Genomic DNA, 51541 nt, shown 5'->3' on the forward strand with positions numbered 1-51541 from the left:
ATTTCTAATCAAATAGCAATCAGGTTCAATGAAGGGAACTAAATTAACCATGGAATTTCTTATGACTAATTTAGAAATTAACAATACTAATATAACCCAATTGGAAAACCCATGCCATTACCACTTCTGAACCTTAATCAGAGGTGAAGATTGGGTGAGGTATCTTGAAATAATCCCGTTGGAATGTAAAATCCATTATGAATGAGCAATCAGAGGGAATTCACAGGAGCCGCAGCAAGTGAAAGTCAGATCCAAATCAATATATTTACAGGTGGTTACTGAGCTCAGTGAGTTTCACTCCATTTTAATCACAATCAATGCCACCCTCACTGAAAGACCAGTCGTGCACCAAGTTTACTCTGACACAGGCCTTTGCACGTCCTTGAGTTCACAATCCCAAACAAATCGGGTACAGATTCTGAACTTGTACCCCGATAATACGGCATCTGTCAGTGGAGATTCCCAAACAAAGAGAAAGGTTTGTTGACGTGAGAATTTGGCCGATATCCAATTCGCTCGTTTATCTTCTCTCGCACTTTAGCCTCATCTCTTGCTCCATTTGCACTGTCAACATCACTGGAACTCACCATTTCTCCTTCCTCTCGCTGTTGCTTTTTCTGATTCTGTAGAGAAACAAACCGTCACATTGAGAACCTCACCCACCCCCGCATTCAACAGATTACCCTTCATATTTCTGCCACATCCCACAGCTCTTCCCCTACCAGATCCCATTTGAATATTCTTAAAGGGACTCTTACCTCACTGGCTCACTAAGCGTGCGCCTCACACCACTTTTGTATTTAAATGTGGCCGACGCAATATCTTTCTCTTTTATTTCTAACCCGAGGGGGCATAGTTTTAAAGTGCTTGGAAATAGGTACAAGGGGGATGCCAGAGGCAAGTTTTCAGAGAGTGGTGGGTGCGGGGAATGCACTGTCGCCGAAGGTGGTAGAGGTGGGCAGAATGGATCTTTTAAGACACTCTTAGATAGGTAGATGGAGCTTAGAAAAATAGGGGGCTATGTGGTAGGGAAATTCTAGGCAGCTTCTAGATAGTCAGCACAACATTGTGGGCCAAACGGTCCGTAATGTGCTGTAGATTTCTACGTTTAGCCTTCCCACTACTCAGTGACTCTGACAGTCCTTGAAGCTGAAATGATTCAGTTGCAGTTTCTGTTTGGTACTGACACTATATTTTAAATCCTTAAAGGTAGCAAGACACTGACAATATGATTTTTAAAAGGATAACTAATAAAGTGATTTATATACAGCAATGAGCTCTGAGAATATTTAAGGATGCACAGCTAGGTAGATCATAGCTTGATGATCACATCCCTGAAAAGAGACGATCTTTTCCGTTCCAGAGTTTTACAAGGTCGTTACCAGGGCTGAAAACATTATATGTACATGGGAAAGGCCTTTAAAACTGAAGATGTGAAGCTGTGGGGAGACAATGAGGACGAGAAAAGTAGAGACCCATCTCCCTCGAAAGCGTAGTTCAAAAAAAACTACCGGGGAGGGGTGGTCGTGGATTTCAAAAAAATCTCGTTCATTGGTCATATGCATGAGAGGGGACGTCCCAAGCCCGAGAGCCACGGGTTACATCCACAAGGTGCGACTCACTTGCATCAGATAAGCAACATTCACAAAAATGCCCTACATTAAACATACATTCTAGACGATATAAAGTTGATTTTAAGTAGCACTAATGAGTAGATGAGAAAAAATTAATCCAGAGGCCAGAGGGTTAGGAACTCAGCCGCTGGAAGGGTGGCAGAGGGAGAAGTCCCCCCCCCCCCACCCCCGGGAATGTAGTTGTACCGTGGGGCGGTGGACACAGTTCTGGAGAGTGGCTCCGAGCCCATTCCACCCAACTATCCAGCACATACTGATGGCCCAGGACCTGGGGCCGTGGTCTGGAACGTTGGAATGAAGTTCCCCATCCTCCCTAACTTGCCACCAGCTTACTTCCAGCTCCTTCTTCATGCTCTCAAACTCTTCGATGTCGTCCAGCTTCAGTTCGAGCCGGGTCGGTTTCCGCCGCAACATCGCACCATGGGTTACCAGCCGCCTCCGCCAGATGAAAGCGAGTCGGTGGCGCGCCTGCGAGCCGCGTTGCGCATCGGGATACGCGATTGAGCAAGGAACTCTAAATCCCATCAGTCTTTGTGCCGCCCCGTGACCTGTGACCCGGACGGAGTTGTTGCCGGCGAGGCGCGCAAGGAAACGGCGGAACCCTCTGCCTGTCGTGTTGTGTCCCTCGTGGGCTGCGGCGTGTGGAAACGGGGACTCTTCCTCTGTCATTCGGTTCCTCGCCTGACGCCTGCGGTGGGTAGAGCTGAGGGTGCAGTGGTGTGGGGAGATAACCCCCTCCCCCCCTTTCCGCTTCGGTGTCCGGTGAGAAGGCCCGGTTTCGCCGGCGGATAGTGCCAGTGAATGGTATACAAACAGACAGGGAATCGCCGTGTGTTGGCGTAGACCTCGTCTTATTATTGATGAGAGGGGCAAAGCTTGACTGGGAATATACTGAATATCGAGCCTCTCGCTGCATAACAGCGGCATGAGAAGTAGAATTAGGATTTAGCTGCCGCACCATCCATTATGATCTTCCACGTCAGTTCCATGTCCTTTCGTATTCTCTCGTCCCTAATTGCATTAGCACACAAAAAATCTTGTAAATAGTAGCCTTCATTATACTCAGTGACTGAATATCTAATCGGAAATCTCTGTAGGGGATTCCTCATACACAAGCTTCTGACGGTTAAAATTCTTAAGCATTCTGTGTGTTTTTTTAACTTTCCGTTTTTTTTTTCTTTCCTGCTGAAGAACAGCCTCCCCGCAACTACTTCGCTCAGTAAGGTGTACATTTACTGGGCGAAGTGTACATTTCAGTGAGATAAAGTTGATGTGAATTCTAGAGAGTATAGGCCCATTTTACACAGTCAGTCTTGATCTCAGTTGTCATCCTGGTATCTTTTCACTGTATTGCATTCCTCGAATGATTAAATGGAAAAACACCCTTGAAATAAAGAGTTATCTTCCTGATTGCTCATACCTGCACTTTAATTTTCTATAATCAATGTTAAAAGACCCATAAATCTCTTTCAGCATGAAAGATAAATATTCTCTTCTTTTCAATCTATGTTCTCAAATTCTTCGTGTTATGAGGATTATTTCGTTCACCTGTGCTAAATTGCAAAAGTGGTCATCTTTCACTTGAAGAAGGAATAAGAAAAATTGCCTTCAGTTGAAATGTATAAATTTTCAGCATGTTCCTCATGGTAACCTGTATTTCAGGCCTATTTCCTTAAGTACTCTTATGTACTAAAAATATCATTGACCCTTTCCCAACGGCCTTTTAGAGTGGACTGTTCCAGATTTCAGTTACTCTTTCTATGAGCAGGGAGATTACTGATTACAGTCTGGAATTTATTCTGATGATACCTTTGCATCCTCTTGTTCTGGATAATGGTGACAGCACATCCTTTATCTGCTCTGGCTAGAGTTGGGCATGTTATTTTCATTTATTATATTTTGTTGTCTTTCCGACCCAATTTTTAACTGTTTAACAATCCTAGCCTAATCACAGCACAATTTACAATGACTAATTAACCTACTAACCTGTCTCTCTTTGAACTGTGGGAAGGAACCAGAACACCCAAAGGGAGCCCACACAGTCATGGGGAAAGCATATTAACTCCTTACAGGTGGTGCAGGAATTGAAGTCCAAACTCCCCACATCCAAATCCTGTGTCTAACCTGTTGTCATTCAGGATGTTTGTATATGTAAGACCCATTTCAACAGAAAAATACTCCACAACTTACTCTTGCTGTATGTATTCTGAATTAGACATAATGTTGAGTGAAGAAAATTGAGCAAGTGTTTCATTGTTAAGATTTGCATCAGAAAACTAACCATGCTGTAAAACCAGCTGGTTTGTCTCTTCCATTTTTCAGCATTGATCAAAATATTTAATTACATTTGCAGGGTTTCCCCACTCATAATCGGTGAAAAATGTCTGATGATGAAGATGCTCCACTGCCGAAGAAGACCCGGATTTACTATGGAAGCCTTGAAGAGAAGGAGAGAGAAAGAATTAGCAAAGGAGAGGGAGGATATCTGGGGAAAGAGGCTGTGAAAGTTGGTGTAGAAGCCGGGCACATTAACATATCTGGTGGTAAGTGGCAGTAGTTGAGTTTATTGCATCCATTCTAGTTAAAGAATGTGGTTACTTAAACATTTGTGTCCCTGGGTGCCCTCCTGCTTCCTTTTCTCCTACGGTCCACTCAGATTCCTTCTTTTCCTTGACCTTTCCCACCTACCTTCAAGCTGACCTCCTTCCCCTGCCCCTACCTTTTTATTCTGGCGTCCTCCCCTTCCTTCTCAGTCCTGAAGAAGGGTCTCGGCCCAAAACGTCAGCTGTTTATTCATTTCCATAGATGCTGCCTGACCTGCTGAGTTCCTCCAACAGTTTGCGTATGTTGCTTCTGCATCTGCAGACTTTCTCGTGTTTATGATTTGCGTTCATTAATTGAGATGTACCTTTCACTTGGCTTTAGATGCTTTTGCGCGCTTCAGGAAAGAAAATTTTCCTCATGTAGCGAGTCTGTGAGAAAGGATTGGTAGTGAATAGAGGGTGATTGCAGCCAATTGGATGTGTCTATTTTAATGCAAGGGTGATGAACTTAGAGCAAGGATTAGTACTTGAAGCTACAACTTTGAGGCCATGACAGAGACTTGGCCATCACAAGGGTAGGAATGGCTGCTGGCTGTTGCAAGGTTTACATATTTCGAAAGGGACAGGGAGGGAGGTAAAAGAGGTGGGGGAGTGACTTTGCTAATCGGGTATGGAAAGAGAAGGCATTGTGGACAGATAGTTTTCTGAGTCAGTGTGGGCAGACATCAGAAACAGGAAGGGAGCAATCACTTTTAAAAGTATTCTAGAAATTTCCCCAATAGCATCAGAAACACCATGGAGTAGATCAGGAGGCAGAGTTTGGAAAGGTGCAAAACTAGTAGGGTTGTTGTCATGGGGTGGCTTCAACTTCCCTAATATTGATGGAGACGTCCACAGTGCAAAAGCTTTAGATGGGGCAGAATTTGTTAGGTGTGTCCAGGAAAGATTCCTGACACTATGTAGACAGGCTGATGGGAGGAGAGACCATACTAGATCTGGTACTGGGCATTGAACCTGGTCAGGCGACAGATCCCTCAGTGGGTGAGCATTTTGGAGACAGTGACCATAACTCCCTGGGCCTTACCATAGCCTTGGACTGGGATTGGAGCAAAAGGTATGGAAAAGTATTTAATTGGGGGAGAGAAAATTATGGTGCTATTGCAGGAGCTTGGGAGCATAAATTGGGCACAGATGTACCCAGGGAAATGCATAAAGGAAATGTGGAGATTGTTTAGGGAGCTCTTGCATTGGGATCTGGACAAGTTTGTCCCTTTCAGACAGGGTAAAGGAACCATGATTGGCAAGAGAAGGTTTTGAAAGCAAGGATCAGACAGGGCTGGAAAGAGTCACAAGGTAGCCAGGAAGGAGCTTAGGAATGGACTGGGGGGAGCTAGAAGGGGACATGAAAAAAGCCTTGGCAAGTAGGATTAAGAAAAACCCCAAGTCATTCTACATGATCATGAAGAACAGGAGGATGACTAGAGTGAGGGTAGGTCCAAAAAGAAAACATGTCAGGTCCTTAATGAATACTGTGCTTCAGTGGTCACCAGTGAGAGGGACCTTGACAAATGTGAGATCTGCATAAAACAGGCTGAACGAGGATGTGCTGGAAATCTTGCAAAACATTAGAATAAGTAAATCAATATATACTTCAAGTTACCACGTGAAGTGAGGGAATAGATCGCTGCCCCTTGGGTGATGATCTTTGCACCTCATTGGCTACAGGAGTAGTACCTGATGACTGGAAGGTGGCAAATGTTATTCCTTTGTTCAAGAAAGGGAATAGGGTTAACCCTGGGAATTATAGATCATCAAGGCTCACATCGGTGGTGGGCAAACTATTAGAGAGGATTTACGAGCACTTGGAGATAATCTACTAGGAATGGTCGGTTTAGCTTTCTGAGGGCAGGTCATGGCTCATAGCCTGAATGCGTTCTTTGAAGAAGTGTCAAAACAAATTCATGAAGGTAGAACAGTGAACATGGTGTGTATGGATTTTAGTAAAACGTTTGGCAGAAAATCAGAAAACATGGAATCCAGGGAAACTTGCCTGTGTGGGTTCAGAATTGGCTTGCCCACAGAAGGCAGAGGGTGGTTGCAGATGGAGAGTATCCTGCCTGGAGATAGGTGACCAGTCGTGTTTTGCAGGGATCTGTTCTTGGACCCTTGCTCTTCGTGATTTTTATAAATGACTGATGAGGAAGTAGAAGGGTGGGTCAGAAAGTTTGCAGATGACACAAAGATTGGTGGTGGTGTGGATTGTGGAGAATGTTGTGGTAGGTTAAAACAGGACATTGATAGGACGCAGAGCTGGGCTGAGAGGTAGCAGATGGAGTTCAATCCAGAGAGGTGTGAAGTAATACACTCCAGAAGGTTGGACTTGAAGGCAGAATACAAGGTTAATGGCAGGATTCTGAGCAGTGTGGAGGAACAGAAGTATTTTCAGATCCACGTCTATGGATCCCTCAAAGTTGCCATGTGAATTGATAGGATGGTTATAGTGATTATGGCGAGTTAGTGGAGTGGTGTCGCAGCAACAACCTTGCCCTCATTATCAGTAAAACCAAAGAGCTGATTGTGGACTTCAGGAAGGATAAGATGGGGGAATCACAAACCAATCCTCATAGAGGGATCAAAAGTGGAGAGAGTGAACAATTTCAAGTTCCTGGGTGTCAAGATCTCTGAGCACTTAACCTGGACACAACATATCAATGAAGGCAAGACAACGGCTATATTTCATGAGGAGATTGGGACGATTTGGTTTGTCATCTAAAACAGTCAATCTTCTACAAATGTACCGTGGAGACCATCGGACTGGCTGCATTACCATCTGGTATGGAGAGGGGTGGGGGCTACTACACAAGATCAAAATAATTTGCAGAAACTTGTAAACTTAATCAGCTCCATCATGGACACTAGCCTCCGTGGTATCCATGACATCTTCAAGGAGTGATGCCTTAGGAACGCGGTATCCATCATTAAGGATCCCCACCACCTAGGACATACCCTCTTCACATTGTTACCTTCGAGAAGGAGGTGCAGAAGGCTGAAGGCACACAGTCTGTCATTCAGGAACAGCTTCTTCCCCTCTGCCATCCGATTCCTAAATGGACATTGAACCCATGAACACTACCTCACTACTTTTTTATTTGTTATTTTTACAATGCTTATTTTAACTTAACTATTAAATAGACATATATATATATATATATACACACACACTTAACATAACTTTTTTGCTATATTTATCATGTATTTCATTGTACTGTTGCCGTAAGTTAACAAATATCACTAAATATGCCAGTGATATTAAATCTAATTCAGATTCTAATCCTGATTCATTAGTTAAAGGGTTAAGTTTAAACGCCACGAAGTAATGTCACAGCTCTATAAAACTGGCTAGACCACATTTGGAATATTATGTACAGTTCTGCTCGCCTCATTATAGGAAGGATGTGGAAGCTTTAGAGAGGGTGCAGAGGAAATTTACCAAGATGCTGCCTAGATTAGAGAGCATGTCTTATGAGGAAATGTTGAGTGACTCAGGACTTTACTCTAGAGCAGAAGATCAGAGGTGACTTGATAGAGATGATAAGAGGCATAGAAAGAGTGGACAGTCAGAGACTTTTTCCTATGGTGGAAATGGCTAATACGAGAGGGCATGTATAGAGGGAAAGTATAGGGGGAATGTTAGAGGTAAGTTTTTTTTACACATAGAATGGTGGGTACAGGGAACACACTGCCAAGGTAGGGGCAGTTACTTTCGCAACATTTAAGTGACTCTTCAAAGGTCGAGGTGAATTTTATTGTCAAATTACAGATACGTCAGTGTATATAACTCTGAGATTCATTTTCTTGTGGGCATATTCAACAACTCTATGGAATAGTAACTATAACAGGGTCAATGAAAGATCAACCAGTATGCAGAAGAAATCAAACGGTGGAAATGGAAATACAAATAAATAGCAATAAATAACGAGAACGTGAGAGGACAAGTCCTGGAGAGTGGGTTCATTGGTTTTGGGAACATTTCAGTGATGGAAATTAAGTTGTCCCCTTTTTTCAAGAGCCTGATGGCTGAGGGGCAGCAACTGTTCCTGAACCTGGAGGTGCGAGTCCTGAGGCCACCACACCTTCCACTGATGGCAGTAGCAAGAAGAGAGCATGACTTGGGTGTGGATGAAAGAAAATTGAAGGGCAATGTAAGAGGGAAGGGTTAGATCGATCTTAGATTATGTTAAAAGGTTGGCGCAACATCATGGCTGAAGGACTCTACTGTGCTGTACTGTTCTGTCTAATATCCATTCCTAGACATGCTGGGATTATGGAAGAGAGATTTTAATGCCTCACATAATTGGAAGAGAATGGCTAAGTGAAGGAAAACATTGAATTAATTTATTTAGTTTTTGCAGACAGAATACAGAATGTTTGGGTAGAGTTGCAAGTAGGTACTGTGACAAGGCTGATGAATAGAAATTCATCTTTTCTGGTCTGATCCATTACCCTTAGAAATATAGAGCCATAGAGACATATGGTGCAGAAATGTGTCCTATTGGCTGGCCCCCATCTGCCTGTCTACATTAATCACATTTTACAGTGGGACTGTAGCCCTCTTCCTTTTCTATCCACCAACCATCATTTGAACATTGTAGTTGTATCTGAATGCCTTCTCTTGCAGCTCCTTCCAGATTTTCACCTCCCTGTGTGGGAAAATTGTCCCTAAGATCTCATTCAAAACTTTACTCCTGTCTTCTTAAAGCTGTACCCTGTATAATATTTGCAGCTATTATGCAAAGTAAGGAGGAAAAATAGCTCTTGTATTTGTCAGGGTTTCTTGCCTTTGTTTTGATGCAAAGTGTAAAGTGCAGTCCCAGTTGTAATGTGGAAAACACTGTGGCCTATTTCTGCATAACAAGATCCTGCAGTCAACAATATGAGCATTTAAGCACCTCTTTTTCATAGAGAGCCATATGATCTTTAACTCCGTTTGAGAACTTGGTTTGTTATCTCATCAAAAGGCCTATTTAGATTTGGGCTCCAGTCTTTGGATTGAAATGTTAGCCCATAACCTTGTACTTGGTGATGCAGGATTGCTACTAACAGAATGGGGAGTAGCTGGGTGTTATAGGGAGAGTGGAGAGATTACATTTCAGTGAAGTGTAAAAGTCTGCTTGTCTCTTCCCAGGTGAATTCTACGATGTTGAAGATCACATCAGCGAGAGGCAGGCCGAAGTGCTGGCGGAGTTTGAGCGCAGAAAGCGAGCCCGGCAGATTAATGTTTCCACAGATGATGCAGAAGTGAAGGCCTGTCTACGAGCGCTTGGGGAACCAATCACCCTTTTTGGTGAAGGGCCAGCGGAACGACGAGAAAGGTGAAGTTTAAAATAGCTCTTATAGGATTTTACAGTGAGGAGTGATCTGATGAGCTTGTCTGTCAGGAGTGATGTGTCATGGGCTATGGATCTGGCCATTGATGGTAAGGCCAGTATTTGCTGCTCGTCCTTAATGGTCCTTGGGAAGGTGGCAATGAATCATATTGTTGAAGTGTTGTGGTCCTTCAGGTGAAGGCGCTCCTGCTTCTGGGCAGGAAATTCCCACTTTACTCTTCCCATGTTAAAGCTTAGCAGTGCTGCTACACCTGCACAATTTGTTGTCTAACTTCACAGATAGACCGGCTTTGTGAAGAGGGTGTTTGGCTTGCTTGCCTTCATTGGTCAGGATACCGAGTACAGGGGTTGGGGCGTCATATTACAATTGTGCAAGATGTTGGTGAAACTTCACTGAGATAATTGTGCAGTTCTGGTTACCCAGTTATAGAACATCTGCCTGTGGCCATCCCCCTCAACAGCAGGTATACCACTTTGGATAACGCGGGGGGGGGAATGACCTAGCAGAGGAAAGTCACATCAGTCAGGTCTCTTGCTCTGTGACTCAGAAGAGACAAGCTGTGGTGATAGGGGTTTGTTAGTTAGGGAAACAGAAAGGAGGTTCTGTGGATGAGATCAAGATTCCCAGATGATATGTTGCCTCCTGAGTAACAGGGTCTTGGACATCTTCAGTTGAGTCCTCAGCGTTCTTAAGTTAGGAGGGTGAGAAGCCAGAGGTCATCATCATCCTTGTAGGTACCAATGACATAGATAGGAAGAGTGACGAGGTTCTGCAAAGTGAGTTTGGGGGGGTGGTGGTCAGGTGCTAAGATAAAGGACATGACCTCCATTGTGGTGGTCTCAGGATTGCTACTCGTGCCACATGCTAGTGAGGCCAGAAATAGGAAGATCATATAGTTTAACACATAGCTAAGGAGTTGGTGTAGAAGGGAGAATGTATGATTTTTGGATCATTGGGCTCTCTTCCAGGGAATGTGGGACCTGTACAGAAGGGATGGTTTGCACCTGAAATGGAGGAGGATTAATATCCTAGCAGAAAGGTTTGCTATTGCTGCATCTGGGTTTGTGGGGGGGGGGGGGGGATGTTGTTATTTTAAGCTAGAATTGCTGGGGGACGGGAACTAGATAGTGGAGAAATTGTGGAGACCTCAGACAACAGGAATCAAAAAAATTGTGACTAATGATCTGAGCTGTGTATATTTCAATGTAAGAAGTATCGTAGAAAAGGCAGGTGAGCTCAGGGCATGGATCAACACCTGGAATTATGATATTGTAGCCATTAGTGAGACTCGGTTGCGGAAGAGGCAGGACTGGCAGCTCAATGCTCCGGTGTTCTGTTTTGGTGACAGAGCGGGAGGGATTAAGGGGGAGTGGCGGTGTTACTAGTCAGAGAAAATGTCATAGCAATGCTTAGTCAGGACAGACCACAGAACTTGTCTAGTGAGCCTTTATGGATGGAACTGAGGAATAAGAAAAGTATGACCACGTTAATGGGGTTATATTAAAGACCATCCAACAGTCCGTGGGATTTAGGGAAACAAATCTGGTGAGATCACAGACTGTTGTGAAAAAGATACAGGTTGTTATGTTAGGTGATTTTAAACTTCCCACATGTTGTCTGGGACTCCCATACTGTAAAAGGACTAAATGGGATAGAGTTTGTCAAATGTGTTCAGGAAAGTTTCTTTAATCAGTACCTAGAAATCCCAATGAGAGAGTATGTGATACTTGATCTCCTATTATAGAATGAGACGGCAGGTGACAGAAGTTAGTGTAGGGTACACTTTGAATCTAGTGATTGTAATGCCATTAGTTTCAAAGTAAATATGGAAAAAGATTGGTCTGGTCCACGGGTTGAGATTCTAATAATGAGAAAGGCCAAATTTGCTGGGAAAAAACTGGAAACTGTGGATTGGGGCAGGCTGTTTTCTGACATAGGTGAACTTGGTAAATGGGCAGCCTTCAAAAGTGACATTTTGAAAGTACAAAACTTATATTTGTCTGTCAGAATAAAAGGCAAGGATAACAGGTTTAGGGAACCTTGGTTTTCAAGAGATATTAATGCCCTGGTTATGAAAAAAAGAAGTGCATAACAGTTATAGGCAGGTAGGAACAAATGAGGTACTTCTGGAGAAAAGAAATGTAAGAAAACACTTAAGAAAGCAAAAGGGCTGAAAGAAGGCATGAAGTTGCTCTAGAAGACAAGATGTAGGAGAATCCTAAGGGATTCTGCAGGTATGTTCACAGCAAAACCATGGCAAAGGGCAAAATTAGCCCTCTGGAAGATCAGAATGGTAATCTATGCGTGGAGCCAAAAGAGGTGGGGGAGATCTTAAGTCCATCTTTTGCATCTGTATTTACTCAGGAGACAGACATAGAAGTGAGACAAAGTAGCAGTCAGGTCATGGACCTTGTACAAAATACAGAGGAAGGATGAGGTGTTTGCTATCTTGGGGCAAATTAGAGTGGATACCAGAGAGTGGTAGTAGATGGTTGCTTCTCTCACTGGAGGCCTGTGACTAGTGGAATGCTGCAGGAATTGGTACTGGGTCCGTTGTTCCTCATCTATATCAATGACCTGGATGATTATGTAGTTAACTGGATCAGCAAATTTGCGGATGACACCAAGTTTGAGGGTGCAGCGGACAGTGAGGAAGACTGACAGCTTGCAGCAGGATCTGGGCCAGCTGGAAAAATGGGCTGAAAAATGGCAGATAGAATTTAATGCAGACAAGTGTGAGATGTTGCACTTTGGTAGGACCAACCAGAGTAGATCTTGCACAGTGAATGGCAGGGCACAGGAGTGCAGAAGAACAAAGGGATCTAGGAAAACAGATCCATAATTCATTGAAAGTGGCGGCACAGGTGGATAAGGTTGTAAAGAAAGCTTTTGGCACATTGGGCCTCATACATCAAGGTATTAAGTGCAGAAGTGGAATGTTGAGGTTGTAGAAGATGGTGAGACTGAATTTGGAATATTGTGTGCAGTTTTGGTCACCTACCTACAGAAAAATGTAAATAAGGTTGAATGAGTATAGAGAAAATTTACAACTCAGGACTGGAGGACCTGAGTTTTAAGGAAGCGTTGAATAGGATAGGACTTTATTCCTTGGAACATAGACAATTGAGGGAAAATTTATTAGAGGAATACAAAATTATGAGGAGTATAGATAGGGTAAATGCAAGCAGGCTTTTTCCACTGAGGTTGGGTGGTACTATGACTAGAAGCCATGGGTTATGGGTGAAAGGTGAAATGTTTAAGGGGAACATGAGGGGAAACATCTTCATTCAGAAGGTCGTGAGAGTGGGGATTGAAATAGCAGCGCAGGTTGTGGATGCAATTTCAATTTCAACATTTAAGAGAAGTGTTTGATAGGTGCATGGATGAGAATGGTATGGAGGGCTATGGTCTGAGTGCAGGTTGATGGGACTATGCAGTTTAAATGGTTTGTCATAGGCTAGATGGGCTAAATAGCCTATTTCTGTGCTGTACTCTTCTGTTTCTCTAAAAGATGTCATAAAGCTGGGAGGGATGCAAAAAATATTCACAAGCACATTACTGGGTTTTGGGTCCTGAGCTATAAGGAGAGACAGGATTGGCTAGAGCTTTTCTTCTCTGAACCAGAATCAGGTTTAATATCGCCGGTGTATGTTGTGAAATTTGTTGTTTTGAGGTAGTAGTACAATACAATACATAGTAATGAAAACTATAAATTAAAGTAAGAAGCATATATAAAAAATAAACAGGTAATTCAAAAACAGGGGGGGAAGTACTGAGGATGTGTTCATTGGCCATTCAGAAATCTGATGGCGGAGGGGAAGAAGCTGTTCCTGAAACGTGTGTGTGTCTTCAGGCTGCTGTGCCACATGGTGGATGCTGCATCTTTGAGGCATCGCTTTTTAAAAATGTTCTGGAAGCATAAGAGACTGAGGGGAAGACCTCACGGAGTACATAAAATCAAAATTGACATAGATAGAGTAAATAGACTTTTCTCCCTGGGCTGGGGTGTTTAAAACTAAAAAGTATAGGTTTAAGGTGAGAGGAAAAATTTGAAGGTGATCTGGGGAGCAACTGAGGGTGATGGGTATATGAAATGAGCTGCCCGAAGAAATGGTAGAGGTTGGTGCAATAACAATGTTTAAAAGGCATTTAGACAGCTACATAGATGGCCAGAGTTTAGAACAAGGGTTCCCAATATGGTGTCCACGGACCCCTGGGTTAATGATAGGGGTCCACAGCGTAAAAAAGGTTGGGAACTCCTGATTTAGAGGTATATGGGGCAAATGCAGGCATATGGGGCTAGCTCATGGTCAGCATGCACGATTCGGGCTGAAGGCCTCATTCTATGCTGTATAATTTTATGACTTTATTTAAGAGTCAGCCACGTGGGGTCAGTCTGGAGTCAGATGTAAGGATGGCAGATTTCTTCCCAGTAATGAATCGGATGGGTTTTAACCATAGTCTGGCAGTTTTCCATGGATATCATCACAAAGACTACTGAACCTCTGACTCAGCAGCCCCCGCCTTCCACCTAAATTCCAGATTATTACCTGATTTTAAATTTGGATTTGGCTCAATGGATTAACTGCTGCCTTATCACAGTGGATCTCTATTTTTGTAAGGCCCCATTGGGCAGATTGGGATGGTATCTTTGTTTTCCATTTGTGTTGTTGAAATGTGTTCAGAATTTTTCAGTTATTTTCTGATTTTAACCATCAATAAAGAAACCTGATCCTGAGATGATAATATTGTGTTATTGGCTCTTCTGGAAAATATTAACTCCTTATTTCCTTGGAGAAATTTCTGTCTGCTGATAAGTTGCTAAACTTTTTGTATTCTTTATTCAGGTTGAGGAACATATTGTCTGTGGTGGGAGCTGATGCCTTGAAGAAAACAGAGAAGATAGAAGATGCAAAGAAAGGCCGACAGGAGGTGTGATGTGTACACAAGTTTGATGTGTATTCAATTCTGGATTCAGCAAATGTTTGTGGTTTAAAAGTGGAGGTGCATTAGTGTCTAGAAATACCTGTAGTGTTATGTTGGCAGGGGCGTGCACGCACACATGCCCCTCGTTAGATTTTACTCTTGTCAGAGACGCAAGTACACTCAGCGGCCACTTATATTAAGTACTTCCTGTACCTGATAAAGTGGTAACTGAGTATGTTCATGGTCTTCTGCTGTAGCCCATTCACTTCAAGGTTTGACGTGTTGTGCGTTCAGAGATGATCTTCTGCACACCGTTGTTTTAACACACGGTTATTTGAGTTGCTGTCATTTTGAACCAGTTTGCCCATTCTCCTCTGACCTCTCATTAGCAAGGCATTTTCAACCACAGAACTGCTGCTCACTGATGGTTTTTGTTTTTCACACACCTTTCTGTAAACTCTAGAGAGTAGAGACTGTTGCGCAAGAAAATCCCAGGAGATCAGCAGTTTCGGAGATACCCAAACTACCCCTGTCAGGCACCGCCAATCATTCCAGGGTTAAAGGCACTTTGATCACATTTCTTCCTCATTCTGATAACAACTGAACCTCTTGACTCTGCATGCTTTTATGCATTGAGTTTCTGCCACATGATTGACAGATTAGATATTTGCATTAACAAGCTGGTGTACAGGTATACATAATAAAGTGGCTACTGAGTGTGTTTGTGATATTCAGGGGATCCCAGATCAAGCCCCGGGCTCTGAAACACCATAGGTTTTGAAGGTCGGCCGAGAGGAAATATGTTCTTCCTGGTCTAGTAGAGTTGTAAATGTTTACCCTCTGCAAAAACAAGTATGTGCCCAGTCAGCTTTTTGAGGAGAAAAGTGGAAAGCTTTTATATACCTTGTTGATTAATATGGAGCGTTGTCTTCAGGGTTTAATGGTTAGATTTCCGGAATGGGTAACTGTTAGATCCTGTATTGTATCTACTTTATCTTTTTCATTTATTTTATAAAACTTTGGCAACTCTAAAATCATTCATCTACCCACCCAATGGCAGAAACTCATGCACAATCATATTTTGGTGAACTAAAGTAAGCACATATAAATTACAAATTAAAGTGCGCATCTGTCTCATTTTCAGTTTTTGAAAAAAGGGAACACATGAATTGTGGCTCTTAAAATGCCGCATATTTGAGAAAATAGATCTTGTTATTTGAGTTGGTAATCACCAGATTGCCATTCCAAATAACACGAGCATGGTTTTGGTGTGAAAATGGTTGTGATGAACTAACAATGCATGTATAACACTGTATCTGTCACAAAGAGCTAACATTGGGTGAATAACCTTGCACCATCAGCTCACACTGATTTGATTTAGCTTTACTATTCTTCACCTGCAGCACCAGCAGACCTGGTATCACGAGGGTCCTAGTTCCTTGAAGACTGCTCGTCTCTACATTGCACGATTTTCCCTGCCAAGGTAGGCCTTGATGACAGTAAGCTGTCTGGATGTGAATATAGGGGATTCCTAATTTGTGTTTTTTTTTTAGAAGTAGGCTGTGAAGATTTGAGTAGTCTGTTGTTAAACCCCTCTTTTTGGTCACTTTCAAACCATCTTTGAACCTGAGCCTAAATTGCCTCTCCGTATTGGTAGTAATAAATAGGTGTGGATAGAATGTCCTTTTAGTTTTGTAAGTGAATAATAGTTTTCTAACAGCACAGGTAAAAGTGATGATGGTGAAAGAATTGTTGTTCTTTCCATGTTTTCAAGTTGCAGCCAGTACCAGCAAGGGTAAACGTAATCATATAATTTAATAGGTGCCGTTCTGGGTTCTGGGATAAGCCAAGTTCATATCACTGATCTGCCTGTTGCTGAAGCTTTTGTCCTTGACAACATTGGTAAGGGTGACCTCGGTACAGAACATGTGAATGCAAAGTCCCATTTTCAAGTTGAGAGTTAACTCTCCGTCATGTTGTGTGGTGCTACTGTCATTAACAATGCAGCAAATCTGGCAGGATGTTCATGACTCACTGTAAGCCATCAACAGGGGAAGGACTGTAGTTCATCTGTCTGTACCTTCACAGCCCATCATAATTCTCATTGTACCACTGCTGCTCAGCCCAGTGACTCATCCGGTTTAATGAGGAATGCAGATGATCTTGTGGGTAAGCTGTGGCAGACGACTGTCTGTAGTAAACAGCACACTGGAAGGGAACCCACAGCCAACAGATCAGATCAGAACTCTTGTGGCCTGTCACATCTAGTCGTCAATGATATACTGCTAGCAGGAGAAGGAAGGTGTTGGAATGTCTCCATCGTCAACGTTGGGGGCAGAAGTAACAAGAGCAGGGTTGACGTTTCTAATCACTTTCAGCCAGGAGTGACAAGTGTATTGTACGCCTTGGCTCCCACCAGACATCCGCATCATTGCAGACACTGGTCTTCAGTCAATTAGATTAATTTGATGTGGTAGCAAGAAATTTCAACAGAATAGGAAACAGCAAAAGTTATAGGACCAGACAACATCCTGGATGAATTTATTGAGGTTAAATGTTAATTCTTTTTCTTTTCAAGTCAGATTAAGCCTGAACTACTGAGTATACCTGGCACTTTCTCTTTATTTCAGATTTCCAACCTCTGCAGCTTATGGATTTTAAATGGTTTATAATTTACTGTGTGTGGTTAGATCCCTTTTAACATATGAAAATGTTTAATGCAGCATGAAGCCAATACTACATGCATGAAATGGCATTATTAGCATGATACCAAATGGCAAAATGTATATGCAACAATCACACCAATAAAGCCATCTATTTGAGGCATTTATTTACAATATAATAAACAGCACTGATATTTTAGTGGGTCTGTTTATACATAACACTGCACTGCATTTGCACCATCTTACTGGGAATGCTGCCAACTTCCATTTGGCGGTGTTCCCCCTGCTGTGGCTGCCCTTGTCCTTTCAGCTGGTAGAGGTAATGGGTTCTGAGTGCTGTCAGAGGAGTCTTGATGAGTTGCTGTGTCGTGCATACAGTGAAATACTGTGTAACGTTGAGGGCAGATGCATCAGGTCAGAAACACATAAAGGAAAGCTGAGCCAAAATGATGAGAGGCAGAAATGGCCAGTTTGATACTGAGTGAACAAAGAGAACTGCTGGGTAAACTCAAACAACAGGAATTCTGCAGATGCTGGAAATTCAAGCAACACACATCAAAGTTGCTGGTGAACGCAGCAGGCCAGGCAGCATCTATAGGAAGAGGCGCAGTCGACGTTTCAGGCCGAGACCCTTCGTCAGGACGAAGGGTCTCGGCCTGAAACGTCGACTGCGCCTCTTCCTATAGATGCTGTCTGGCCTGCTGCGTTCACCAGCAACTTTGATGTGTGTTGCTGGGTAAACTCAGTGGGTCAGGCTGAGGGTAGGTTATATATAAGTATATACTGTATATATGCTTATGTTGTACACCAATAATACAACCTTCACCAAGCAAACAGTTGCAGATAAGAAATAACACGTCAGGCGGTATGTGGGGAGTCAGAGCGCGACTTATTCAACAAAACTAGCAGAAGTTTGAAAGATGTTTTTAAATTGCAGATGGGAGGGGTAAAGTGAAGAAAAGTGAGGTTTGGAAACGAAGAAAATTGATGATTGACTTTGGCTAGGAGAGATGGTGAGGGCTTATTTACTGTTAACTGATCTTTCAGGAAGAGATTTAAGTAGAGGGCGAGCAGGTGAAGGAGAAAAATATCAGTGCTGGAGCTGCAAGTACAGAGCACAAACTTGAAAAACTGAAACAAGAAAATGCTGACTTAATTGTTCAGATGAGCAACATGTCAAAACTGGCCAGTTCCAGTGTAAGCTGGAAAGGCTGGTTATCTATTGGTTAAATTCAGTGTGAACACACGAAGATTGTGCAGATGCTGGAAACCCAGAGAAACACAAAATGCTGTAGGAACTCAGCAGGGAAGGCAGCATCTATGGAGAGGAATAGAAAATTGACATTTTGGGCCGAGTCTCTTCATTCAGTGTTGAGTTTCAAAAGCCATAACATGTCTAAGCTGGAGATGCTACTCTTCAGTCTGACGCTGAGCTTTTTTGGAACAGTGTAAGGGTTCAAAGATGAGATGAGAGTGTGATGGATGAAACCAACATTAATTTTTTCAAGACCTCCACCCTATTCCCTTTGTTGTCCCCATCCCTCTACATTTCTGTAAATTAATTTTCTTCCATACAGTGACCGGAAAACAAAATATTAAATATTACCTAACTTGAGTATTCCCAGCATGTTCTGTTTTTGCTAAACTATCTTATTGGAATATTGTGCATAAAATACTGTGTGTTTACCATTCGGTCATTCTTCATGAGTGTGTAAAACAACATGAACTGGGTTCCTGACATACTCTATTTTTGAAAAAAAAATTTTAGGGCCTTGAAGCGATTGGAAGAGGCAAGAGCCAACAAAGAGGTTCCGGAAGCTTCCCGCACTGCTCGACAACAAGAACTTCACAAGAGTTTAAGGGTATTTTGATCTGTTTGAGGATATGGAGCTTACCTATCCCTGAAATGAGTGGCCATTATATAAACCTTTTGTTGCATGACAGATATTTATACTGAGGAACTTGAATATCCCAACCATCTCCACCCAGCACCATTGATTCATACAGAGGCACATTCTCTGCACTGCTTCCTGAAGTCATCACCTCTTGTTGACATTGAGGGAAAGATTGTTGTCTTAAGACCATGTTACCAGCTGCTCTATCTCCTTATGGTACTCTGTCTTATTTGTGGTCCGGCCCACTAAGGTGGTGTTATCTGCAAACTTGTAAATGGAGTTGGAGCAGAACTTAGTCACTCATTCATGGGCGTATGGGGAGCAAAGGAAGGAACTGAGGCCACAGCCTTGTATGGCAATAGATGTACTTAATTTACAGCTGCCTGATGTGGTATCTAACCAGGTATAATTGTTGGGCTGCAGAGGAACCTCTAATCTGTATTTCACACTGGAAATATTTGGTGGAATAGAGTGAAACTGTGAGAGTTTCAGTCAGCAACCCACTGAAGAGTCTGTCTGTAATGATGCAAGATGCTGTGCTGGCCCAGCAACTGAACTTACAGTCACTTTCGCACTTATGCTCTACAGAGGCACAGAGTGTTTGTCAAAATGAGCTCCATTGCAAAATACAGTGATTGTAGGCCTTTCATTTGCTCTGCCAATCTGGCAGAATTCTGATTCCCAAAAAGGTTTGTGCTTTTTTTTTGGAGAATAAGTAAAATGTGGAAATAACAAATCCCAATTTACTTCGTTCTGTACACTGGCAGGACATTGGAGGCTCAATGAGGAATAATATGAAGGATTAAGGATGAAAAGTTGGACACAAGATTGTTCAAGTTAATGATATAATTGCAAAACTGGATTGTTATATCTCTGTATGGAGATACCCTGAAATGACTTGATGGAGCAGCATTGTGGAAATTATGTTTTGTAGCTAATTAATAAAGTCCCAGCCTTGAGAGTGTTTAGTGAGATGAAGAGGGGCACACTCACCCAATATAAATGGGGTGTTTCCAATCTGAGGCTATTCCCCGACGTTAGTTAAGCAATGGAAATAAACAATGTTGAATTCTCTTCACTTCTAAATTAAATCAACTTCATGAAGATCAACCATCTAAGTGGTAGAGCTGGACAGTACTTAGTTGGGTTGCATTGTCCTCTGTACTTGGCAATATACTTGCAAATATTTCATCACAATTGTCAGGATCGTAGAATAACTCAACCCAACCATCCAGGGTACATGTTTTCCGAATTATTTCCAGATTGTACTTAATCTAAGTTTCAATGTAATTTTAATTTTTCATGTTTCTTCAATATGTGAGAGATACCAGTTTTAAGGATGGGTAACCTTATAATTTGTGACATCAACAACTTCTGCCCATATGCTGTGCAGTTGTTAATAACACCCACCACTGTTATTAGTTCCATTGCGAAGTAATATTGTCTAGTAAATGCATGTTAAATAGTGTCCAAGCAAAGAACCCTCAGTACCTGTATTTACCACTGTGCACTCTAAAATTGGTTTGTTATTGTCACACATACCAAAGTACAGTGAAAATTTACATACTGTTCATCTAGAACATTTTATTCCAACAGTGCATTGAGGTAGTATAAAGTCAAATAGCGGTGTGCAGAATATCAAAAACTGTAGATGCTGGAAATCCAAAACAACATACACAAAATGCTGGAGGAACTCAGCAGGCCAGTCAGCACCTAGGGAAAAGAGTAAACAGTTGACGTTTAGGGCCGAGACCATGCAGAGTATGGTTTTACTGTTACAGAAAAAGTTTAATACGGGTAGACGATAAAGTGCAAGTCAATAACAAGGTCATTTGTGAGGTTAGGAGTCCATCTTATTGTACTAAGAGACTGTTGAGTAGTCTCATGACAATGGATAGAAACTATCCTTGGAACTGGTGGTATCTTCTTTCAGGCTTTTGTATCTTGTGGGCCAGTAGGAAGGGGGAGAAGAGAGAATGTCCCTGGTGGGTAGGATTTTTGATTATGTTGGCTGCCTCTTTACTGAGGTAGAGAAAAATTTAGACAGAGTTCCACAGAGGGCAGGCTGGTTTTCATAATGTGCTGAGCTGTGTCCAAAGTTCTATGGAATTTCTGGCGGTCACTGGCAAAATAGTTGCCATGCCAAGCTGTGATGCACCCAGACAGGATGCTTTCTATCCTAGGAATAAACGAGGTACGTACTTGGGTCTAAGAAATGCAAGAGGACACTTAAGGAAATCACAACTGCTAAAAGAAGACATGAGGTTGCTCTAGCAAATAAAATAAAGGAGAATCATGGGGGCTTCTACAGATATATTAAGAGCAAAAAGATAGCAAGGGACAAAATTGGCCCTCTGGTAGATCAGAGTATTAATCTATGCGTGGAGCGGAAAGGAGACAGAGTCTATAGATGTGAGGTCATGGACCCTACAGAATACAGAGGAGGAGGTATTTGCTGTCTTGAGGCAGATTAGAGTGGATAAACCCCCAGGGCCTGACAAGATGTTCCCTTGGACCCTGTGGGAGACTAGTGCAGAAATTGAAGGGGCTCTAGCAGAGATATTTAAATCATCCTTAGCCACAGGTGAGGTGCTGGAGGATAGCTAATATTGTTCCGTTGTTTAAGAAAGCCTCTAAGAATAATCCAGGAAATTATAGCTCATTGAGCCTGACATCAGTAGTGGGGAAAGTTATTGGAAGATATGCAAGGAGACTTGATATATGACTTATTTGGATAGACAGGGACCGATAGTCAACATGGCTTTGTGTGTGGTAAGTAACGTCTAACCAGTCTTAGAGTTTTTTGAGGAAGTTACCAGGAATGTCGATGAAGGCAAGGAAGCGGATGATTTCCACATGGATTCAGCAAGGCATTTCACAAGGTCCCACATGGAAGGTTGGTCAAGAAGGTTCAGTCGCTTGGCATTCAGGATGAGGTAGAAACTTGGATTAGACATTGGCGTTGTGGGAGAAGACAGAGTGGTAGTAGAGGGTTGCTTCTGTGACTGGAGTCCTGTGGCTAGTGGCGTTCCACAGGGATTGGTGCTGGGTACTTCGTTGTTTGTCATCTCTGTCAGTGATCTGAATGATAATGTGGTAACGTGTGACACTTTGGGAGAACCAGCCAGGGTAGGAATTACACATTGAGGGGTGCCTTAGAACAGAGGGATCTGGGACTACAGATCCATAATTCCTTGTAAGTGGTATCACAGATAGATGGGTCATCAAGAAAGCTTTTGGCATATAGACCTTCATCAATCAATGTATTGAGTACATAAGGTGGGGTGAAATTTTATAAGATGTTGTTGAGGCCTATGGAGAGTGATTGAAATGAAGAGCAGGGAGGTTATGCTGCAACTGTATAGGGTACTGGTGTGGCCACATCTGGAGTACTGCATGCAGTTCTAGTCTCCTAACTTGAGGAAGAATATACTGGCTTTGGAAATGGTGCAGAGGAGGTTCACCAGGTTGATTCCAGAGATGAGGGGGGTTAGACTATGAGGAGAAATTGAGTCATATGGGACTGTACTCGCTGGAAATCAAGAATGAGAGGAGATCTTGTAGAAACATAAAATTATGAAAGGGATAGATTAGATGGAGGCAGGAAAGTTGTTTACGCTGGTGGGTAAGACTAGAACTAGGAGACATAGCCTCAAGATTTGGGGGTGTAGATTTAGGACGGAGATGAGGAAGAACTGCTTTTCCCAGAGAGTGGTGAATCTGTGGAATTCTTTGCCCAATGAAGCAGTGGAGACTACCTCAGTAAATATATTGAAGACAAGGTTGGATAGATTTTTGCATAGAGGGGAATTAAAGGTTATGGGGGAAAGACAGGTAGGTGGAGATGATCCATGGACAGATCAGCCATGATCTTACTGAATGGCAGAGCAGGCTCAATAGGCCAGATGGCCTACTCCTGCTCCTATTTCTTATGTTCTTATGTAGGCCTAATATATAGTGTGTCAGTTTTGGTAACCAACCTACAGGAAGGATGTAAATAAGAATGAAAGCGTGCAGAGAAAATTTACAAGGATGTTGCCGGGACTTCAGGACCAGAGTTGTAGGGAAAGTTTGAATAGGATTGGACTTTATCAACAGAACGTAGAAGATTGAGGAGAGATTTGACAGAGTTATAGATAGAGTAAATGCAAGCAGGCTTTTTCTGCTGAGGTTGGATGAGACTACAGGTAGAGGTCATGGGTTAAGGGTGAAAGGTGAAATGTTTTAGGGGAACATGAGGGGGAGCCTCTACACTCTGAGAGTGTGAAACGAACTGCCCAATGCAAGTGGTGGATGTGGATTTGATTTGAACATATAAGAAAATTTGGATAGGTGTATGGATGTTACGGGCATGGAGGGCTATGGTCTGGGTGCAGGTAGAAGGAAATGGGTTGATTAATAGTTTGGCATAGGTTAGGTGGGCTGAAAATCCTGTTTTATGTGCTATAGTGTTCTATGACTTGACACTTTGATTAGTGAGGGGCTGTTCAATTACCTTGCTAATTTAAGGCAAACTTAAGTTGTGTATTCTCAGCCAAAGCAAGCTGTGTTGATACCTTGAAGTTTTAAGAAATACAGTAGTAGAACAAAAGACATTGATTCTCCATCTTCCTCTCTTTTGTTTTTTTCCTCACCCCAGCATCCCGCTTCTCCTCCCCCCACCGGTGTACCTGTCTGCCTCTTGCTGACCTCTGCTCTCATTTTGTTGCAGGCCCTGAATAACTTCTGCAGTCAGATTGGTGATGACCGTCCCATTTCCTACTGTCAGTTCAGCCCCAACTCCAAGCTCCTAGTTACAGCTTCCTGGTAAGTTTCAAAAGTGTTAGTACTTCGTTGTGACATTGTGACAATGTTTCACTGGGTCATGGGCTGCTGGGTATTATACTCTGCTGACCAAAAAGGCAGTCAAACGACTTGTGACTAATGACCACATGAGACCATAAAAAGGGAAAAAATTGATTTTGAGATAAAATTTGCATGTATCATCTAGCGAAAGAAATAGTATGAATTTCTGTGGATATATAAATAGGAAGAAGGTGGTATGGTAAGAGTGGAGACTCTAAAGAACAAGGTTGGTAAATTAATAACCGGAAACAAAGAGATGTTAGATTGTTAAATTATTATTTTTTTTAATTTGTATCAGTCTTCACCATGGAGGATACTGCAAATATCCCCAAGATTAACAAATGGCTAACTTCAAATGTCAGGGAGTAACTTACAATTTAAAAAAAAAGTCCCAATCAAAGGGATAAATAAGGTATTCAGAAATCCACAGGTTTAAAGGTGGTTACTGTAGACAGCTGACACACAGTGGTCTGCACCTAATGAACTGATTGCTGAGACGGTGGACACATTGGACGAAATTTTTCAAAACTCGCTAAATTCTAAGAGGGTAAATTGGAAATCAGACAATGTGACACACTTGTTTAAATATATAGGTAGACAGAAGGTAGGGAGCTACAGGCCAGTTAATTTAGACCATAAGATATACGATAAAATTAGGCCATTTGGCCCATCGAGTCTGCTGTGTCAGTCTGATCAGCTTATCATGACTGATCCAACTTTCCTCTCAGCCCCATTCTCCTGCTTTCTCCACACATCCCTTCATGCTCTGACTAATCAAGGATTTATCAACCTCTCCCTTAAATATACATAAAGACTTGGCTTCCACAGCTGCCTGTGGCAAAGAATTCTACAGATTCACCACTCTGGCTAAAGAAGTTCCTCCTCATCTCCATTCTAAGAGGGCACTCCTCTTGCTGTGTCCTCTGGTCTTTGACCCTCCTAACATAGGAAACATCCTTTCCATATCCACTCTATCAAGGCCTTTCACCATTCGATAAGTTTCAATGAAGTCACCCCTCATTCTTCTGAATTCTAATGAATACCGGCAATGGGCCATCAAATGCTCTTAATATGACATCAATTTAACATCTGAAGTTGGAGAGAGACTAGAGTCATGATTCAAAGTGGAAATAACTAATCATTCAGTAAAGCTGAATTTTAAAAAATCCAATCAATATTTTAGTTAAAATAAATCTTCTTTGACCAATTTGTTAGGAATTCTTTGAAGGTGTGCCAAGAAGAGTTGATAGAAGGAAACCTGCAGATATTGGTTTTTAGATTTCCAGAAAGCATTAAACATGTTGGCGCATAAGAGGCTGATGCATTAATTTAGAGCCTAAGATATGGGAGGGAGTGTGCTAATATGGATTGAAAACTGGCTGTCACAGAAAAAACAAATACGTAGTTTTCCAGCTGAAGGGATGTAACTAGCGGAGTAACTCAGGGAGCAGTTCCTGACCTGCGTTGTTTGCTGTTTACATTAATAACCTGGAGGTGGAAAAGAAATGTAAGGTTTCCAAGTATGCTTAGGTTGGAAAAATAGATGGAAGAGTATGTTGTGATGTGAATAGTGATTCTGTAACAGGATATACTGCAGATTGAATGATTGGACAAAAACCTAGCTAATGGAGTTTGATGTGAGGAAGTGTAAGATCATGCAGTAATCAAAAGGCAGATTATTATCTGATAGGAGAGAGACTGAAAATGTGAAGTTCAGAGGGATCATTAGAAAGTTAGCAGGTAGGTCCAACATGTTATAAAGAGAAATGGCATGTGGCCTTTATTACAACAAAGTTTGAGTTTAAAAATAGGGAGATTTTGTTACAGTTGTACAGAGTGTTACTGAAAACCTGGAAAACTGTCACGGTTTTAGTCCACTTATCTAAATGGAAGGTATGGTGGTATTGAAGATAGCCTAAAGGAGAATCACCCCAGGTAAAAATTCTGAAATGAAAGTGTTGTCCTATCAAAACAGCCCAGACTACGTTTAGAAGCAAACAACAGGAATTCTGCAGTTGCTGGAAATTCAAGCAACACACATCAAAGTTGCTGGTGAACACAGCAGGCCAGGCAGCATCTGTAGGAAGAGGTGCAGTCGACGTTTCAGGCCGAGACCCTTCATCAGGACTAACTGGAAGATTTATTTTAACTAAAATATTGTTAGTCCTGATGAAGGGTCTCGGCCTGAAACGTCGACTGCACCTCTTCCTACAGATGCTGCCTGGCCTGCTGTGTTCACCAGCAACTTTGATGTGTGTTGCCAGACTACGTTTAGGTCTATATTTGGTTTCTGAGGGGTACTCAACAGGGTACCTGTTGAGATGTTTTTACTAGTGGGAGAGTCACACACAAGGCAATATAGCTACAGTGTTTTAAAACTGAGGGGCATAGCAATTTCTTTTCTCAGAGAGTAGAGAATTTCTGGAATTCTCTGCCCTGAGATTGTGGAGGTCGGATCATTAGATACATTTAAGATGAACATTGATTAAAAAACAATTTGTAAGAATTCTCCTCATTTGGAACTGGCACAGAAGAGGAGTTAAGGCCAACATATCGTAGATCAGCCACGATTGTGCTGAATGGCGCAAGAGGCACGAGGGGCTTTGTGGCTATGTGACATCCTCTTCAATGGTGAAACCAAGTGCAGACTAGGTATTCGTTCTGAAGGTCACCTGTACTCTGCAGTTGCCATCTGAGTTTCCGATCGCATATCATTGTAATTCCCTTCTTATTTCCACACCAACTTGTCTGTAGTCGGTACTCTCCATTGCTGTGAAGAGGGCAAACGTAAACAGGAGAAACAACATCTTATTTTCCATTCAGGTAGCTTACAGTCCAATGGTAATAACATTGAATTTTCTAGGTTCAGGTGATCTACATCCCTGGTGTTTCTCCATACTCACATCTACAGCTAGCTTTATTATTTTCCCCTTCACCTTACCTATTTCTTTCCTCTTCCCCCCCCCCAAATAAAATCATGTTTCCATCTAACACGTGCCTGTCTCTTATCCCACAGACTCCATTATGCTACTTACTAAATCGTCCTCTTCCCTCTCAGCCCTGGTGCAGGCTTTTAGCATGGATTGTCCAGTCTTCTAGTGTTCTTGTTCCAGATATCAGCATCTGTGGTCTCTTTTGTCTTTATACCTCTGTTCCTATTTTTTTTTATTGAGCTATAGCGTGGAATAAGCCCTTCTGGCCCTTCGAACCATGCGCCCAGCAATTCCCCAATTTAACCCTAGCCTAATCAAGGGACAGTTTACAATGACCAGTTAACCTACCAACCAGTACATCGTCGGACAATGGGAGGGAACCCACATGGTTGTGGGGAGAACGTACCAACTCCTTAAAGTCAGCGGTGGGAATCCTTATGCTCACCAACTCCAAGCTGACTATCGAGCATGCATTTTTACACTAATCCTGCATAAACCTGTTTTACCCTCCTCACACTCCCATCAACATTCCCCCAGTTTTCTACATTCCAGGAGTAATTTACAGTGTTCAGTTGACCATTATGGGATATTGAGGGCAAGCAGAGCACCTGAGTGAAACCCACATGGTAACAGGGAAACTGTGCTGGTGTTCCTTTTTATTTCTGTATTATTTGATTACAAGTTCTGATAGTGGTTTGTTCTTGTCTACAGGAGTGGATTATGTAAGCTGTGGGATGTTCCTGACTGTAACCTTATTCGTACACTGAGAGGTAAGCCTCATGTACCACAGTTCGTGTTCCACAAAGTCCGAAGGCTTTATAGATGGGGAAGGTCCTTTGGATCTTAGACAGATCAAGCAATGCTGTATTACAGCAGCTCTCTATTTCTAGTTGATTCCAGGGTTGTTTCTGGCAAGCAATCCTCATGATGATGACTGAATGAAGAGTTCACTGTCAGGAACCGCAGCTTTCAATTGCATAACAGCTTTTAATTGAACCTGAGATGAGAATTATCAAACAAAGATTTGTTGCCAGACCCCGCAGGGAGAAATGTTATGGTGGATGACCAATAGCTTACTCAAATGTTAAGTTTTATGGAGGACCTTAAATGAATGGAGAGGTTAAGGGAGCAGTTTCATATTCTTGGGCCTCAAAGGTTGAAGGCACACTCTCAGTGTTGGAGTGATTAAATTCATGAATGTGAAGGTAGTCAGGAGCGCAGCTGCTCACAGTCATTGCTGATGGGATTTTCTGTCTTGGCAGGTCACTGCACGAATGTGGGCGCCATTGTATTTCATCCGCAGGCCACCATTTCACTTGATGAAAAGGACTGTAATATGGCATCGTGTGCAGCCGACGGCTCAGTGAAGCTCTGGAATTTGGAAAGGTTTGTGAAGATTATAGTCATGGGTGTAACATACATTAAGATTATATTAAGGTGAAAAGTGTTCTGTTGGATTTAAATTGTCTTCTGAGGTGTAGTATTGATTTACTGCAAATTACTTGTACTTTGTTTGATGAAACACTCAATTTCATGAGCTGTTCTGTTGCTTTAAAATAGCCTTATGCCTATTCAGTATTTTAAAAGTTAAGCCTGCTGTTAACATAATCTATGCTAATCAGATCTGCATTTACCATATTTTACATTTATCAAATTTCACTTGCAAGAGGATAAATTCAATGTGTACACATCACAGAGCTTATTTTGAATTTATCCTCTTGCAAGTGAAATTTTAAACAATTCAATACTGGGCTATTTTACTTACTGCAGTTTGGTTTGCACCACCATTTATGCACAGTCTACTCTTGAAGTGCTTTTGTTTAGTGTGTTGGTTAACAAAATGTTGACAAATCAAATAAGAGAAATAAGCCTAGCAACACACACAAAACGCTGGGGGAACTCAGCAGGCCAGGTATATTTAGGAAAAGAGTGTAGTCCACGTTTCGGTCCGAAACCCTTCGGCAGGAGCTTTTCCACAGAAGCTGCCTGGCCTGCTGAGTTTTGTGTGTGTTGCTGGGATTTCCAGCATCTGCAGATTTTCTCTTGTTTGTGAGAGAAATAAGCCTGCTACACGTTTGAGTAGACTCATGACTGATCTGACCTTGGCATCAAGTCCACTTTCCTGCCTAACTTGGATTCCCATGTATACTTGACTTCTCCTATATTCATCATTAAATTGTCAGTCTGAAAATCACAGTTCTCCTGAGTGGAGATCTCCAAAAAGTCACAAATGTCTGTTTTCATTCATTCCAGTCTTGTCCTCTTGGTTCTACTTTTCCATAACAGGAATATTAGCATTGCAGCATCTACCTTACCAAACCCCCTCAAAATCTTGTTTAAGTGTGATCATCTCTTATGCTTGGACTTGTTCTGCTCAATCCTTCTTAATAAAGCACGCCCTTCATTTCAAGAATCAATCCAGTGAAACTTTGATGTATTGTCTCAATCCAAGTATGTTGTTCCTTGCATAAGGAGACTAAAACCGTGCGCAGTACTTCAAATGTTTCCCTAAAATTGAATACAATTGCTGTAAAATTTTCCTCTTGCCCCTTCTTAATTATTTGTTGTATGTAAGTATTAACTTTGTGTTTTTGCATGGAGGCGCCAGATCTTTTTCAACATCAACATTAAATAGTTTTACACCATTTTAATACACTCTCCTATTCTTCCTATGTAATATACCACTTTTCCCATCTTATTTTGGTCAGTTTCTTAACATTTCCCTCTGCATCCTCTGAGTCTTGTTGCAGCCTAGTTTTCCATCTGTCTTTGTAGTATCAATGCACTTGACCCTTTCACACAGGTGGTGAATTGCTGAATCCCCAGCTCCGATCCTTGAAGCTTCTTACTGGCCAATTTGAATATAGTCCTCTTATCATTACTCTTCTCTGTTAGTAACCAATCCTAATAGATTAGTCTCAACCTAGCAAGTCTGTAAATCTGTACAGAGTCCTTTTCTGTGGCACAATATCAAATACATCACATCCACTCATTTCTCCATTTCAGTTATGCTCATTTTATTTTCAGAAAAAGTTTAATAAATTTACTAGGTAACCTTTTGACTTTTATCAACTTTAGTCAATAGTGACTTTGTGTTCTATTATTATTTTCTCATTAGTGAATGACAGCAATAACAGTAATTGTCATATTTCTGTCAGCTGCTGTTAAGCCTGTAATTTCTTGTTTTCACCACCCCCCCCCCCCCCCCATTACCCTCCATTCCTCCATTTGGTAAAGGTCTCTGCATCTTGACTATGTGGCATATTTCTAAATTCCACGTATCAAATCCATGCAAGTGTAATGGTAAACATCTACATTTGTAATTAGTAACATAAACCTGCACAGATCAAATACGGCTGCAATGTGATTCTGCTTTCTCTCATAACAGATGAAGTTATCAGAAAGTTTTATTTATTTATTGATTGATTGAGATACAGCCTGGAATAGGCCCTTCCAGCCCTCTGAGCCGCATCGCCCAGCATTCCCTGGATTTAATCCTGGCCTAATCATGGGACAATTTACAAAGACCAATTAACCTACACACCAGTTCGTCTTTGGACTGTGGGAGGAAACCCACACAGTCACGGGGAGAACATACAGACTCCTTACAGGCAGGGAATTGAACCCGGGTCTCCTGCGCTGTAAAGTGCTGTGCTCACCACTACGCTACTCTGCTGCCCTATTTTATTAATTAAACTATTTTCTTTCATTAATGCGATTTATTATGTAATGGGATTTGTGATTATGGAGCTAGTATATCCAATAGAATTTGTATCCACAGAACTTGAGAGCAATGCAGTATAGCTAAGCCACACTTGGATTTATTCTTATTCGCAATTAGTGAGCTTTACTTAGTGTTAAACACTGAAATTCACCAATACCACCCCCCCACCCCGTGACACCACAACCATCATTTACATCACAGTCTCTCTTGTTTTGTACCCTGTCACAGACCTCTGCTCTCCCCACCCTCTTCATCCTTTCTGTTTCTTTTCCTGCTTTGCTGGTGGTGAAGTCCAGGTTGATTCCAACCCTAATTTACATTGTGCATTTGGAGTGTTGTTTCGGTTTTAGGATGTTGCATTTACCTGTGTTGCCCACTTGTCAGAAACTTGGCTGGCATCCATCAATGAAAAAACAGTAACAGATTGACCAACCCTGTTCAGAGCTGATCACCTGATTAAATTGGATCTGTATGTGTTCTGCTTTGGAGGGCCAGTTTGCCTATGAAAACCTGGACAGATTTGCAATCTAGTAAAGGGATAATCTCACCAAGAATGGTTTATTTACGTAGTTGCGTGCAATAGGTTTAGCAATTGAGCATCTTCATTTGTTAAGGTAATTGGCTGAGAGTCTTGATGAGATGTGAGCATCTGTTAATGTTTCATTTGAAGCATTTTTCATGTCACATTAATCCAGCATTGACTGTGAAATTCTTTGCTCGGTTTCATGTTGGATTTAGAGAAATTTGAAATGGTAAGGAATAGTGTTAATGAATTTGAACTTCAGAAAGTTATGTATGAGAAGCTGTCATATTTGTGTCAATTCTATATTAGTAGCACAGTTAATTCGGCTACGTAGCACTTCCCTTTTGAGTTTGACATTGAGGCTGACGTATTTAAATATGTTGATTCCAACTTGTTGAACGAAAGTGTTTGTTGACTGTTTCCAACCTGCACCAAATTGACATGTTTATACAAAACATGTACTACACCAACCCAGTTGTCAGCCTAAACCCACTTGAGCCTCTTACCTGAGCTTGGTGATTGTGGGTTCAAAGTTCCCTCCCCCAGAGAATCCATTACACAATCTAAGATGACCGTCCAGTGCAGTACTGAGGGAATGCTGGTGCTACCTATCGGACAAAACAATAGGCGGTAACCCCTATCTCCCCTCTAGGATGAGTGCAAAAGATCCCAGCTTACTGTCCTAGTGTGAAAGTTGTCTCTTAATGACCTGAGCACTATTTATCCCTGAATCAGCAACTAAAATTGACTACCTTCTCATTTATTTTAATGGTATCTATGGGAGCATAGTGTTATTGACTGTAAACCACTTTAGCAGTTGCGAAAAGCACTGTAAAATGCCATGAAGCCCCATTGGGGGCGTGACAGTAGCATAGCAGTTAACTCGACACTATCAATCCCGGTGTCCTCTCTATGGAGTTTGTACGTCCTCCCTGTGGAATGCATGGGTTTTCTCCAGCTGCTCCGGTTTCCTCCCTTTCTGCAGGGGCACAACTGAGCATCCTGACTGGCTGCATCACTGCCTGGCATGGGAACTGTACCTCCCTTAATTGCAGGATTCTGCAGAGAGTGGTGCGGACAGCCCAGCGCATCTGTAGTTGTGAACTTCCCAAGATTCAGGACGTTTACAAGGACAGATGTGTTAAAAGGGTCCATAGGATCACTGGGGACCCAAGCCATCCCACCACAATCTATTCCAGCTGCTACCATCCAGGAAGCGGTATTGCACTATAAAAGTCGGGACCAACAGGCTCCGGGACAGCTTCTTCCATCAGGCCATCAGACTGACGAACTCTCGCTGATTTGAATGTACTCTATATTACATTGACTGCTCTATTTATTATAAATTACTATGACTGCACATTTAGTTGGAGACGTAACGTAAAAATTTTTACTCCTCGTATGTGAAGGATGCAAGAAATAAAGTCAATTTTCTTCAATTCACATTCCAAAGACATATCGGTTAGTAGGTTAATTGTTCATTGTGAATTGTCCCGTGATTTTAAATTGTAAATTGCCTCTCATTCACTACTGTCGAGGGAAGTTTCTTATGTTCGACTGATCCCTCTCCCTCGATGGTGCCAAAGTAAGATTTAAACGCCCACAGTTTGTGGATTTGGACTCTAAATCAGGTTTATGATGTGTACTAGTTTTGGTCACTCCTTTTTCTGTTGCTGCTTTTGGGCGATTTTTGAATCGGGGTGGCCTGCAGATAATGATCACTGAGCTGAACTGAAGTATACTTTTTGATTTTGTGTTTTATATTAAGTGTTTTCGCTCTTTTTTTGTTGCCATTTATGCAATTTTTTTGTATGTGGGGGTAGAGGAATGTCTTCTTGTTTTTCTTTCAACAAGTTGGTTTCATAGTTCTTTGTTTTGTGCTCTCTGTAGGGAAGACAAATTTCAGGGTTGTATGCTGCATACATACTTTGATAATAAACGTAATTTGAATTAGTCTCGGGTTAAATCGGTATTGCTGAGCATCACGGCTCAAAGCGTCACGTTGTGTCCCTAAATAAAAATAAAAAGCAAGTCTTTGTTCAATAGCACGTTTCTTTGTGCTTTGATTTTTTGCAGTGATGAGCCAGTAGCCAACATTGAAGGGCACACAATGAGAGTCGCTCGAGTGGCGTGGCATCCATCAGGCAGGTTTCTCGGGACCACATGGTAAGTAACATCTAATAGACAGTATGCGTTAACATTAACTGAACAGTTCAAAAGGGACTGAAGATAGCCTGTGTTACATGATGTGTTATGGTTGCTAGAATTTAAATCTATGGAATTTAGTTCTGCCTTTGCTGTTGCATCAGACACCTCATTCTGTAAATCTCTAACTGTTCTCATCATTTTCACATATTTACTGAATGTGTATCCACTCCATCGTGTCTCATGCACTTGCTTATTGGCATTTGTACAAAAAGCAGTAGCTAAATGTCATATTCTTGTGTTAGCTTGCTAGTGATGTGTTTCTCATTAAGTTAATCATTGGTGGTGTTCCTGCACTCTTATATTACACAGCCATTTCCTTATTGCGGATAAGACCTAGTTATTTCAGTATTAAGCGATGTTATAGGTAAGTTGGTATGTTTTTACTGTTGCTTCTGCTTTTTAGTTATGACCACTCCTGGAGACTCTGGGACCTGGAAGCTCAGGAAGAAATCCTGCACCAGGAAGGCCATAGTAAGGGTGTCTATGACATTGCCTTCCACCGTGATGGCTCTCTGGTGGGAACTGGGTAAGAACAAATTCTACACTTAATCCAGGCCAATATCCTAATTCTTCAATTAACTGAGAAACCTGATCTATTGTGTTTTTATTGCATGCCTCCTCTGTGTACTGATAACATAATATTTTCCAGGTTTTCCTCCCATTCGTTCACTCAAAGGACAGTAAAAGAATACTTCACTCACCTATCTGAAAGAGTAGGGTAGAGAATGCAGTTAGCATTTGGCAAAAGTTATAGTACTACCATAGTAGTATTGGTAGTATTCTAATTTGCTCTGTATTTCATTTAAGTACATAATTTGTTAATTAGTTTGTCTTTTTTTTATACCTTTTTAAACTATTTCCATAAAACATCAGCTAATTGGGTCAGTTGCTTAATTAAGCCAAAACATACTGGTCCTGATGACCAACAGAGCCAATTAACCTGAATCTATTATATACCCAATTGACTTGGCCTGTGCCTCTTTTAGAATCCCAGTTCATCTGCTCCAGGTGACTTATCTACCTTCAAACCTTTCAGCTTCCTGAGCACCTTCTCCATTGTAATAGCAACTTCATTGAATATAACACTCTTGAATTTCTGGCATAGCTACTCTTGCCTCTTTTACTCTTTATATATCCGAAAAAAATTTGGTCTCCTCTTTTTATATTATTGGCTAGCTTACCTTCATATTTCATGTTTCATCTTTTCTCTCCTTATTGCTTTTTGTGGTTTGCTTTCTGTTTATTTTTGAAAGCTTCCCAATCCTCTGTCTTACCACTAACTTTTGCTATATTGTTTGCTTTCTTTTTTGCTTTAAGGTTGTCCATGTGCTCTCTCTTGCCTCTGTAGTTTCCTGGAGCACTGTAATACTGAATCATCTGATTTTAGCTTCTCCCTCTGAAACTGCAGGGTGAATGCTATCATATTGTGATCACTGCCTCCTAAGGTCTGGTTCATTACACAGCCCCAGACCAGAATTGCCTTTTCTCAAGTGGGTTCAAGGCATCTGGTAGACAGGGTTCAAGTTCCTTTTCTTAGGATCCAACAACAACCTGATGTTTCCCAATCTATCTGAATATTGATATCCTCCATGACCGTCGTAACATTGCCCTTTTTATGTCCCTTTTCTATTTCCCATTGTAATTTGTATCCCACATCCTGGCTACTGTTCAGAGGCCTATATATAACTCCCTTCGACATCTTTATACCATTACTGTTTCTTAACTCTACCCATAAAGTTTCTACATCTTCTGACCCCTATGTTACTTCTTTCCAAGAATTTGATTTCTTTTTTTTTTACCAACAGAGCCATCACACCCTCTTCCCACCTACCTGTCCTTTTGATGCAATGTTCATTCTTGGATGTTAAGCTCCCAGTTGTGATCTTTCAGCCACGAGTGCATGATGTTCACAACATCAGACCTGTCAATTTTTAGCTGTGCCATAAGATCATCTACCTTATTGCATATACTGTGTGCATTCAAATATAACCATTTCAGTCCTGTATCCACCAATGTTTTCAGGCGTTCTAGTTTAACTTGGCACAAGGGCCTGTCCATCTGCTGTACTGAATGTTCTGTGTTCAAATCCAAAAGAACCCTGTCCCTCAGATTCCCATCCAGTAACTTCCACACCACTGATCTAAGGTTCACCAACCCGTAGTTCCATGTCTTGACCTTGCAGCTCTTCTTAAATAAAGTCATGGCATTAGCCATCATCCAGTCTTCTGGTACCCCTGCCGTGGCTAAAAGAAGCAAAAATCCTTGCTCAGTTTATTCCCTTGCCTCCCACAATATCCTGGGATACACCTAGTCATGTTTTGGGAATATTATTCACCTTTATGCTTTTCAAGACTGCCAACATCACCTCCTTTGTAATGTCAGTAGGATTTCACTGTCCTCTTCCCTGAATTCCCTAACTTCTGTGGCCTCTGCTGTAAATACAAACAAGAAGTTTTAAAGTAAGACCCCACCCATTTCTTGTGGCTCCATTCATAAATAACTACACTCTTCCTTAAGGGAACTCTCTCCCCAGTTACCTTTTTGATCATCATCTACTCAGGCAATTTTTAGATATTTCAAAAGTCTGCTACCTGTGGCTTAACTCCCACTCTGTCCTATTTACCTATCACCCATGTGTTTTCCTGCCTTAAATTTTTAACTCCTTTCATTGTTCTCAGATTTGCCCTTGCAATCATCTCCAGTCCTATAAACCAGCCATGCCATTTCCTGAAGTCCTAACTAACATTCACCCCTTATCTTCCTTTTCACCTCTTTCCCCCTTCCTCTTTTCCCTTGCCCCAATTTGTAGTTTGATGTTACTTGATAATGACCCCACAAAATGCTATAGGAAATTTTATTCTAAAATGGGGTTCCCAGCCTGGGGTCCTCAAACCCCTAGCTGAATGGTATTTGCCCATGGCAAAAAATGGAATCCTGTTCTAAAAGAACAATCATTACTTTTAATTAATTATTATAGGACCAACCACTGAAATAGAGATTATTCATCTATTAGGGGAGAGTACATTTTGTTTTTCTCGCCAGATTTGGCTGCAGTTGTGAATGTTGCCAGAATGACTGACTACTGAGTTTCTCTTTCTGATCAGTGGCCTTGATGCCTTTGGACGTCTGTGGGACCTGCGGACTGGTCGATGTATCATGTTCCTAGAAGGACATTTGAAGGAGATCTACGGAATCAGCTTCTCTCCCAATGGGTAAGACAAGTAAACGTGGACTTGAGGAAAGTCGAGTAAACTTTTCTCGGGCTGCCAGCTGGGTACAAGTATCGATTTTAACTGGCGTTTTGATGACAAACTTTGCCTTCTTCATCAGGGATGATCCCTAGGCATGTATATATACCACTGGACTAGATATGCCTAGGCATTGTTGTTGCGTGAATGAAATCACTGGAGAGAGTTACTGGTAGATACAAAGCAGCCCCTTGATTCGACAAAACAAGGTACAGCAGGCATCTTACGGAGACGCTTTCGGTGGAAAGGTCTGCTTGTCCAATGTGGGGCTCGATATTTATTTGCTAAACACAAAGGATGAATCCATGTTTACAAGTACAGACAATGCTTTCTTTTGAAGCTACAGACAAACTTCACACCTTCTGATTCGCATCCATCCCACAGGTGCCAGCAGCATTTGGACTGGGCTTTTAAGAATCCATTGTTCCAGACTGAATCCACAATACATTTATTTAGTAATTAACATGCTAAGCATAAAGGACAATTCCATATTTACAAAGTATAGATAATGCTTTCTTTGAAACTACATGCAAACTTCACACCTTCTGGTTCACATCCATCCCACAGATGCCAGCATCGTCTGTGGACTGGGATTCACACAGCTTTTAGGAAATAAATTGTTACAAACTAAATCCACAATACATTGTCAAGGAACAGAGGACTGGTGGCCAAAGCTATTTGCTAAATGTAAATTACCTAAACCCAAAAATCACTCTAATAGGCATCATCCCTGATGAGGGTGGCAGAGTTTGTCATCGAAATATCGGTTAAAATCAATTTATTGTACCCAGCCGGTAGCCTGAGAAGAGATTATTTGTCATATAATTTGAGAAAGTACTAGATCCTTTTTGAGGAAAGTCTTTGACAAGATAAAACCTGGGAGGTTATTCAAGAATGTTGCAGGTTATGGACTTCAATGGAAGGGGAGCAAACTGTTTAAAAAGGAAAGGTAGAGGGTTAGAAAAAGTTTTTTCAGAGTTGATGATGGTGTTACTCTGGGTTCAAAACAAATGTAGCTTTTATTCTCTGTATACTTTGAATTATTTCTATATTGGATTTGGTGCGATGAAAGAAACTTCAGATTATAGAAAACATAGAAGCATAGAAAACCTACAACACAATACAGACCATTCAGTCCACAAAGCTGTGCCAAACATGTCCTTACCTTAGAACTACCTAGGCTGACCCATAGCCCTCTATTCTCCATGTAGCCATCCAGGAGCCTCTTCCCTATCCTTTCCACCTCCACCACTGCCGCTGGCAGCCCATTCCACACACTGACCACTCTCTGCATAAAAAAACTTACCCCTGACGTTTCCTCTATACGTACTTCCAAGCACCTTAAAACTATGCCCTCTCGTGCTAGCCATTTCAGCCTGGGAAAAAGCCTGTGACGATCCACACGATCAATGCCTCTCATTATCTTGTACACCTCTATCAGGTCACCTCTCATCCTCCGTCGCTCCAAGGAGAAAAGGTCGAGTTCACTCAACCCATTCTCAAAAGGCAGGCTCCCCAATCCAGGCAACATCCTGGATTGCACCCTTTCTACGGTTTCCACGTCCTTCCATAGAAGGTGAGATGACCAGAATTGAGCACAGTACTCCAAGTGGGGTCTGACCAGGGTCCTACATAGCTACAACATAACCTCTTGGCTGTTAAACTCAATCCCACGATTGATGAAGGCCAATGCACCGTATGCCTTCTTAACCATAGAGTCAGCAGCTTTGAGTGTCTTGTGGACTCGGACCCCAAGATCCCTTTGATCCTCCACACTGCCAGGAGTCTTACCAATAATGCTATATTCTGCCATCGTATTTGACCTACCAAAATGAATCACCTCACACTTATCTGGATTGAACTCCATCTGCCACTTCTCAGCCCAGTTCTACATCCTATCGATGTCCCACTGTAATCTCTGACAGCCCTCCACACTATCCACAACAACCTCAACCTTTGTGTCATCAGCGAATTTACTAACCCATCCCTCCACTTCCTCATCCAGGTCATTCATAAAAATCATGAAGAGTAGGGGTCCCAGAACAGATCCCTGAGGCACACCACTGGTCACCGGCCTCCATGCAGAATATGACCCGTCTACAACCACTCTTTGCCTTCTGTGGGCAAGCCAGTTCTGGACCCACAAAGCAATGTCCCCTTGGATCCCATGCCTCCTTCCTTTCTCAATAAACCTTGCATGGGGTACCTTATCAAATGCCTTGCTGAAATCCATATACACTACATCTACTGTGCTACCTTCATCAATGTGTTCAGTCATAGCCTCAAAAAATTCAATCAGGCTCATAAGGCACGACCTGTCTTTGACAAAGCCTTGCTGACTATTCCTAATCATATTATGCCTCTCCAAATGTTCATAAATATAATTCCTTTAATCATATGCAATGGACTATCTGTTGTTTCCTGGCACTGATTTGTAACAGGGTAACAAATTACACAGCATCCACACAAACCGAGGTTTGCAGTGGGAGAGCCATTTCATTACTGGTTTAGCAGGACCACAGAGTGTCTTCCCTAGACACTTTCCCTAAGGAAATCTGGAGGTTTCACTATCACAATGAGACCCAGAATTAGATTCATTGTTTTGAGCTTATCAACTGCGACAATGTTATAATGCTCCTGTGAGTTTTACCTCTGCTCTTCCACAGCATCGAACCTATTCAGGGCTGTGTTTTCTAAAACTAAAATACATCACTTTACACTTGTTGACATTCATTTCTGCCTGCTACTTCGCTGCTTATCCTGTAGTGTTCCAATGAACTAACTACGCCTTTTGATTAGGTATAATCTAAGGTTATTAGGTTCGGTGATAAAGAGTCGAGGCGAGGTAGGTTATCTGTTTAGAATACAGGCAGAAAGTATGTGTGTGAGGCCGGTTTTCTGTGCTCGGTGTCAGATGTGAGAAGTCCTGGAGACTCCCAGCCTCCCGGACAGCCACATCTGCTCCAGGTGCATCGAGCAGCAGCTCCTTAGGGACCGCGTTAGGGAACTGGAGACGCAGCTCGATGACCTTTGTCTGGTCGGGGAGAGTGAGGAGGTGATAGAGAGGAGGCAGGCAGTCACTTCGGGGCCTTGGGAGACAAATAAGTTGGTAAATCAGGAGAGGGAAGGGCAAGAAGCAGCTGCTAGAGAGTACCCCAGTGGCTGTCCCCCTTAACAATAAGTACTCCTGTTTGAGTACTGTTGGGGGAGACAGCCTACCTGGAGGAAGCAACAGTGGTCGCGCCTCTGGCACAGAGTCTTGTCCTGTGACTCAGAAGGGTAGGGAAAGGAAGAGATGGCAGCAGTGATAGGGGACTCTATAGTTAGGGGGTCATACAGGCAATTCTGTAGACGCAGGAAAGAAAGAAAAGACGCAGATGGTAATTTGCCTCCCAGGTGCCAGGGTCCGAGATGTTTCTGATTGCGTCCACGATATCTTGAAGTGGGAAGGAGAACAGCCAGAGGCTGTGGTACATATTGGTACCAACGACATAGGTAGGAAAAAGGAGGAGGTCCTAAAAACAGACTACAGGGAGTTAGGAAGGACATTGAGAAGCAGGACCTCAAAGGTAGTCATCTCGGGATTACTACCTGTGCCGCATGAGAGTGAGTGTAGGAATAGAATGAGGTGGAGGATAAATGAGTGGCTGAGGGATTGGAGCATCATCAGATGCGTGGAGAGGGGGAGCTTGCTACATGGGCAACAGCTTGCTCTCCATATTGTTCTGCCCTGGCTTGTGTATCTAGACAGCTGGAATGCAACATCCATGGTCAGTGCTGACAGACAGAGGCCTCATGAAGAACTCCAATGTTGCTAGTTACAAGGGAATCCAAAAATGTGGCGAAAAATTCTTTTGGACTTCCTAGGTTAAAGGCGATATGATTAGTATTGTTTTAAAATTGTAAAAGGGTTCCAGAGATCGACGGAGTGAGCAATTTCAAGTACCTGGGTGTCAACATCTCTGGGAATCTATTCTGGGCCCAACGTATCAATGCAGTTACAAATAAGGCACAACAGTGGATATATTTCATTAGGAGTTTGAGGAGATCTGGTATATCACCATAGACACTTGCAAATTTCTACAGATGTACTATGGAAAGCATTCTAACTGGCTGCATCACCATCTGGCATGGCGGGCGGGGGGACACTGCACGCGATCAAAATAAGTTGTAAACTCAGCCAGCTCCATCATGGGCACCAGCTTCCCCAGCATCCTGGACACCTTCAGGGAGCGATGCCTCAAAAAGGCGGCATCCATCATTAAGGAGCCCTGTCACCCAGGACATGTCCTCTTCCCATTGCTACCATCAGGGAGGAGGTACAGGAGCCTGAAGCACACAATCAACCATTTCTTCTCTTCTGTCATCCAATCTCTGAATGGACATTGAACCCATGAACACTACCTCACTACATTTTTTGCACTACTTACTTAATTTAACCATATATGTATCTAATTTATTATAATTCAGTTCTTATTATGTATTGCAACATGCTGCTGCACAGCAACAAACTTATGGAATTTAAAAGTAATTTATTAACTTAATTCAGAAAATGGCTGAAGCTGGAGATGGAAGAGAAGGTAGTGATAATGACCAGATAGAGCTTCCATAAGGATCTGTATTCAAGCCTTAACCATTGAAGAAAGAGTGTACTAGCATTGGAGGCAGTCCAGAAGAGATTCACTGGGATGAGAGGATTACTCTCTCATTAGCAGATATAAAAGTTTAACTTCCACTCCTTAGAGTTTAAAAGAATTCGGGAGTGACCTTATTGAAGCACATAAGATCCAAGGGGAATGTGACAAAGTAGATGTTGAGATGTTTCCACAAATGGGAGAACCCCGAACATAATTACAAGATAACGGAAGGGAGGGGTGTTATTTAAAATAGATGCATGGGTATTTTTTTTCTTGAAGAGGGTGGTGAATCTCTGGAATCTTCTACCCCAGAGGATTGTGAAGGCCAGATCATTTAAGGTATTTAAAGAGGAAATAAATATTTGAAAGATTGTGGAATTCCAGGCAGTGGGGCTCTAGCACAGAAGAGGAATGGAGGCCTAGGGCAAATCAGCCGTCACTGCACTGGATGGAAGTGCAGGTGTGAAGGACAGGTGGCCTATTCTATTTTCTTGTGCTGTTGCATCTAAAGACTTCTAATCGCCAAGAAAGCCACGTATCCAAGTTTGCCTGTGGTAAATTACAGTAGATAACATAACTTTTTCACACAGAGGGTTGTGGATCTGTGGAATGCTCTGCCTCAGAAGGCACTGGAGGCCAATTCTCTGGATTCTTTCAAGAAAGAGTTAGATAGAGTTCTTAAAGATAACGGAGTCAAGGGATATGGGGAGAAGGCAGGAACAGGGTACTGATTGTGGATGATCAGCCATGATCACAGTGAATGGTGGTGCTAGCTCAAAGGGCTGAATGGCCTACTCCTGCACCTATTGTCTATTGATTGACGTGATTATGTAGGCAAACAGTAGCAAATAGATTCAATTAGACAAATAGGTCTTTCACCTCTGACCTGGAAAAGTTAGAGTAATTTGTAAAAGATGAAACACTGGTGGTCTACAGAATCTACCGAGGGCTTGTAGAGTCTCTGTACATAGATGATACCTTGGGCTTGTACGGAAAGATCATTTGAATGCTGGCCTTCACATTTAAATGACTAAAATACAAGGTAGATTCAAGATGTTAAAACTTTGCTGGATCCTGACTAATCTGCTGTTACAGTTTTGTAAGCAGAGCTGGATACTGCACCATAGGAAGGAAAACAAAATCAGACAAAGAAGGGGTGTACACCCTGGAATTTATAAGTCAAGAGGTTTTTCATAAATGACGGGTCTTGTTAAATAAACTAATTATGCTAGTTATTGAGTTAAGGATTAGAAGAATGGTCCAAACAAGGAGTTAGATCTTTCAAGAGTGATGCAGTGCTGCACTGCTGCATGCAGAGGATCAGAGGGTTTTTACATTGTCTACAAGAAGGGTGGGATAATGACTAGAATGAAAATGGGGCGAGATTTGATGGAAGTATACAGAATTATGAGGGGTAAATACAAGCAGACTTTTTCCACTGAGGTTGGATGAGACTAGAACTAGAGGTCATGGGTTAAGGGAAAAAAGTGAAATTTTTAAGGGAACCTGAGGAAGAACTTCTTCGCTCAGAGTGTGGAACGAGCTGCAGGTAGAAGAGCTGGATGCAGGTTCAATTTCAACATTTAAAAGAAATTTGGATAAGTACATGGATGAGGGGGTATGGAGAGGCATGGTCTATGGGATTAGGCAGAATAACAATTTGGCACAGACTGGATGAGGCACAGGGCCTGTTTTCTGAGCTGTAGTGCTGTATGGTCTATAAAGATGGCAATTAATGCTTTATCTGTGGGATTTCTGAATCTTAATTTATCAAAGGACTTAAAGAATGTGACAAGGAGGTAGGACACAGTAGAAGTAAAATTTTATTGGCTGAACACACTGTAGGGTCTAAATTGCGTAATTATGTTATTTAATATGATTTGATCAAATCGCAAATGGAGGAAAAACCTTGTGCAGGAATTGGTTCAAATGAATAACTTGTTGCTTTGTTGTAATCTCTGTCTACTATTACCAGGTCTCCTGTTACGTGGGGGGCAACTGCTTCACAAAGTGAGAGGTCACCTTAATTGACTCGTGTGTTTGATCTTTATGGAAATCACCCAGGCTGCAGATGAGCTCCAAATGTGGCCTTCCCAGGAAAGCAATGGGAGGTGGCTGGTACGCTGCATGCTTTTTAACAAGCACAGTAGCAGCCATTCTCTCCTTTACTAATGACTTCAAATGAAAATAAAACCTCTCATGTGCCGTTCATTAAAATATACAAGTTGCATAAGCAACTGATGTTCTTGTAGGTATTTATTGATTCTGGTGATCAAAGTCCTATTCCTCCATAAATGCTGCCTGACTCCAGCATTTTATGTGTTGCTCCAGATTCCAGCATCAGCAATCTGTTGTTGTCTGGAAAATCCATCTTTTTCCCTCCTTTATCCCTTGTCAACGTTTTTAACATATGCCAGGGAATTTTAAAAGGGGAGGGTGAAATCATCACTTTGGCTGTTTTGAAAAGAATCTCCAGTGTTTGTGACTTCTGACCAACATCATTGGGAAGGCGTTGCACAAAATGAGCATTTATTTATTTATTCCGAGCCTTCGAGCTGTGCCGCCCAGCAATTCCGCTCCCCCCATTAAATCTTAAGATAATCGCCGGACAATTTACAATGAACAGTTAACCTACCAACTGCCACCTTTGAACTGTGGGAGAAATGGGAGCACCCGGAGGAAACCCACGCAGTCAGAGGGAGAATGTAAAAGCTCCTTACAGACAGCGGTGGGAATTGAACCTGGGTCGCTGGTACTGTGAATAGCTGTGCTAACCACCTTACTGGAATATCTGTTTATGCTGATTAAAGGCACCATTGAAATGGAATGTGATTGGGATGGTTGCTGGCCTTGCTCAACAGTGCTAGTTCCCAGAATGCAAACGTATATTTGCAGATGCATTTGCATGTATACAAAAAAATTTCAGAGTCTGTGTGAATCTTACTTAGCATAAAATCTTTACTAATGGTAGCACTCCAGACTCCCGTCAACGGTTGCTGTACTCCAAGCTCTTGCCAGCATGAGATTACTTGAGGAAACAGTTCAAGGATGTTCTCAGAGCCACTTTGAAAATACTTAACATTCCCCACCAATTTCTGAAGATCCCTGGTGCTTGTCAGGGTGGAGCCCAAGTTGCTGAGTTATGAGGCAGCAATTCTACTGACTATGATCCTGTGTTACTTTACTCCCTAATATGCTGCAATTGCTAATGCTCGCTTTATATTAAAGGATCTCTGAACTTGATATAATCCTTTGAAAAATTACCAACACATTTGTGGTGCTGCCATGTGGTACCCTGCAATCATTGTGTACACAAGCAAGTAATACAGCATCTTTTAGATTATAGAATCGTAACTAAAGGAACTCCAGTTAATGAGGCATAAATAATGATATATCACTGCAATTGGAATAACTATCTTCAGTCAGTTTCTTACTGGTAACATTGTTGACTTTATTTTTTAGATATCATGCAGCAACCGGAAGTGGAGACAACAGTTGCAAAGTTTGGGACCTGCGACAGCGGAAATGTATCTACACCATCCCAGCACATCATAACCTCCTGTCAGCAGTTAGGTTTCAGCGTAAGTATCTCAGGCTGGAAGCCTACACTAACACAACTATGCATTTGTGCTTCTTAGAACAGAGATCAATAGGTTTAAATAAGCATTTGCAACTTCTTTAGATTTGATGGTAAAAATAAGAAAAAGCCTTTTTTTCCCCAGGAAAATTGTTGGTAACCAGATTACTGTAACTCTAAGGGAATGGCAAGGGAACCAGCAGGAAGGAGATTCTTGTCCAAGAATTCATGGTCTAGAATGCTCAGCCTAAAACCTTACTGGGAGTAGATTCCACTGGAGCTTCCAGAAAAAGCTTGAATACGTACAACAGAGCTCCATAAATCTGGCACTCTTGGGACTTCGATAGTGCTGGACTTGGGGATTTAAAAAAAAATACTGAATGTTATTTTTGTCACCGTCCAAATATGCTTGTATTTTAGCCTTTTATATTACACAGCAGTATAAATCAATTTCCCAGTGAATGCATTGTGTTAAAACAAATCGGGAAATGTACAAGCACTGTGGACCTTGCTCTGGCTACAGACTTGCCATATCTGTCACTTCTGATGTTCCAGTCCTTGACCCTCACTCTTGACTGTGCAATCCCTGTCAGGATTCATGGCTCCCGCTGCATGCCCGGCTCATATTCTGGACAGAGTGATCCAGACGCTGGATCACCATACAATCAGATATAGGATTATTAGTGTTGCTGTGCTTTGTGGAGGTATCACAGACAAGGGAAAGGGGGAATTTTACCATATAGGAGGCAGCATCTGGGTGGATGTTGCCAGCTCTAGAAAATAGCTGTGGAAAATGATTGGATCATTTGGAGTGATTTTCTTTGGAGCAGAGGAGTGGCATTTTCCAGAGTTCAGTTCCGTACTTGCTCGAGCTGATGGAGTCCAGGAAAATAATTGCAGAGTAATGAGGCTAATACCAATCAGATATTTCTTATAAACAATCCAAGAGCCCACACCAAGTATAACTTGTGATAGATTGTCAGAGCTGTACTGTTGAGAGTCACTGGGGAAGGCCAAGGTATTGTTTCTCATCGTTTATTCTCTCCTGCTTCTGAGAGTTGCGAGTTGAAGTGAAGGAGCAGCAGAGGTTATGTGTGAGGTGACGGCCATTACCAACAATTTCCTTCTTGGGTCTGGAGGGAAGAGCAATTTCATTAGTAAGGATGTTTCTCTGAAAGATGTTTATCTTGTGTTTGGATTGGCCTCCTCCAGGGCTCCAGTCCTGCCTGGCACATTCCCCTCACTGCAGCTGCCAGGTCACATTGCCTGGCTCTCTCAGACCAACTCATTCAGTCTGCTTTCTGCCTGAGTGAGTGAATTAGTTTTGATTTTTAAAGTAACATGCACTTTTATACTTAGTAAGATCACAAATTGACACAATTTGCCCCATCATCTTCCCTCTCCTTCACAGTCCAGCGTTAGAGTTGCTCTGGCAACTGTGGTACCTGTGGTAGCAAGGTGTTGTGGGGCCCTGTGAAGGTTGATATTTGTGGGTTGATATTCCTTAATGTTTGAGATGTCTGACCTCATTCTGTGTAACAGTGCAAACAATAAAGAAGCACATCAAATGCTCCTTTGTAAGTGGTGCCACACATGAGTAGAAAGAAGGTTCACCAGATTGATTCCTGGGATGGCAGGTCTTTCATATGAAGAAAGACTGGATGAACTGGGCTTGTACTCGTTGGAATTTAGAAGATTGAGGGGGGATCTGATTGAAACGTATAAGATCCTAAAGGGATTGGACAGGCTAGATGCGGGAAGATTGTTCCCGATGTTGGGGAGGTCTAGAACGAGGGGTCACAGTTTGAGGATAGAGGGGAAGCCTTTTAGGACCGACGTTAGGAAAAACTTCTTCACACAGAGAGTGGTGAATCTGTGGAATTCTCTGCCACAGCAAACTGTTGAGGCCAGTTCATTAGCTATGTTTAAAAGGAAGTTAGATATGGCCCTTGTGGCTACAGGGGTCACGGGGTATGGAGGGAAGGCTGGGTTCTGAGTTGGATGATCAGCCATGATCATAATAAATGGCGGTGCAGGCTCGAAGGGCCGAATGGCCTACTCCTGCACCTATTTTCTATGTTTCTATGTTTCTATAATGTACCATAACATCCAGTTCTTTGAACTACCATGTGCTGTACTTTGAATTCTTTCTTGGAAGTGCTTCTTTCTTGTTGCTTGTTAATTCTGCCTTCATACTGCTAACTGCTGATTTATGTCTCCCTGAAGCCACAGATGGACACTATCTCCTCACCGGTGCCTATGACAACACAGCAAAGATATGGAGCCACCCTGGGTGGTCACCACTCAAAACAATGGCTGGCCATGAGGGCAAAGTGATGGGACTGGACATTTCTCCAAATGGGCAGCTCATTGCTACGTGTTCTTATGACAGGACCTTTAAACTCTGGACATCTGAGTAGACCAAAAGCAGCAGAACTTTGACAACCAACCACCCTAAAGAAGGAGTGTCAGATACAACCAAATTATTGGGAACTAGTCACCAGATTTCACAGTAACATGCCTTGTTGTGAGACAGGAGTTGCCATAATCTGCTGGTCATTGACTTTATCACTATCATTTCTAGGCTTTTGGACAGTTACATTGAATGAAAAAAGCTGGTAGCTTCCAGTTGATGTGTATGAGTGGTCCTATTCCACAATTCTCTGGAGAAGCAGAACCCGGAATGAGAACAAGTGGTGCATGGCATCTCAGTTTCCAAAATAGAATGTTTTCAGTTCTTCACTGGCCTCCGATTTTCTGCTGAATGGTTTATAGGAAGTGCTGCTGCCAAGCTGTTGGGTCCAAAGCACTAAGGAAACCTTTGAGTTAAGGGCTATTTCTGGAATTGAACTAAAAGTTATTTGCTTGACAATGGAAAGCTGTGTGTTAACCCTGGAATCTGTCACTAATGTGTTAACCACATGGGTAAATGGCCTCTCCTTTGTAGCAGCGCTTTATAATAAATATTTTGATAAATAACTACCTGTGGAACTGTTTCCATGAGATGTGCATTAAATTGATTGATTTCCTTCTAGTAAATACTGCCAAATAGAGATGCATTAACTATTGGATTAGATTCTATAACTGATTTATTTTTCTACTTGTAATCCTCCCCAAATGTTCACTTAGTCTTCAGTTTGTTACTCATTCCTGCGTAAACTAATTGACTATATATATATAAAACTGCTATCCCTCCCATTTAACACATTCCTGTCCAAATTTATAACTTAACATTATATACTTATGCAAAGCTACTGACTTTATATTGTACATTCTATGCCCAAGGTTATGAAGACAGTTCTTGTTAATGTATAATTACATCTTCCAAAAGAAGCAGGGATTTTCCATTTCAGAAGGTAATTTTAGGTATTTATAATTGGAGCTTATTAGAAACTCATCCATAGAATACTCAACCATTTATAAACTGTATAAATATGTGAATGTATAAGATCCCAAAGGGTCTTGACTACGTGAGGGTGGAGAGCACTGTTAGAAATTCTAATCCTGAAGTCACTGTTAAAAATAAGGGGCTGCTCATTTAAGGATGAGTCACAGTTCTTTGTTTCTCTCAGACACTTATCAGTCTTTGTAACTCCTCCTTAAAGAGCATTGGAGGCAGGCATTTGAAATATCAGTTGAGAATAGGGAGATTAGGATAAGTCAGATCAATATCCTAGTGATGGAGAAGCAGGTCTGAGGAGCCACTTGGTTGCTCTAATTTCTGTGCTCATACATTAGATTGCCAGTCACCAATAAAATGGTTTACAATATAAGATGCACCTGCATCTTTCTTCAATAAATTATTCTTTGTTTTATCTAATGATACAGCAAGTGGATCTGTTTCATGTTTTGTCACTCATACCATAAAATAGGTTACAAGCTCAAAAGTATTCGGGAGGCTCACCTTATTTAAGCTCATCACCCATACTGGGGCATAGGCTGCCGACAGCAGCTTGCCAGTGTTCTCCGTCCTGGGCCAGTCTTTCAAGTTGTTGCCAAGTGTAGATGCTTCCTCTCCCCGGGATGAGGTCTTAAGAGCTTCTGTTGGTATTTCTGCAGCACTGGGTTTTTACAGGGTGGGATTGCTAGCCCCATGCCCAACCTTTCACAGCCGGGTTTGAGACCGGACAAGACGCAGTTACCATTGGTATTAGTAATGCAAGTTAATTTTTAAGCTTCATTTGTAAGGTTTGTAAAGGTTAGAATCCTGGGGTTAATACGTTCATGTAGACCACTGTAATTGAACCCTCCCAAATGAAAATGAAACTTCACGTCAGTTGGGAAAGAGGGGAATTTAGAAATTAGGAATCCCTGTGAAGTACAGTCTGAAAATATATTGGTGTACATGGTGGAAACATGAACTATAAAGCTAACAAAATTCAAGAGAACAGCAAGTATGCAAGGGTAAAGATTCCAACCTTACTGATATGTGTCTAGGTATTCACTGTATTGTATATATCCAGATCTTCTCAAATCTTCCAGCAGGTTGCACCTCACCCCACAAAGCTGTTCCAGGTTTAATTCCTGTTAGAGTTTGTAGAAGCAAGTGCGAGTTTTTATGCTTGCTCATATGTGATTCTTGCAGAAATGTGTGTCATAACCCATTGAATTGGCCATTGGGTCTAATCCCTGCTGCCCTCATTGTCAATATCACAGATGCTGCGGTTTTGGAACTGACTTGTATTTATGATGTTCATACTGAGACAGGTCCTCCACTGGTGAACGGAGGCAAGTGCACATCGAATCTGTGGGATGCATGGCAGCAACTCCCAGACATACATCTTCCTACTCCTAGGACAAGGTGTATGAAAGCACCTTTACCTGTCAGTTCCTCTCAAGTCACACTACCTTAACTTGAACACTTAAAACCTGAGTTAAAACTTTGGAACTCGCTATAACACTGATTTCAGAGAAGGAGTAGCTTTATACTTATAATTTGAATACTTCCAACAGATTTCCTCCTTAGCCTTAAGAAAATAATTCTAAATTTAATTGATCTTTATATTTAAAGATTTTCTCTGCACAAAACTGGGATCATACAGGTGAACAGCATCTGTTCTCCCAAGTCCTTTACATTGTTGCTAAGTATATTGCTGAGCAGTTTATACAAACCTCTGGCTGAGACCAGATCGTCGATTTGTGAAGATTTTGTTTATATTTACTGTAGTCATTTACAATGGCAAAGATTCTGTTTTCTCGCTGTCTTAACAAGAGGTTTGAAAATATGCAGGTCCAACTCCCCTTGAGCCCCACTCCCCCTCTGAAAATGGAATATTTGGATAACTGCCTCTCCTTGTTATTTAGGGTCTCTTTCAAACTGTTTATTGCATTTAATAAAACACCTGGAGCATCTTAGTGGGTCAGACATGTAGAAACCTGGGTAAAATGTTGCCACAGTCAATTAATTGGATCAAAAGCTGCCTCACCCAATGTCTTTCAAAGCTAATTCTGGCCGGCTGCCGGTGGTGAGTGGTGTTCTGCCACGGCTTGTGTTGGGACCACTTCTTCTCACGTTATATGCCAATGATTTGGATGACAGAATTGATGGCTTTGTGGCGATGTTTGGGGACGATATGAAGATAGGTCGGTGGGGGGAGAGAGCAGGTACTGTTGAGGAAGCAGGGAACGGCAGAAGGACTTAGATTGGGAGAATGGGCAAAGAAGTTGTGGATGGAATATAGGGTAGGGAAGTTGTGGTCAGGCACACTTCGGTAGAAGAAATGAGGTGTAGACTATTTTCTAAACAGTGGGGAAACTTCAAAAACCAGTGTTACAAAGGAAATTGGGAAACCTCGTGCAGGATTCCCTAAAGGTTAACTTGAAGGTTGAGTCGGTAAGGAAGACAAATGCATTGTTAGCATCCATTCCAAGAGAACTACATTATAAAAACAGGGATGTAATGCTGAGGCTTTATAGGACATTGATCATAACTTACTTTCTCTTGTGAGCAGTTTTGTGCCCCTAATCGAACAAAAGATGTGTTGGCATGGGAGAAGATCAGAGAAGGTTCAAGAGAATGAGTTCTGGAATGGAAGGGTTAACGTATGAGGAACGTTAGATTGTGCTGGGCCAGTACTCGCTGGAGTTTAGAATGAGGGAAGATCTCATTGAAACCTATCGAATATTGAAAGACCCAGATAGAGTGGATGTTGAGAGGGTGTTTCCAATAGTGGGTGAGTCTAAGACCAGAGGGAACATCCTCAGAATCGAGGGACATCCATTTAGAACCTAGATGAGAAATTTATTTGGCCAAACAGTAGTGAATCTGAATTCATTGCCAGAGACAGGTATATTTAAAACAGAGGTTGATAGTTGGTTGATCAGTCATGGTGTCAAAAATTATGGGGAGAAAAGTATTGAGGGCTAATAAATCAGCCATGATGGAATGCAGAGCAGACTTGATGGGCTGAATGGCCAAATTAATCTCCTATGTCTTGAGGTCTAAAGATTACTTCATTTGCCATCACAATGAGTCTGTTTTCAGTATCTTTAATTAATACTCTGGTAAAAGTTCTACAGATTCAAAATAAAGGGATATTATTAAGGTCTGCATACCAGCACAAAAATGAAACACAAGATCCAGATCAAATAGCATTAAATAGATGGACTCTGTATACGAGATCTTAATAGTCAGTACTCAGTCAGTATATGGTTATGCTGTGCGGCCTTTATGAAGCTCTGCAGCCACTTGGATCTCCTTTAAAATTGATCTTGACTATCCTCTTTGTATTACACTTCTGCATAATATAAGTAAGAATTGTGGGTTTGCAGACATCGATTCTTCCACATTTCAATTG

The 51541-nt window shown here is 41.9% G+C and overlaps 2 protein-coding genes across 3 annotated transcripts; one reads left to right on the top strand and one right to left on the bottom strand.

Moving 5' to 3' along the window:
• Positions 1 to 284: 284 nt before the first annotated feature.
• Positions 285 to 2130, bottom strand: cdc26 (cell division cycle 26 homolog). The gene is made up of 2 exons (XM_063073848.1): positions 1968 to 2130; positions 285 to 623 (listed from the first exon to the last, which is right to left on the bottom strand). Exons 1-2 carry the CDS (start codon positions 2046 to 2048, stop codon positions 450 to 452), a joined length of 255 nt encoding a protein of 84 aa, XP_062929918.1. The 5' UTR covers positions 2049 to 2130; the 3' UTR covers positions 285 to 449.
• Positions 2131 to 2193: 63 nt separating this feature from the next.
• prpf4 (pre-mRNA splicing tri-snRNP complex factor PRPF4) lies at positions 2194 to 47772 on the top strand. 2 transcript variants are annotated; one of them, XM_063073847.1, is made up of 14 exons: positions 2194 to 2327; positions 3988 to 4177; positions 9363 to 9549; positions 14413 to 14497; positions 15895 to 15974; positions 18923 to 19016; positions 23761 to 23855; positions 27539 to 27597; positions 28090 to 28213; positions 33151 to 33240; positions 33686 to 33808; positions 36387 to 36494; positions 44630 to 44748; positions 46971 to 47770. In XM_063073847.1, the coding sequence occupies exons 2-14, from the start codon at positions 4015 to 4017 to the stop codon at positions 47162 to 47164; spliced, it is 1521 nt and encodes a 506-aa protein (XP_062929917.1). In that variant the 5' UTR covers positions 2194 to 2327; positions 3988 to 4014; the 3' UTR covers positions 47165 to 47770. The 2 variants fall into 2 exon arrangements, with proteins under 2 accessions (XP_062929917.1, XP_062929916.1); XM_063073846.1 differs by having other exon boundaries at positions 2291 to 2396; positions 46971 to 47772.
• The last annotated feature ends 3769 nt before the right edge of the window (positions 47773 to 51541 follow it).

Source organism: Mobula hypostoma, chromosome 21 (assembly GCF_963921235.1).
Source record: "Mobula hypostoma chromosome 21, sMobHyp1.1, whole genome shotgun sequence".
Taxonomy (NCBI): domain Eukaryota; kingdom Metazoa; phylum Chordata; class Chondrichthyes; order Myliobatiformes; family Myliobatidae; genus Mobula; species Mobula hypostoma.

What these genes read in the sequence shown, in the direction of transcription:
- cdc26 (XM_063073848.1), bottom strand. Translation starts at nt 2,048, where the DNA reads ATGTTGCGGCGGAAACCGACCCGGCTCGAACTGAAGCTGGACGACATC. An exon ending in GCATGAAGAAGGAGCTGGAA is followed by an intron (nt 624 to 1,967) that starts GTAAGCTGGTGG and finishes GTTTCTCTACAG; the next exon opens with AATCAGAAAAAGCAACAGCG.
- prpf4 (XM_063073847.1), top strand. Translation starts at nt 4,015, where the DNA reads ATGTCTGATGATGAAGATGCTCCACTGCCGAAGAAGACCCGGATTTAC. An exon ending in GCACATTAACATATCTGGTG is followed by an intron (nt 4,178 to 9,362) that starts GTAAGTGGCAGT and finishes GTCTCTTCCCAG; the next exon opens with GTGAATTCTACGATGTTGAA. An exon ending in GTCAGCAGTTAGGTTTCAGC is followed by an intron (nt 44,749 to 46,970) that starts GTAAGTATCTCA and finishes GTCTCCCTGAAG; the next exon opens with CCACAGATGGACACTATCTC.